Below are 71,435 nucleotides of genomic sequence, written 5' to 3' on the forward strand. Positions count from 1 at the left end.
CAGGGGGTTCTGCAATCTTGCCAGGAGCCCAGCTTTGTTCTTAGCCAGCAGTGCTGCAAACTGTGCCATGTTTGTCACACCAGTGGCTGCAGGGATTACAGAATGAAACCACCACAAACATTTGGGCAGCAAGAGAAGACTTGCCAGCATGTCCTGAGGGTCCCAAGACAAAGGGCTGCCATACTGCCAGGAGACAGCCCCCACAGTGCTCCATAGCAGAAATATTTACTGATCTGTGGCTTGTGATGGTGCCTCTAATCAGAGTGTGTCGTTCCCTTAGACTGGGTGCAAAGGCTGGCAGATGAGCTTCTTTGTTTTCCTCTTTTGAATAAGAGAAAACAAGAAGAACATGAAGAAGAAAAGAATGACCAGTGAAGGTGATAACCTACTTGAAATATTTTATATAGCATAGAAATTTTGCCTGGTGCCATACCATGGTCTATAAGCCAGCTACACCTGCTTGTGTCAGGGCTCCAGGCACAAGCAATGGTGGGATACCAGTGGCAAGGGCCATGGCAGTTACCAACTTGGATTAACTAAATAAATGAATAATCCTGCTCGCTCTCCCTGAAAGAAGACCATTTGCTATGAACTACACTACTGGCACTCAGTGGTTTCACTTGTGAGCAATCCCTTCTTGAGTAATAATAGATTCCCAAACAAAGCAATTGAAAAAGGCAAATCATGTCAGACGCCAATATTCTGCTTGTTCCACGCAGCTCTGGAGTGTATGCAGTGTCACAGGTGCTTCTGCATTCATCCTGTTCAAACTTCAGTTCTGCCCACTACCTTACTGGGGCAAACAGCTCAGGCCTGGGGCAGGACCATCAACTTGGGCTTGCAGCTCTTCCTCCAGCCCCATCTTGCAGTCCTTGACCCACAGCTTGTATGCTCTTTCCAGAGTCTCTTCACTGGTGTCATTGAATATGTCTGGAAGATAAGAGTTGTAGTTAGTGGGACGTGCAGAGGAGCTTTTCCTGCCTGTATACACTGACCGTGGCAGAGTCACTCCAGTTTGTGAGAGCCTTTTGTGTGTCGAGACTGAGCTTCATGGAAATGGTGTGAAAAGGAAAGAGATGCCAGAGATCACAACCCGGTTCCATGCATTGCTTCTGTGTTAGGGGTTGGTTGGCTTTTGTTTTTAAATTTTATGAGTATTTCACCCTGATACTGATCAGATACTTAGTTTGCAAGTAATTAGTTCAGGGCAAAGTAAAAAATTAAATTCTTTTTGCCAAGGATATTTAACAAATCTTTTCAAGTATAGCAGAGGAATTATTTTTCTCTTTTCCTCTTGCTGGTTTGTCTGCCAGAGGCACTGCATTTCCCTTTGCAAAATGAATTGGTTAATCGTAACGCAATTAATTAGAGCTCAGCCCTTAACGGAGTTCTGGGGCTTGTACACAGGAGGGATCCTCTCTCTCGATGGCTTCACCGAGACGTGACAAAAGAGCACAAGAAATGCACAACTGCAGACCGCGGGGCACATTTCCCAGGCTGTCCCCGTGGGGTCCCCCAGGCCGTACCTGCCACGCCGAGGCCGGTGGGCAGCGGCATCCTTGGCTGTCCCCCGCTGTGCTTGAGGCGCTCCCGCAGGGCTCTCTGGATCAGGGCCCAGCTGCAGCCGCTGTGCCAGACCGGCAGCTCCAGGCCCCGCATGCACTGCAGGATCTGCTCCTTCTCCTCGGCGCGCAGGAGCCCGCGCGCGTGGGCCACGTACGTCATGAATGCCATGTCGACGTTCACGGCTTCCCCGTGCATCAGCGACGGCAAAACCCTCTGCAGCACGGCAAAGGTGGGTGGCAGAGAAGGTTTGGGGTGGCAGATAGGAAACAAGTGGGGTTCATGTCTAAAAGCGTCCCTGTGAATCGACATTTGACTCACCGCGGTTGCTGGATGTTGGCATCTTGTGATTTATGGGTTGCTAGGATGATCTGTTTTGCACGTGATTAATCGCAGCTAAAATCTCCCGTAGGGATCTAGGATCTAATTTTCCTCCCATTTAAATCAGTGTTAGACAACCATGGGATGGAGGGATGGGCTCTGGATATTGGATAAGATGTAGGTGTCCCCCCTCATTCCTCAATGGCAATTTCTCCCCTGCAATACGGGCTATGGGCTCCATGCCTTTGTGCTCTTACAGGTCATGTTGGTGACTTCCAGTGGCTTCACTGGAATCTGGTTTATTTGAGCTTCAGTATGTGCCCAGTAAGAAGCAACAACTGGATCGAGGTCTGAATTGGAAATGGGTGGAGGTGTGGGGGAAATGGGGCAGGAGAAGGAGTCCCTTTGACACCAGGCTGGTGTGTTGGGTGACCTAGCATGTGCAAATCTGGAGTTTCAACTCCTTTTCACAAGGTTTTCGTGAAGCCTACTGAATAGCTTTATTTTATCTTTGAAGTGGATATTGCAATATAAAGTCTGTCACTCACCATTTCCAGCTCTGGGCTAATAAGGTGGCCAAAATCAACCAGTCTGTCCAGATCATCCTCCCAGAGGTTGGGAGCCAGCTCTTCCAGCATGGTTTCAATGGCAATCCTGGTAGTCTGCAGTGCAGCATCCCCGTGGTGAGCAAAGCTGTTGCAAGACTGGAACTTAGTGTCCAGTAGGTATTTTCCATGGCTCTTGAGCAGGTCAAACAGCCCTTTGTGTTTCATGAGGGCCATCTGGGACAAAGAAGGAGATTAATTAAGGGTAACTGTCTGATCCTTGTGTGTGCTGCTGGAAATGTGAGTGTTTCTGTAGATTGGACTGAAATAACATATTATATGTTATTTGGCTCCCCTGCTGCTGGGCAGCTCTGCCCATGCTGGGGGTTTGCTACGTGCTCCCATGTCCCTGCAGGTGGTTTGTAATGAGATTTGGTTGTTTTCGTGCCTGGAAGGAAACTTGGGACTGAATCATGGCCAATCCCTAGGACAGGGTCTGGGTGGTGGGGACCACCACCTTGGAGTTGCTCTTCGGGCAATAAAAGGAGGGAAAATACTGCAGTATAGAGAATAGGAGGGTTTAGAAGTGATGTCCTTGTTAGAAGTACATATTTTTTTCCTCCCTCTCTGACTCAGGCATTAGCCCCACCCCTGCAGTGGGGAATGGTGACCTGAGGGTTTCACAGGGCCTGCCAGAAACCTCCAGATATCCTGGGGATTTCTCACTGTGCAAGCACTGAAGAGTGATGTTGATGAACTCATCTCTAATACACTTTAATAGCTGAACTCCGCTTTATCAAAAGTTTCCAAAGCTCTCCAGACATAAAGCCATTTACTGTGCACTTTCCAGGTAATTTTAGAAGTAGAATTTGCCTCGCAGGAGATTGATTAACCACACTCGACATACCCACTGAGGTAGGTGCAAATGATCTTGCAGATTATTAATCCCCAGCAAAATGAGTCTCAGATTCTCTGCCAGGAGTTCATTACAGATTGCTATGGATCAGCCTCAATGGAAAGATAAGGCTTTTCTTCCCTGGTTTTGCTGTGTCTCCTGTGAGTTTCTGCTGTTTCTGGCTGTGAGTTTTGGAGTTTCCTCCACAGGGTTAGCACTGGACACTGAGTGTATGGGATCTTCTAACAAATTTAGCAGCTGTAAAAAATATGTATATAGACTCAATGAGAGTTAAATTTCCCATCCACCCTTCATGGCCCACCTTGATTCCTCTAAGTTGTTTATACAATGCCATGGCTGCTGGTGGACATTTTACTTTCCAATACTTAAAAGAAGCAAGAAAGATGAGGACAGACTTCTTAGGAGGGCCTGTTGTGCTGGAACAGGGATAGTGGTTTAAACTGAAAATAGACAGATTCAGGCTAGTTGTGAGGAAGAAATTTTTTACAATGGGGGGTAGTGAAACCCTGTAATGAATGTTCCAGGGACTGGTAGATGCCCCATTCAATACTCAGTAGGGGCTTTGAGCAACCTGACCTAGTGAAAGGTATCCCTGCTTATCACAGGGGGATTGGATTTGGTGACCTCCAAAGGTCCCTTCCAACCCAAACCATTGTATGACTTCAGTTTTGAAAACTGCATTTACAAAAGTTCATACCTTTAAAATTTCCCCGAGGCCATTGGAGATGTGCCGCCGAGGGATGCTCTGGATGAAGGATCTATCCAGGAAACTCGCCACGGGCGGGGTGTAGCCCCCGAGCTTGTTCTTACACTGCAGAAAGTTCACCCCGTTCTTGGCCCCCACGCTGGCATCCACATAGGAGAGGAGGGTGGTGGGGACCCGGATGTAGGGGGTGCGTCTCCTGTAGAGCGACGCGGCGAGGCCGACGATGTCCAGGCACACGCCCCCGCCAATGGCGATGATGGGCTCCGTCCGCCGGTCCAGGCTGAAGTTCTGGACCTCATGCAAGATGTTCAGCACCAAGTCCATGGATTTTGTTTCCTCAGTGGTTGGCAGGGCGAGGATTTTGTGCTGGACGTTGTTCTCTTCAAAGTACTCTCTGACTTTGGAGCCATAAAGTTTGTCGACGACTTCGTCTATGACGATAAAGCGCCGCAGTTTCCTCTTGCTGGCCGTGGAGAGCTCTATTTGCTGGGGGTCAGTGATGTGACCCCAGAGCAGAGTGGTGTTGGAGGGATCCAGAATGTTGTACGTTTCTACCACTTTGTAGCAAAAATAGATGGGAGCTTCAATTATCCAGGAAATCCCACCTTCAGAGATGCGCTCACCTCTGGCAAGGATCAGAAAACGTGGTTTGAAATCACTATTTCTAGTTTGACCTTTGCATGTCTGAACTAGTTTAAGGATATTGCTGGGGGATAAAGAATGTGGAGTCTCCTGCCCATGCACTGCAGAACATGGAGCTATGAGGGTGGGTTACCTCCCTGGGCATCAGGACTCAGCAATTTTATTCATGGAGAAGCTCTCTGAGGTCTTAGTGAAGAGTTAAATGCCTGAATTCCTACATAACATTAAAAAGATACAGTCCAGAAGGGCTGGGACATGCTTTTCATGCTAGAAGTGAAAAACCTAAAACGAATGAGCCAGCCCAATCATTTCAGCTTTCAGAAGGGGAAGAGCAGAGGTTGCCAAAATTTTCCACATTTATGGAACAAGCATCCTCTGGTGGTGTATCTGGATGGTAGGAGTTAATTTATTCCTGGCTGTCTATACACAGCCACACAACTCCATTCAGACCAATGCTTCTACAATGTTTTAGTTGAACTACCAGATCTCTACCTCAAAATAGGTGTGATAGAAATAGGAAGTGCTTGTGAAGAGGGAAAGAAAATTATTTGGAGGCTGGGAAATATTTCCACGCTGGAGTTTTCAAGGGTAAAAGCCAAAATTAGTTATCTATCTAAACAAATGAAAAACAGCCCTACAACCCCTTCCTTCTGTGGGATGGGCAAACCAGGGACAAAACAAATTGGGAATCAAGAAAGAAAAAAAAAATAAAACAGGCAGAACGAAATAGCAAAATGTCTTTTATGTAAGACTATTTCTTGAGCTGCATTTTGGTAAAAAATTAGTTTCTGTGATATTCATTAGATAATCAGATTTCCCTACATGCCCAATTTCTTTTCACATTCCTGAACATTAACTTAAAGGTCAAATAGATGCTTCTCTGCTTTCTTTACCAAGTTGTCTCTAAGTCTTAAATTCTTAAAGTCTCTAAGCCCTTAAACTCCATAGCTGTTAAAGAAAACCGGTGAGGATTTACACCTTCCAGAAAATTTATTCTGGGCTTTTCAAATACAGTATCAGAAAAAACATTGTTGTGTACATTTTAATGCACCATCTTATAGCTGTACTTAACTCCATGTGCGTTCATCGCTGGTGTGTGACCCTTCTAAGAGACAGGATGGTTTGGAATATTACTTGGTGGAATCAACTTCGGGTGCTGGATGCTACAACCAGCACTCATTGCAACCCCTCTGCTGTACAAAAAATCAGAGGGATTTTGGGGCTGAACATGCCCTTGTGGGAGCATATGTCAGCTGAGGATTTTCCTGCGTGCTCTTGGGCCCTAGGTTCATCCCTCCTATTGACTGAGGTCCAGCAGGCTGATTTTGGGTCTGCTACAGTCCTGCTCCACCAGCTGCAGCTCTGCAGCTCCTGTGCAGCCACTGCCAGCGCTGGTGAAGGTCCCTCTGACCTGGCTGAGAAACAGGATAGACTTGTGCCATTAAAATCTGAGTATGACAAAGGCTGGAAAACTTCTGACATGCAGAAGAGAGTGGTATTAAAAAAGGTTTGCATTATGAATGAAGCTCCATTTACTTGTGAAAAGGAGTATGCTGTAATTAAAAGATAATTAACTGGAGAGATGCACTATCACCAAAGAGCTGTGTGTATCCCTGGGGGAAGGTTTTGTCTTTGCTCTATCTGAAGCAGCATTAGGTGACTTCTGCAGTTTGAGGGATGTGTTAAGGGTTTTGCTTCTGTCAGTGGCAGTTTATTTTTCCCACCTACTCATTTCATTTGTCTACAACCACCTCTATAAACCCATCTGTCTCCCATGCCTCAGCGTGAGATTTTGAACACACAGATTGAAGTTTCACAGAACGGGAGAAAAAGAGCCCAAGTGCAGCATGCAGATGTCTCTGTGTAAATTTTTCAGGAGTTTAAAGAAAATTCCTGTCTACAAAAATGGAGGCTGCTGATAAAATTCCCTTTATAACTCTGAGCTGTGTCAAGGAGCACTGCACCTGCCTTTGCTGCCATACTGGCCATGTTCCCAAGACATGTTCACAAGTTTGTACACATAGGTCAGGTTGGATGGGGCTTGGAGAACCCTGCTCTAGTGGAAAGTGTCCCTGGCCATTGCAGGGTTTGGATTAGATGACCTTCAAAGATCCCTTCCTGAACTATTCTGTAATTCTGTAAATCTGTCATTGCAGGTTGAAGCCGCCATGGCACCCAAGATGGTTTTTCCATCCCACCAAGAAAAATGACCAGTTTGGCCGGCCAGAACAACACAGGCTCCTTCCTGTACTCACATTTTTGCCTCAGAGAGAGTGATCTCATCCTCGTCGCTGGAAAGGGCTTCTCCTTTCTTGATGCGGCACCACGTGCTCCTGACTCGCACCAGCTGGAAATCCGTCTGCCGGGGCTCCTGGGGCATGGTGGCTCCTGGGACTGCTGCAGCACACGCCTCTTCTGTCACCAGCATGCTTCCAGAAGGTGAAATCTCCCTAGCCAGAGATCTCCCATCACTGGGTGCCTTTGAGGTGCTTTTTAAAGGCTGCAGGGTGACCAGGCATCAGGAGGGGAGGTCTCCTCTCCATGTGAGAGACTAATTACAAAACTGAGATTACCTAATCTGGGATGCACGTTAGGGGTGGCAGGAATGTTTGAAGACACGTGCGACTACCAGGATGGGGTTGTGTAATCAGCTGGTTTTATAATGCTTAAGGTGTACAATAGGAGTGAATACATTAAAGTCCAACATGATGCCCTACAGCAAATTTAAAGTTATGAAAGGTAGTTTGTGTGATTCTTCACATCATTCAGGAACCTTCTTTGCTGAGCAGAGTCTCTGATCTGGCTGCAGCTCTGAGCTGCTCTTATGGGATGAGACAGGAGCAGAAGCATGGGGATCAATACCAGCTGGTTAAACCTCTTTTGAGTTCACATCCCTGGGATTCTCTTGGATTGAGGAACAAAACTATATTTATATAATATATATTTTAACTTTTATGGTGGGTTTAAAAAAATTATCAGAGAGCATTTATCTCCTGAAGGGCTCTTTGGGGCATGAGCTGGGTTTTGATCCCCACGTGACTGGGAGATGCACAATTCACTTTTGCATGTGATCTTCTAGCTGGGTCTTTTGGAGGGCCCCAGGCTCAGGTTGCCACACAAAATATTCCTTTGGCATACAGCTCTGTGTGCTGAGCACACTGGTGAAATCTTCCTTTGATTCCACCAGCAGTGCCTGAAGGCACAAACCTGTCTTTGCCACCTTCTCAGCCGTGTTTCTGAAAGCTGTCCTTGTTCAGAAACAAAGATCAAGAAAACCAAAATCAGATGTAAAAGCAGAGGCAGGAAAAAATTAATCTTAAAGAAGCCATTGGACAACATTGTGTCATTGCTTTGAAGGCTTAATTGCAGCCAAACTCACTTTGGAACCTTCACCTATCTCAAAATTAACGTTGAGAAAGAGCTGCAAGATAAATCTCCAAAGCCATGTAGCCCTACTCCAAGAAATGCCTAACTCCTGACTCCAGTCCTCACTGCTGGCTTCATCTCCAGATGGCAAAGTGCTTTTTAAAGAGGACAGGCTGTTAACCCCATTTTGGAGAAGAAGAAAATTAGAGTCTTAGAAGTGAAACAACTTTCCCAAAGTCACCTTAAATCTAGTGCATGTGGATTAGATGGCACACTAAATCTTGTAGTCTGTTTACCAAATGCTTATCTGAAATTTTAACTCCCAATCTAAGTGCAATTTTACTGCTTTCTGCAGGAACTGCAATTCTAATGCAGTTTGCTGTTTACTAAATCATAAAATAGAAATACCTTAGGCATGCCAGGATGTCTGTTTTTTCATCTTTTTTATTTGTTTTAATTAATAACAATACAATCAGCACTGAGATTTCTTTTATTTGCTTTTCTTTTACTCTTTCATCATGTGCATTTACTTATTTTCATTTATACTTCCCTATTCTATTCTGGGGACACTGAAATATCTTCTGTTACATTTGAGAAGTTGACAAATTAACTTTTCATAGTCCAGCTGCTTGCCAGCACCAAAGACTGCCACATGTCTGTACCTTCCATCTTGTAGAGGGGCTGCCAAGAGCCCTGTGTGAGCTCCCCCAGCCTGTTTGCCTCCTCTGCCCAGCCCGTGGCTCTCTCTGCACTCTTTGCAGGTACATTGAGTCAGTCCTGGAGTGAATGAAGCCAGGGTGATGCATCCCAGAGGTAACAGGTGGTTATGGGGGAGTCCATATTTCCTCATTACCTTCAGTTTGTGTTTCATCTGAACGCAAAGGAGATGGCCAGCCTGCTGGAACTCAAAATGTCCCTCAGACATTTTTGGAGGTTCCAGGCCCTGGTCAGAAGCATTTGAGACGCTGGCAGGCAGCTGGAAACAGCTGTGATTTTGGGTTTGAGCCATGGAATGATTTACCAACTTTGCAGGAAGAACAAGAAGTCACAACAGTTTAGATGTTATAGTAAAAGTAGTTACAAAGTAAGGGGAAGAATTTTTTAGTATTGTACAGGGGGCTTTTAACACCTGTACAGGGAGGTTTTTACTTTGTACATAGGGGTCAGAGGTTTTAAGATGGAGGGATTTGGCCCTGCCTTGTCCTCCCTCTTTCTCCTTCCTTACCTCCATGTTCTTGGTGATGTTGGCACTCACAGATTGGTTTAGAGTAGAAAGGCACCATTTAATATAGGTAATAGGCATTAGGGAAAACTGTAAACATTTAACACGTAATATACCATATAAAAAGACAGCAGCAGCCCTGGGTGGGGAGAGAAGAAGCAGTCGGGGTCAGAGAGGATGTCAAGGTGTGTGTGTGCCTCTGCCTGAGCTGTGAGCAAACCACAGCAGCCCCAGAAGAAAATCTTTTAGAAAACTTGCAATAAACTGCCTTGAGACGGAACAACAGAGACTGCTGAGCCCTTCTTTGGAAGTATGTGTTGGAGGAGAGACTTTTCCACCACATGGAAGCCCTTAACCAGGCCTGGGTTCCATCACCAGCCCATCTCAGCTCCATCACACGTTCATTAAGGACTTTGCTTTAATTCCTCACCAAGCCATTCTGCCCAGCCCTGCTGCAGGCCACCTCAGGCTTTTGGATGCCTCGGATGTTCCCACTGCTTGCTCCTGATGCCTCCCACAGCCAGTCTGTTCCTGGGACCCTTTCTTGGGGTGCAGATGAGCTGGTACCTGCCCCAGCCTGTGCAGAGACCTGGCCCCCAGAGCAGGGTTATTCCAGTGTGTGGCTGTGCAGGGCAGTGGTGACCTTGTGGCTAAGGACTACTTGTAGATAATCTGGGGTTCAGAGTCCTGGGACACTTTTGGCCCCATACCTGGTGGTTGAGCTGGGGCATGTCTGTGATATGTAACTCGAAGGTTATGAAACTGTCAATTATTTTCTTGAGAGCCAGCAGCTTCCCAAGGTCAGGATGGGAACTTACGCTTATGTAAGGCAAAGGCATTGAAAGTCGGCTCTTTTGTTGTGCCTTTTTCGTGTCAGATGCTGTTGGATCTCACCTGCTGCCTGTGCTCTGGGTGGGACAGGCAGGTGCAGCCCCAGCCTGGAGCCATCCTCCCCACACAGCCTCTCCCCAGGGCTGGGGCTCTGCCCTTGTGACTGAGGGAGGAGACTTTGTCCCCTCACCGGGCACCCGAGCACCGACCTCCTGCTCTGCAGAGGCAGCAAAGCCACCACAGCATCCTCCGAGGCCAGGGGACAAGAAGGAACATGCACAGCCCTCCAGGTAAACTCCCTGTGTGGGGTGGGGAGCTCCAGGAGAGTGGTGTGGCAGGAGGGGACACCGTGTGATGCCCTGGTCCTGGGTCCCCACCTTCCCCATGGAGAGGGCACCTGCAGGCTCTGTGGCTTGGCAGCAAGGAGCAGAGGGTGGGCTTGTCAGGGAGAGGAGAGAGGCTCAGCACAGGAGATGGGTTTGCAGGGACCAGGAGTGGAGGGAGTGGGACAATCCCAGGAGAAAGGAATGGTGGGGTGGTGGATGTTTGCAGTGTCAAGAGAGCTTTGACTGTGACTAATTTCTGATGGATTGTCATGCTTGTTTCATAAATAATTTCTCTCCCTAATAGAGCACTGGGGTGCTTTTCAACTTACTTTCTAGCAGTAGAACCTGTAGAAAATACATCAGCTAGTGTATATTCTCCTTGTTTTCCCCTGAAGTTCAGTGAGAGTTTAGATCCCTGGTTCCTGCTATGAGCAGCAGCATCCCCTCTCTGGCTGCTTCCTCCCACTCTTCCTCCTCACGCTCCCACTCCATCCCTAAGCTCCTGCCTGTCCCAGGCCATCACTGCTGGCTTTGCTGAGAGCTAGGGCACTGTGGAGGCTAAGGCTGAGTAGGCTGAGCTCTGCTGGGACATGCCCCCTGCAATGTCTGATGGCCACTCTGGGGGCTTGGCCACACTGCCCATGATGTGCCCTGTGCTGGGACTGTGTTTACACTCTAGGGCACAGAGGTGAGCGTTGGGATAAGCTGTTGTCAGCACCTGAGGTGCCTTGGTGAATGCGATGGCTGGAGCTATTTGGGATGGTTTTAGCAGACTGGATTTCCAAGTGCTTAGCACTGAGCAGCTCCTGCCAAAGCACTTGGCACAGGAGCACCAAACAGTCTGGCAGCAAAGTGTTCAGGTGGATCAGGCTCAGTGCTCTGCCCTGCCTGGGGAGGGGGGCTCTTCTGGAAGGTATTGCTGGGGCTGCAAAACAGATCTAGAGCCTGGAAGGTGAAATTAGGATAGCCCTAAAATGGGAACCAAAGATTTGGTCTTTTTGGTCTTGTGTCTTTGCTTTGTTTTCGCCAAATCCAGACTGTCTTCTTCGCTTTGTGCCTCCTTCGGGGTGGCCCCCTGCAAACAGTAAAGTGTTCTCCTCTTTTCCCCACCTAAAAAGTGCCATCTGAGCACAAACTGCAGAGTTTAATTGTGATTCTGGAGCAGCAGGTCCCTCCATGGCACTGCACTGCCTGTCTGCTCAGGGGACACTGATGTCCCACACATACTACCTTGCAATCCTAACTCCTGACTTTGATGTGAATCAAAAGTTCCTGATTTCAAACAGAGTAGAAGCTGCAATTTATTGTTCAGCTTAGTTGCAAAACAGGGTGGCTGTGCTCTCAGCACCTGCCCAGGAAGGTGCTGGGAACCATTCTGCTGTCAAGAATGGTGCATTTTAAGAATTGCCACTTTATCTTTCTTTATGAAGCTGCTGGAGACTTAAAGCAGCCCTTTCCTTCTCTTCCATGGTAGGGCTATTTTCAGCATTTTCTTCCTCTGAGCGAGCTGTTTATCTTTTCTCCCATTGATGATTATGCACAACTAGATGGGAAATGGAAATGTCTGTGCATACACAGAGCCATAGGGACACAATCAGGAAATCTGATTTAGTGCTTAATATACTCCAGCAGTTTTCTGGGATTATGTAAAACCACGCACTGAAATGAAGCACTTTTTCCTGGAATAACCTTAATAAAAAGTAGTTACATAAAATAAAGTTTAGCTCACCTTAGTGCTCAGAGCCTTGGGCCGGGCAGCCAGCTCTGAGCTCTGCTCTGACTTGTCTGGTGCTTGCATAAATGAGGACAATTCTGACCTCTGCTGTTGGTCCAAAGCATCACCAAGCTGCAAAAAATGCAGCACTTCCTGCAAAGGTTGTGTAATCTTGGATGGAGAGTTGCTCCTGGCATGCCCTGCCTGCAGCATCTCTTGGCTCTCACGTTTGGTGTTATAACACAGCTTACAAAACAGCTGGGGTTAAGTCTTGTTTCCTCCCCTTTGTGTGACAGGCAATCCCTGTCTGTTACTTATCCAGAAGCAGAACATGATTGTTACTAAAAGCCGACATGGATTATAAACATGTTTTTACCCCTAAATTAGCAAAAAGCCTGAGTGCTTGGCAGGGAGGATGAGTAGATCCCAACCTCCAGCACTCTCCAGCTGAGCAGTGGGAGCCCGGGGATGCTCCCTCATGTAGAAAGTGCTGCAAGAAGAACATGTGTCCTCTTCACTTGAAGTGTAGCTGGGCTGAGGTCAGCAAACCAGCATGGGTTGGGAAAGGGGTGGTTATTCCTGCAGTTGCAATTATTTATAAAACTGCTGGAAGAGATAAAAGCTTCCCTTGATGGCTAGAGATTGGGATGAGATGTAAATCCTGCCATCGTATCACAGAATCACTGAATTGAGTTTGACACTGAATGGGCCGGTTTGACAAGATCTTAATGCTCATCACATTCCATCCCCCTGCCATGGCAGGGACACTTTCACTATCCCAGGGTGCTCAAAGCCCTGTCCAGCCTGGCCTTGGACACTTTGAGGGATCCAGAGGCAGCCACGACTTCTCTGGGCACCCTGTGTCTCATCATCCTCTCAGAGTAGAATTTCTTCATAATAGTTATCTAAACCTACCCTCTTTCTGCCTGAAGCCATTCCCCCTTGTCCTGCTACTTCATGCCTTGTAAATGGTCTCTCTTCATCCTGCTTGTAGGCTCCCTTCAGGTACTGGAAAGCCACAGAAGTAAAAGAGATGGTTTTTTTTCACTCACTCCGTGTAGTTCTCTGCAGCTTTTCTATCACAGGCAATAAAACCCTGCCAGGGGCAATCTGCTCCACCCCAGCCTCTTGGCCTGTGTCTCCAGGTGCTTTCATAACCCAGCACGTGCTCTTACACTTGAGGAGTCGGGGAGTTCCTCAGAACCTTGCCTCACCCCCTGAGCCACGGCTTGCTGTGATCCATGGTGGATTGGTGCCTTAAGGGTTTTCTGGGATCTCAGGGCAGGTTCAGTGCCATGGGCAGCATTGCTTTGGCTCCCAGAGCAAGGTGATCTGGTTCTTGGAGGTGTTTCCACAGCCTGTGACACGCTGTCACGTTGTGTGATGCACAGCAGCCTGCCTGGCACAGACACAGCTTGGGGACTTGTACATCCCATGGACACACAGATCCTTCTTTTTACAAAGCTTCCCCCACTGCCTGCATCTCCTGCCTGGTTTGGCAAGAGCAGTGTTGGAAGCATTCTGTTTTCTCCAAGGAAAATCAGACCTGGAGGAGCAGGGTTTATATGGAGTTGTTTGGTGTTTGATGTTTTGTCTTGGAGCTTTAAAAGCAAAATTAATGTGTTTGAAACATTCTTATTCTTGATCAGCTCTGAGGGGAAAAAAGGGAGAATGCATGCAGCAAAAATCTATTAGAAGTATAAGATGTTTTCAGTTTGAAAAGGTTTTTGTGATTGTTCTCATAGCCCATCAAAACCCTGTAATTTGTATTGAAAATAAAAACACACCTGTGTTTATGTACTTTAAACTCCACTTCCACTGATTGAGTAGTTACAAAATCATTATTCTTCCTTTTAATTTCCATTTCAGAAACTGTGGCTGGGCACATTGCTGAGCACCTTCTCAAAGCCAAAGAAATAGCCCTCAGTGACTCTCGTGTACCTGAACAGCTCAGGAATTACTTACAAAAAGCTCTTGATGTTGCTCTTGGACTAGACCCTTACCTGGATGCAATGTCAACTTCCAAGAGGTACAGATTCTCCTTTGCAACCTGGTGCTTTTGTCTGTGATGGGATGAATGTGTTGTTGGATTTTCTGTCCAGAACATGCCAGAAACGTGGGGGACAGCAGCAGGAGGTGTGACACTTTTCTATTGGTTTAAGGTAGAGACACACTGTCTAACATAAATGATAGACTTTGGCAAGTTATTGTAAACATAGTGCACGTAGTTTTTAGTATAAAACGTAAACACCATCCTGGAGGGCAGACAGAATGCCATGGATGAGATGCTAGATGGAGCTTAGCAGGTCAGAGAAAGAATGTTATAGATAAGAAAAAATAAACAACCTTGAGAAGCCAACCCTGTGCATTCCGACTTCTTCTTTGGCTGCACAGGCTGGGAGAAAAAGACTTTTACATTCTCGGGGTCACCTCAACACCTGGACCCTGAGAGAGGTGGAATGAGACTGAAGTGCACCCAAACATTTATCAAAGTGTGCATGAACGTGTGTGTGAGCCCACAGCCTGCAGGAAAGGAGGTGACAGCAAAAAGCTTTAAGGGTAAATTTTTGGAGATATTCTCCCAACTGATTGCTGACTGCAGCAGTGTCTGAGCTGGAGCATATCCTGGGGAATGCCAGCCTCCACACAGTGCTTGCTGGAAGGCTCAGAGTGAGCCCCTGGATCCAGCTGGGATAAATTAGGAGTGAAGAAAACCTGCACCTCTGGATCCACCCTCTAATAACAGCCTTTATATATGGCTTTTATCTCCAAGCACTCAACAAACATTAATTAATCTGCTAACTAAATTACTCTGGTAACTAAACTAATTAATTAAACTAATTTAAGGTATCATTAATTCAGAAGTCCAACTGATACCCTCATTATTCTTTTTTGAGCTACAGTATATTACCCAGCCATGTGGGGTCTGCTAAACAATTCCCATTAATCAGTGTACATTTTGATATGTGGAAAAAGCCAGTTCTGTCTAAAATTGACAATGTGTAAACTGTTCCAGGCTGTGGATTATGGGAAGGCTGAACATTCTCTCTGTTGCTGAAATAATAGCTGATAGTTGTTTGACTTACACTTGCTGTAGGATAATAGCTATACATTATCTTATTAAAGTTGTTAAAGCATTTGTGAGGGGCAGAAAAGAGGTTATATGAAATGTTCTACTCTTTAAGTCTTGGATTATCTGACTGTGGCTGACACGGGTTATGAATTCTTTCTCATTTTACTGAGGAGTGGAGGGGGCCAGCTGAAGGAAAAAAAAACACTGAAATGGCTCTAAATTCTGGCCTGAAGAATGATCACCATCCATTTCTGGTGGTTACTTTCTTCAGAGAGGGTAATCTAACCTGTCTGGAGGCTATGGACTTCTTCCAGTCCTCTATTGCCTTCCCCATGTAATAGGTATCATCTCACTTCATCCAGAGACATTGTCACAGGCCTGGCTTCTGTGAAATAGCATCTGGAGGCACCCTGCTTTTCTGAGCACTTTGTGAGGAAAAACATTTTTTTCCCCTGCCTTGTAAGAAAAATTTAGATTTTATATCTTTCCCTCTATTCTGCAAAGAAACCTTATTTTTGGCTGGGACAAAACTAATAGTTGTAGAACTGAACAAAACCTGGCCAAGGTAACTGGAGTAATTCACTCCAAAGCAGCAGATAGAAAGAGACCTGTCTGGGACCAGCTGAAAATGGGAAAGGTTTGGGGTTGAACAGTGGGGAATTCTTTCCTTTAGCCCCATGGTCCCTCCTTCCCAAGCCCCTATGGGTGGGGTGGCTGCCAGCACTGAGCTGTGCTTGTTGCCAAACTAGGTTCTCTTAGGACTGGAATTTAGGATACTTGTGATGCTTCTGGGCTAATTTTTCATGGTCATGCACAGACAGAGGTTTCCAGGAGTTCCCTCTTGGTTGTTGCTTTTTATGCTGAACGCTCAGATTTTGGTTGTTATCATAATATTGAAATTTCTTTTTTTTCCAGAAAAACTTCACCTGAAGACATCCCAGGGGATGCTGAAGGAGCTGAAAGCAGAGTCAGGCTGCAGGAAACATGTGCCTCTGGCTCTTTGAATGGCAAGTTGTTCAACCAGGAGGGTAAAATTGCACCAGATTGGTGTAAAATCTGTCACTGAAGTTGAAGCTATCATCCTCTACTTTGTCTTGAGTAAGGGGAGGATGAATGCCGTGGAAATACTCAGAAAATGTGGGAAATTACTTTTTAAGAAGTATATGAGCTATCTGTGGGCTTTGATGTCCTTTGGCATGAGTTTTCCTGTACCCTGCCTTCCATGCCCTTGTATTCACTCACATGTGCCCACACAAGTGCTTTAATTCACAGTGAATAATTAAAGTGAATCCCTTGGTAAAGAGATCATCACCCTTCCTGGAAGGGGAAGGGATGGAAAAATGCTTCTGATTTGGGTTTGGGATGTCTGATGGGGGTTTATATGCTTTTTATGATGGAGGTGGCTGTGGCCAAGCCCTGCACCTTTACAAGTAGAAACACCCAGGCTTATATCCTCTTATAAAGCCTATTACACTAAATTTATTCCCAGATTCATTCTTCCCAGATGTTCTCATCTTTGGAGTAATAGATCATCCCAGTGAAATACTCTTATAATCTATTACACTAATACATTGTTCGAAGGACACCACTGATGATAAATTTCTTAAATGATGGTGCTGTCTAGGGATAATGACTCTAAGAGCAAATGCAAGGTAATGTAGTGATTTTTTTTTTTTTTTATGCTGGATTCCAGAAAGAATATGGAGCCATCTCAAAGCCATTTTCATATGGGGGGAATGTTAAAATATGCAATATTTCAAGCACTATTTAACAAGAACTTGAACAATAGCAGCATTGATGATAAAGGTTCTACATTTAAAATCAGTCCTTTTATTCTGTTGTCTTTTAGCTGCATTTTTAGATGAAATTTTGTCAGATTCTGTGGTTAAACCTTTATTTGAGTGTTTTAAGATTAGGGTTTTTTTTTAATGATCACTTAAAAGGCATGTCAAATTTTCATTGTGAACAAAGTATAGTCTTTCTCATGGTTTTATTTTCAAATTTTCCTTCTTGTCTTTCCACAGGCCAAATTTTTAGGATGTTTGTCCATATGATGAGAGCCAGGAAGATTTTATTAATTGGCAAGCTTAAAGGTTACAGTATCCTTGCTATTGCAGAGGAATTGCCAAACAATGGCAAAATCTTTGCCTGTGCAGAAACGCTGTATCTCGGAGTGAACAGCCAGGAAGCATTTGATTATTCCTCAGATGGCAAAAAGATAAGCATGCAAGTGGGACCAATTGCAGACACCTTGGAGGTAAAATCAGCTGGAAAGGGAGTTTGGGATTTCTTGTGAAGAGCACGTTAAAGAATTTCAGGCAGGTCTTATTCCCTGCCCACATGATGCTTTGGTTTGCTTGCAAATGTGTAAACACACTCTTGCACTGAGGGTATTTCTTATTTCCAGTGTACGATGGGGCAGCTCTGTCACACAAGAGTTTTTCTCCCTTTTAACTAAAATCCTGCAGCTTTTTGATCAGAGGAATCACAGGCTCTCAATGCAGGTCTGTAGGCTTCAATGACAGTTTAACTCAACAAGGGTTGCCTTTGTTTCGGGCCCCTAATTCCAAATATAACAAACAGGAAGAATGGATCTGTGCCCTGCTGAGCCAACTTTTGAGAAGGACAGCTTGCTCCCAACGTTCACAAGAGCTGGGAAACTCCTGGAGAAGTTTGTAATTCTGCCAAAACCTCTCACCCTTTTTCCCCACAGCAAACTCTTAGACGAGTCAGGCCCCAATTTCTCACTTCCAGAGCAATGTGATTAGCCTCAGACTTCTTTCATTCTGTACTTGTTTCATTCTGACTGCTAACTTTGTCCCAAGAAAGAGAAATCTTATGATTGCTGGCAGCTCACATTTAATTCCAGTTTATGGATCTCCAGGATGCTGCTGTGGGTCCAGCAGGAGACAGGTGGTGCCCATACCAGGTTTATTAAAAAGCCTTTCTATTATTAATACAAATCAATTTGATCAGATTTCATTTTCAATCAGAATGTGTCAGTGTGAGCTTGATTGTAACTTTATTTGCATTAGCAGGTACTATATTTATTTCTAAAATGAAATGGCCAGGAGCTTTCTGACCTCTGGTTTTCATGACCTCCGAGTTTGATAAGAAAGAAACAAAGAGCTTTGCAAGTATACAAAAAACCGAAATGTTACAGATCACCTGCAATGTGCAGCATTTAAAATCCCAGCTCCCTGCAGTGAGTGTGAAATTAATTGAATTGCTGTTGCTCTCTAGTGCCCATTCTGTGCAACTGACTTACTGTGACTGAATTAAAATATCTAGAGGCAGGCAGAGTACATGCTGTGTAGAGATTAAAGAAGGGAGCAGAGACATGAAAATTAAATCCTTAAAACAGAATGTTGCAATTGATTTTATATCCTCCAATTGCAACATGAAGGCACATCCTGACCCCAGTTCTGCAGGTGCTCAGAACTTCAAATACCTCTTGGAGCTGTTGGGAACAGAGATGCTCGTGTTTGGCAGGAGAGCTCCCAGCATGGGGACACCTTTCTGTGCAGGATTTCTGCACTGGGCTCTGAACTTTTGCTATTCAGTGTAGCAGACGTTTTGTCATCAGTATCAGGACAATCAGGGCTGTCCTACAGGTTTAATCCACAATGGCTGTAAATGCTGGAACAATGAATTCCGTGGCCTCTCTGGTGCATTTTGGGATTCTTGAGGTTTGCTCAGCTGGAGTGTGGCAGCTCCGTGGGATGCCTGGGGGTGTGGAAGAGACTCAGCTGTGGACAGCGTGCTGCCTTTTCCCTCCCAGATGACCAGTGTGGGTTGGAGACTGAGCAGCTTCCTTTGCTGCCTCGTGGGCAGCTGAGAGGCAGGAGGACAAGGCAGCCACAGGCAGGAGATGGGTGAGGGTGGCACAGCAGGGCTCTCACAGCTCAGCCTCACAGAGGGACAGAACATTTCAGTCCCTCGTGGTCTGTGGGGAGGCTGGTCTGGAGCAGAGCTGGCTAACATTGGTTCAGGAGCATATTGAGGTACAGAAGAGCTGGATTCTGGCAAGGATTGTCCCTGCTGCCTACAGTCTGCAGCCCTAGGTGTCATTCTTGTCCCTTTGTAGAAACTAGAAGGCAGAGCTGGTCACCCACCAGGGCTCTTTGAGGTGTCTGATAAAGCTTTCTTGCTTGGTCATGATGGCTGAATCCTCCTTCTAAGCTGAGTACAGCAAGGCAATATTTCTGCTTACCTGCTGCTCCTCAAATTTTCGCACTAATACAAAAATCCTGGAAGCAGGATTTGCCTCACTGCCCTGGCCCATTCAAAGCAAGAAAATGTCATATGGTCTATAGATTAACTAGCTGCCAGGGAATTCCTTCTCTGCTGCATGAAGCTGTGATTCAGCATGTCCAAACTGTCAGAAGGAGTATGATCTCTCCATTGGGTGTAAAACTGCTCTGCCCAGGAGCTGCATCCCAGCCTCAGGCTTCATCCAGGTGCTGCAGGATGTGTCCTGTGCTGCCCCCACAACTGCTTCTGCCCTTTGCAAGGAAGCTGCCAGATCCTGCAGCAGATAAGGATGCAACACATCTGTGCCAGGGCACCTCAGACTGTGGGGCCATGATGTCCCCCCAGTGGCTTTGGCTCTTTCTCCTAAATCCAAGGCTCAGCAGGGCTGGGAGCGGGCAGAGGGCAGAGCCAAGGCAGCACAGCAGTCCATGGCAGCACCTTGGCCAGGCTCTCTGAAGCCCCCTGATGCTCCCTTGTGTTATCACACAGCACTGCTGGGGTTGGCCTGTTTCCCTCCCTCTTGTTCCAGATCACAGCCAGCACAAATCTGGGATTTTGACCTGTCAAGGGATGCTGAGTATCAGACAGGAGCCAGAGAGCTCAAATACATGGTAGGATTCACTTGATAGCTGAGGGCACAATGATAAAATTCCATGAGGGACAGACACTGACAAGCTGGGTGAGGTCCCCAGCAGAGCACAGAGCTCACATCACAACACAATCCTCTGTGCTCAAGGGCCTCAGGAATTTTGCACAGTATTTTGAAATGTTGGCTGTCTCAGGTACAGGTGTCTTTGGTGGGAATTAGCTACCTATTCAACATATTCTGGGCCACATTTAAAAACATTTCCCCACAAATCTTCCCTTCAGTCTGAACTCTGTTGAGCCATGCCTGGATAATGTGCCTTGCCATGGATCTGCTGCCAGCAAGAGCCTGATCCTGCACAAAGAGCTTCCTTCAAATCCCAGTGGACTTTTGATGAACAATGGATGCAGGATTGGGTCTGGAGGGAATGCAAACTATCAGAAAATTATTCCCATCCATTATTTTGATCCTTCCATTTTAAAATTGAAAATGCAACACAAAAATAACGCTGTGTTTGCAGCCAGTTCTTCTGATTGCAGGGCATTGTGGAAGCATGTCGGGGTTTGCTTTCTTCTTTTTTCCCTCCTGTTAGCAGACAGAATAGGTGAAGAGGTTGAGCTGCAGATCTCATTTCTCCTGTTTTGCTGCTTGTGAAGTCTGCCAACAGAATCCACCTTGACAAAGTCAAGGACTCTGCGTTTAATGTTGAACTGAGTGAATAAATTATGCATGAAATTGTGTCGGAGTCTCTAGTGTGCTCTAGAATTGCTCCTTTTGATATGAAAGGTTAATTCAGAAAGGAGTCCAAAATAGCTGGAAATTGTGGGGATAAGTGGATAGTATTCACTGTTGTGAGCTGTTATTACTAGAAATTGCATTCCCTCTCTGGCTTCCCTAGAGATTTCACTTTGCTGGTGAATATAAACTGTACTCAATAGAATAGCATTTAGGAGTAACAAGAGTGTATGTCCACACACAGTAAAATATTCTAATGGTGTTTTTAAAAGGAAACTGTACTTTTTTCATGTATTCTGTGCACCCCAAGGATGGATTGCTATTACATTTAGGTCAAGAACAAGGCACAGGAAAGGTAATAAGTTTTGAGTACATCTTTATTACAAATATGCTGACTGTATGATCCATATCAAAGGAACTGGGCAGTCATTTTTTTTCTGATTGAGATTGTATGTGCCTTATGAGAGTGTTGTCTCTGATCAGGACTCCAATCAGGTTTGCTCTGAGTGTTGGTAAAAGATTCATTCATGTTTATATTTGGGATGTCCTCTCCCTGATTTTTTTGCTGTTTCCATCAGCTTCTGTGCCTTTTGTCATGGTCACTTTTGGTACATCTCCTCAATGGAAAGCAGTGCTACACTTTTTTTTTTTTTTTTTTTTTTTTAATCTGAAAGGAAGTTAATGACTCACTGTAAGCAAAAGCATTAATTTTAGCCAAGTTTGTTCTGAATTAAAACTCTTATTGCCATCTGTTACCATCTACGATGACTCTGTAGCAAGGAGCAGGGATTGCACTGTAAACACTCAGGAAATTAGTTTCAGCAGGATATTTTGCAGGCAGATTATTTCCTTCTGGATCTCAGCTTTCCTCACAGTTGGAGGCATTTGGGCTCTGCCTCCCCAAGCAAAGGACAATGACATCTCCAGAGTGCTGTGAGGTCCCAGGCAGGGCCCAGTCTGTGCTGGGAGGGCCAGGGTGGTCAACCCCTCATTTTAAACCCCCTCAACCATACTGGACAGCATGGAGGTGTCCCCTCCACCACTGTGCCCATCTTTCCAGTGCTTGGCTCTGCAGTTAGAGCAGATTTTTATTTTCTGGCTGTTTTTGTTCAGCAGTGGGTGCTGGCAGTGAGGAAACCCTCTCCAGTGTGTGCCCTGGCCATGGTGACCACCTGCCTGGGTGACCTGTGTTTTGCTAGCCAAGGAGCTCCAGGAAAAAGAGCACTTTCCTCTCCCTGTGGCTCTTATCCTGCTGTTTAGAGCCTGCTCTCGAGGTAAGGCTGGTTCAAGGAACTTTGTGGATTCCTCTTATAGCCCTGGAGCTGTTTCTAGGCAAATATGGAAAACCCAGCAGCAATTATGAAGCTGTGGAAACAAGAAGCTGAAATGATGGCAGGTCCCAGGACAAACTCAGGTTATCCCTTCAGTGTGTCAGGCACTGGGTATCTGGATGCCCAGGTGACATTTCTGGCTGGCCACTCAGGACTCAGTGAAGTGGCAGAAGAGAAATGCCTTAGGAGCCATGGCCTGGCACACCCAGGCAGTGCCAGGACCAGCCTGGTGTGCACTGGTTGCACATCCAACCCAGGCACCTCCTGGCATGGATGCTGTGATGCTAAAAGGTGGTTTCTCTGTATCAGAAGACAGATAAGAAAGAGATAAGCTGTCAGTGGGTAGGCATTACAGAAAGAGGGCTGAAATGAGAAGTCCAGCTAATACCCACAGAGCTGCACAATCCCATATGGACCTAATGAAGTCAGTGCATAAAAGTGAGATTCTTTTTCATTAGGGAGCCATCCCACAGAGCAGGAGTAACATATGTTCAGCCATGGCCACATCTGTTTCTGAATGTCTGTCCCCCACCTCCTCCACCCAGGAAGGTTACGAGTCAGAATGTAGTGATAAGTCATGATAATTACTTGAATTTGGCTTTGGCTCTTCTTCCTGAGGAATGAGACCTCTGATCTCTCTTCATGATGGGCTCCTGCACCCATCTTTCATCTTCTGACCCTTCCTGAAGTATCTACATTGGACAGACTGACTGAGGTGCAACCTGACATAAGATACTCTTCCACAGTAGCGAAAATGTCCCTGCTGCTTTCCACCCATGTGGCTCAAGGGGGAACCAGGGCAAGATTTTCCTGTTGGTCATGGGATGAAAAGATGAGTCCTAGAAATCCAGATGTCCCAGTTCCTGCTACATTTATAATAAACCAGCATATATTTGGCCTTAAGGTCTTCTTTCATTATAGTGTAATGTATCCTAAATGTGGGCTCGTGAATGCTTTCAGCAGAGTTTCTGTGCTGTCAAGCATCCACAGATAAATGTGACTATCCAGGCTTAATTCCCTCACCACTAACAAGCTCACAATGACACCAGTTTGCAACAGAGGAGTTCAGAGCACAACAGAGGAGTTCAGTATCTCTTTCCTTGATTTCCTTGTTTAATCCACACACTCCTGTCTCTGAAAGGCTCCTGAAATCCTCTTTGGGAGCCATTAACCTTACTTACTCCCAGACCAAACTAGTTTTTCACATTCTGTTGCCTTTGTGGATGCTTTTTGCTGGTACATCCCAAGGGATGGCTCATCACTCGTTGTGCACGATGTCTCTAAACACAAAAGGGAAATGAGGATGCAAGAAGCACCATTAGAAGTCGTGGTAGAGACAGTGAGTTCTGGAAAACAGAAATGTTTTTCTCTTTTCCCTTGAAATGCAAAGACTTGAAAGCATTTCTGCTCGCCGAGATAGGTGGATGAGCTGTTGTTTCATTGCAACACACACAGATGCAGTTAAATAGTCCCAGATGGAATCTGAAATATTCCATAGCAGCCTCTTGGGCAGCGAGTGCATTAACTGCCACAGGAGAAGGCTGTAAAGGCTCCCATCTGGTCATCCATCAACACTTTTATACATTATCATCAGCAGCCTGCTTGGAGGGAAGGTGTGCCACATTTCTGAAAATCCAATTAGATGATAGCAGCCAGTTCTCTTTTATCCTCTCTGTTGCTGAGCCATCCAAAGCATTTTTTTAGATTAAAGAAACATCATTTTCCTTCACAGGGGCTGTGCTGCTTTATCTCTATCATGACCTGTTCTTTCATGTGCTTTATAATTCCATATTAATTGGGATTTCAACCATTTTCCTGCTACTGAAGTGGGACACACTAGTTTGCAATTCCCAGGTCTGCCTTATGCCTCTTTTTTCCCCCAGACTGATATAATTGCCACTCTTCAATTTGTTGATAGTTGCTCTTTTGAGAAGAGAGAACTTCTTGCAGCACCTCAGTGTCAGGGTTTGATGTCAGTCTTACCCTGATGGATCAATTTACTTTGACTCAAGGTTTGCAGGTGTTTCTGCTGTGACTCTCAACACCATAAGCTGGGACGAGCCATCCTCTTTTATATCCTGATTTTCCTTGAGAAATCTGGAGATTCGTTGCTAAAGAATTGTTTGCAAAGCATGGAAAACTCACAAGATCTCCAGAAGCATTTCTAGCAATGTTACCTTAAAAGAACAAGTTTCTGTCTGGTTTGGTGTTTATATAAACAACAAATTAATGGCAACATGTTAAACTTTCAGGTAAATAATTAGTGTTTTCTCCAATATAATTTTTTCCCAGGCATTGCATGCTGAGGATGAGCACTTTGATATAGTCTTTATTGATGCTGATCAAAGGAATGCTGTTCAGTACTACAGCTTTGTCATGGATAACCACTTGCTGAGCATGGATGCAGTGATCTGTGTAGAGAATACACTCATGAAAGGACAAGCCTACCTGGAGAATGTATCAGATGAAAATGTACTAGCTGTCAGAAAATTAAATTCAGTGATTAATTCAGATCCTCGTGTTGAGCAGGTTAGTGCAATGCCATTGGTTAAGGTGCCTGCAGTGCTGTATCTATGGATTTTGCAAAGTACTCTTTAAAATGCTTCTTTTGTTGGTGCCATTATCCAAAGGACCTAAAATGAACTCAGATTTTATTATAATTCACCTCACTTGAGCTGTAGGTATGAGTTTCTATATTCAGGAGTGGTCCTGCTCTATCTACATCTTATAGTGTGTTAAAGGCAAGATAAAAGGAGAGCACTTAGGAGTAAATAATCAGCTCTACAGCACAACTAAAGAATCACCACTCTGCTTTAAAGGCTCTGGGGGCTGTAGGGCATCACCAACACAACAGGAGTCAGCAAAGAGAATAAAAAGAAGAAGTAATAGGATGCACAGAAAATATGTTGTTATTTTAGAAACTGGAGAGACAAGATTGCATTTTTATTCCCTGGCATTTGTGTAAGCAATGAGTTTGGAAGAGGGATGGGAGGAAATACAAATGCCTGAAATATTTGTGTTGGCCTCAGCTAAGGAACAGGAGTAGGGGAAAAACTACTGTGGCCTGAGGACAATCCTTCATATCAGTGGAATTTGGGTGACAGAAAGCCAGGTACCAAGCAGATGAGAATTGTTTTATATTTGCAGGTGATTTTGCCTGTGCAGAGTGGACTGAGCCTCATTCGGAGGAGCCCTGTGCCTCCAGATGCGGTGATTGAATCCAAGGTGGGTATTTTATCTCTGTGAGCATTTCTGGGAAAATTTTGACTCTGCCAAGGACAAAATAATTTTCAGGAGTTTGGTGGCAAGAACCCAAACATGTGGTCCCATGATCATGGGTTTAGCAGCTTAGAGCTTGGCACCTTTAAGCATCACCAGTCCAGGTTGCACTAAAGCTGATAAATGCTGATTCCTTGCAAAGTCTTTCAGATCAGCTGGTCCTGTGATGAATCTCTGGAGCCACTCGTGTGCTGCTCACCAGGTGTCAGTGCCTGGTGCTCTCCCATCCTTCCCATCCAGAGGAGTGTGGGAAGATGGAGCTGAGGACCAGCTGAAAAGAACCAGGACGATATTTCTGAAATAATTCATTTTTTTGCTCAAAGGCAGCACAGAATCCCTCCTGTGATCTCTGAGCTGGATATTTTCATGGCCCTACATTTTGCTTTTCCTAAGGAAAAAATGGTACTTTTATCTTTCTCTGTTTTATGTAGTGGGCATCATCCAGTTGTAATGAAATTCCCATCTGGACTCATAATGACCTACCTCAGTAAACCCAGACCCAAACATCCTGGTTGTTTTGCAGTTCCTGAGCACTCCCAAAGCTACACCCACTGGTAATTCCTGTAATTCCTGGCATTTCAAACTCAATATTTTAAACATCTTGTATTTTGCATTTTGATTCCAGTTGGGGGGAAATGATGTATGGCAGCTGATCAGATGACAGCTTGGTTTAAGTTATTGGCTGATATCTTTATTTGTGCACCAGCCTTGTGAAGATATTTTGATTGCACTCAACTTGACCCAAATCCTGCTTTTGGAACCTTGTTCTTCGCCTCTTAGCTGAGCCTGAGGGAAACATTGGGCCCTGGGGATGAAATAAGTGGAAGACTTAATCAGTCAACTTCTAAGACTTTGTACCCAAGCCAGGCTAGGAAATGCCATATCCTACTCTCCTGAAAGTGGAATGGTTGTAGCATCTCCCCAGTGCACAGCCCTTCTGCTCCATTGTCTGGCACCTTAGTGCTCTGTTTGATCGTCATATCTGTATGGATAAGGGGACTTTTTGGCTTGGATTAATGATACTTTTTGTATTAATTAATGGGCCAAGAAGACATGGATCCCTATTGTAATTGTAGAACCTAGTGGGAAGAAATTACGATTTGTGACTCCAGTTCAGAAGACTGAATGATTTATTTATCATAACTATACTATAATACATTAATATACTATTTAAAAGAGATACTAAAACCACATAATCACTTTTTCAAACTATCATATCTAACCCTAGCTCACAACTCATGATCCTCTCTGAGAGCCCAGCCCCAGGTGGGTTGGATTGGCCATCAGCTCAAACAATCCTCACCAGAATCCAATCAAGCACTCACCCCAGGTAAACAATTCTCCAAACACATTCCACATGGGAATAACAAGGAGCAGAAATAGAAATTGTCTATGAGCTTGTCTATGAAAAGGTCCTGAGAGAGAGAAGACTGCGCCTGCCGCAGATCCCTGCTCATGCTCCCACCTCATTCTCACCAGCAGAGTCCTTCAGAGCGTTCAGCGAGCTCTGCCCCTCACTGTGCAGGGTTTGTGCTCTGTTGCAGACAGAAGTGCTGAAGGATGATGTCTTCTGGGGCTGCAACCAGCGCCGCATCCTGGAGCGGCTGCGTTTGGACGGCAGCGTCGCCTACGTCACGGGAGCAGGGCAGGGAATTGGCAGAGCCTTTGCCCACGCCCTGGGAGAAGCTGGGGCTAAAGTGGCTGTGGTGGATCTGGTCCTTGCCAAGGCACAAGCGGTGGCGTGTGAGCTCAGCCTCAAAGGTAAGCACTGAGCGTGGTGGGCACTGCAATGGGTGGCTTTGCTTCACACCACTCTGTAGAGCAATCCCCTCCCATCTAGTCCTGCTGGGGAAGTGGTTAGAGTAGAGGATTTTCAAGCCATGGGCACAAAGCTTCTCCTGCCCTGTCAGTGCTGTGCCAGCACTCACTGATAGCACACCATGTGCGAGAGTTATTTATCAATATAAACTCTTCTAGAGAGGCAAAGTGATCCAAACAACATTCCTGGCTAAAAGTGTCCAAAGTGGTGAGCCCTGGCTGACAGGAACAGAGAGAAAGGTCACCTTGTACAATCTGTGTGGCCAGCACTGAGCAGAGATGGTGCTGCTCAAAGTAAATCATGCAGGCTTCACTATGAGTGAACGAAAGATACAGCCTGTGGGACTCAGATTCAGTCAAAGAAAGAAACTAAGAGTTCCTAGCCAGGCAGACACCTGGGAAAAAACTAGAAAGAATGTAAATAATTCTTTATCTCTCTTGTTTTTCACATTGTTTATAGTTAAGTTCTATCACTGTGCATCAAGCACTCTGCACCAATGCTTTGAGTTGTTTTCACTTCAGAACCAATAGATTTAGTCCTTGCAGAGCTCTGTATAAAAGAGCAATATATTTTAAATAAATCAAAATTTTGAATATTACAGCCTTCTAAGTCAGAATCTATTCATTCCCGTCCTGCTTCAACAGCAACAACAGCCCACAAACTACCCCATCTTCCAGACCTTATATCTGCACCATGAGCCAAAACACCAAAACAGGGTAGTTGTATTGTCAGTCTGAACCTCTCACTGTGCCTTTTAAATTGAGGATAAGTAATTTTTAAGCTCTCTTTCAAACATGTGTGCAAGGTCAGATATGGGAAGAAAATACTAATAGGCATAATAAGTAAAATCCCAAATAAGAGGTAAAATCCTCTACAAGCCACTCCTGTTTTAGCAGTAAAAACAGAAAAATGTAACATAAAATTGAATTTCCCCCTAGAGCTGTGCTAAACTTCAATTGTAAAGGGGAAAAAAGAAAACTGGAAATATAATTTTAATAAAAGAAAGGAAGTATTACTCATTTTATAAATTCTTCTGTGAGATTGCACCTGAGCCTTCTTCGAAGTTCAGTACTTTTTTGTCTCTAAAGATGGACAATTACACAGGAAATTTTCACATGCCCACCTGGATAAAGTCACCAAGTATTTGTTTCCCCTCTGATTTCTGCAAGGGATTTGGCCATTAGAAACCATATTCTCCAGCAAAACCAGCCCCTGCAGATGCATTTATATCACCCAGTCTCAGGAAGAGACAAGGATTGGTGTCATTCTGGTTTGGACATTGTTCTGAGGCTCCCCAGAGAACATTTAAAACAAAACATCCCTGTCTGCACAACTCCAGCTCTGCTAAGCAGGAGGCTCTTCACACGGAGTGTCAGTGCAATGGTTAAAGCTCTGATCCCTATAATGACCTAGAAGAAAGTGTCCAGTTCCAATTACAAATTCTAGAGTCATCCAGTCCCTCCTTCCCTGAAGCTTTTCACTCACTTATGCACTGGAGCCATATGGTTTTGGCACAAAGTAGCTGTGCCCTACACCTTAACTCTCCTTTTGGACATTTTTTTCCCTGTGAGATCCTGCATATCAAGCAGAGCTATTCGGATAGAAATGGGCTACTTGATAGAGCCATGAGACTTTGGATGGCAACAGCCTATTGGAAAAGGAACTTAACTCATCTCCAGGGCATTTTCAGTAGGAGTTTGATCATCTACCCTTCAATGGCTGCCCTATATCTCTGCTCCTTCAGCAGTGGGCTGCCAGCCTGGAGGAGGTGGGGGGGTTGTTCCAAAATGCAGTCGGAGAGGTCATGAGGCATAGCAAATATTATTGCAGTCTAAAGCAGAGAAAATCTCACTTCTCACTCTTTACACATCTTTATCCTTTGAGGTCAAATATTATCTATCAATTTGACCAGTGCAGCTGGTCAGGGCACATCTCTTCCATCTCATGATGGGTTTTGAGGTTTTGAATTTATTGTCGTTCCCTGTTGGAACAACCCCCAAACTTTGTAAAGCTTTTGTGAAAAGGAATTATATCCAAATGCCCGTTTTTGGGAAGGATCTGAAAAGGTCAGGTTTTCAATCTTTTTTTCTCTCCAGAGGTAACTAGAGATTCTAGCCTGGACCTCAGAAGCTTTCCCTTGAAAACTTTTTGTTGAAATCAATGTTTCCATGAAACATTTTGGCTTCAAAGAAGTATCATGCTCTGTTGGAAATAAATTTTGACAAAAAGGTTCAGCTAGCTTTACTCTCAAAATATTCACATGAGTAAATTGAAGCAATCATAACATTAATACGTATTTTTCCTGCTGTAATAAGGACAAAGGGGCTGTGATTTTTTTTCTCCTCTATGGCTGTAGATCTCTAACTCAAAGTTGGAAGCTCAGTGCCCCAAGTCATTCCCATACTGATACTTTTTCAAAACATTTTGCTTAGCTTGCTTAGAGCTGCTCTGCTTCTTATCAAGGAGCCCTTTCCTGCCTTTTGGGATGGTGCCATCATTTCATGATGAGTTTTAAACATCAGAATGCCTGTGATGTCAGTTTTAGCTTTGTTAGACAGCTCGGGTGTATGTCCCTTGGCTGCAGGGCTCTTTGTTTTTAGATCCTGTGTGAATACCTTTTTCAACAGTTACTAATGGATCCTGACTGAAGAACCAAAAATGATGAAACATTACCAAAAAGTCCTAAGGGTTACCTTCCACTACACACACCTCTGTCTTCAGGGGGAAACACTGCCTGTACCCTAAGGGAAGAATTAGTCTGATGGGATTTTTAAAATGTGCATTTTCACTGTAAACTATGCAAATGCCTTGTGCAATGTCACTCCTGATCTTCTTGTCTATATGCAACATGTTACTTCCATTTACACTGAGAGACCAGAGATGAAGCCCGTGGCAGGGGGACGTGTGTGTGTCCCTGCAGAAGGACACCTCAGCATATCCAGCACAGTGATTGTCTCCAGCACAGAGCCCCTGGGCTCCTCTCCTGCCCCTCTCATGACAAGCCTGCCTCCACAAGCCCCACAAAGCTGAGCTGAGTGCTGTGGAGATGCACTGGCCCCACTGCACCCAGCAGCATCATCCTGTGCTGAGTGTCTCGTCTCTGTCTGTGTCTGTAGATTTGAAGCTATTTCCCCATCGTTTGTTTTATTTATTATTTTTAACTGGTCGTTTGAGGGGACAGTGGAGAGACAGAAAGTGGTTTCCTCCCCCCTCTCAGAGTGCAGGAGTATCAGATGAATTGATTAAGGTGGAGTGTGGGGCTCTGGTTTGAAGTGAGCATGGTTTCACTGCTTCTTCACTAGACACTCACATGTGGCACCTTTTGTCTCATTTTTATAAACCGACCTATAAGATGAAGCTCTAAATGGGGTGAGAGTTGGAGGGCAGGTGAAGAGTCTTTCTGTTACCATTAGTAACACACTTGCACCCATTTTATCTGTAAATGGAAAAAGAAAGATTGCAGTAACTCCCTGTGCATTGCAAGTCTTGATAACAATTAGGGGCCGTCTGGCTATTCTTATTCTTTCAGCATATTTAGCATAAAACCTGCCATAAAATGAGAGGTCTTGTTTTGTGGCTGAGCATGCATCCATTTTGTAGTTGTCTGTATTTTTTCTCTGCATGGAAATCAAGAGAATGGTGTCATCACTGAAAGGGACAGGAGCTCCCATGTCCTAGCACCTCAGAGTGGCATCACCTTGGTTTGTGCACTCTGACAGGCTCCTGGAGGCACTGGAGATGAGTTTTTCCATGCAAAAACCTCTTTCCTGCCATTTTCTTCACACACACCACTGGGCAATTCCTGCTTTGCCTTGCTTTCCTGGAAGCCTCCATCTCTGCTTAATTTTGGGAGAGTCTCCTCCTGGAATAGGCTGATCCCTTCTTTTGAATGTTTTATCAGAATGATCTAAAAGAGGTACCAGTGTGAAACAAATTTGTCATTTATACAGAAGAAAAATATCTTGCTTTAATAGCTGCAACTTCTTACCCAGATTGCTGATCATGGTCCAACCCCACTCGCTGCCTCCCTCTTCCCTTAACTAAAACCCATTTCACCACAGCCTTTACTGGTGTAGCTTTTTTTGGCTTTGAGGCTGGGTATAATCCCAGTGGCTGGGTATAATCCCAGTGGCATCAGGTGCCTCAGCAGGCTTCTTATGCTGTCTAACTATAAGGTTATTTAAAGCTGATTTTTATAATAAATTAAATGAAGTTATTTACGGATCAGCCCCGGCACGAAAGTCAATGGCTGGATTATTTTAGGAAAAAAATGCAAAAATTCTTCATGTTTCAAATTTGGTAAATCACTGCCAGACATTTGCATTATTCTGGCAGTGTGATTTGCAATAAACAAGTCACTATGACTGCCATACCTGTGCACCTGCAGGTCTTCCCACTGCTTTGGTTCTGTCTGAGGCTCCCATCTCCCTGCACGCTGTAGTTCACCCAGAGATGAGGATGGGATGAATTAATTTGATTTCTGTAGCATCTTGTGGGGGGGAACCTGGCGGAAGAAAAGCATGTGCAGCTGGGGAAGCTGCAGTTGAGGCTTTGGACAGAAGATGGTGCCGCGTTCCAAGCTTCGCCCTGCTGCTGCTCCCACACCTGGGCTCCAGGCTGGTCCCCAGCCCGCAAACCTCGCAGCGCTCTGCGACTTCATCATGCTCCTGCAGAAACAAACACGCCTTCTGCTGCTATTTGTGGAGCAATGAATTAAGGGGGAATGCATATATACACACACATAGGTATAAAATATAGCTATATATAAAATATCTCTATATACGGATTAAAAAACAATCATAAAATAGAATTTTTTTTTCTCCCCCCCGCCCGTGAATTCCCTTGCTGATTCTATCACTCTTATTTCAATGCAGGCATTAAAAGCCTTGCCCTGGCAGCAGATGTAAGCAAGCCTGAGGATGTGCAAAGGATGGTGGATGCAATCGTGGCTCGCTGGGGCACAGTCCACATCGCATGCAACAATGCAGGAATCAATCTGAACTCTGCAAGTGAAGAGACTTCCCTGGAGGAATGGGACAAAACTTTTAATGTTAATTTACGAGGATTGTTTTTGTGCTGCCAAGTAAGTGTGAAATACTGCACTGGTTAGTTTTGCAAATATTAACATTCTAAGTGCTTATTTTATCTCAGGTATAATAGCACTTTATTAATAATTATCACAATAAAATTGTTCCTCGTTTTTGTGGAGTTTGGGGGAGTTTTGCTTTCTATTAATTACAGATTTTGGTTAATACATTCAAAAGCAGCTGGTACTTGCTGGCTACCCAATCCCAGGCATTAAAGAATGGCCAAAAGTTTTTTGAAGGGTGGTTATTTAAAGGGTCCAGAAAGCTTGGAGGGGGGAATTCCCAACATTCATGATTTTTTTAAAAAAATATTGCCAACAGTGGAGAGGTGTGAAACGGCAGTGGGATTTTTTGCCTGCATCAGCCATTTTTATACCAAGTTTTTATATCAGGTACTTAAAAAAAATGTGTTAGCACATCAACTCTTCTGAAAAGACTAATTTATTACCATGTCATTATTAGCACAATCACAGAAAGGGTCACTGGTCTTTCCTTTAATTTCTGTCACAGGCTGCAGGCCGCATTATGCTGAATCAAGGATATGGGAAGATAATTAACACAGCATCTATGGCAAGTTTAATAGGTGAGTGATGAGAGCTAACAGTTGTGCTTCAGAATCCATATTTTAATTACTACCGATGCTATTTGAATCAATTAAACCTGTATTGGGAAGGAGTAAATCACTGACATTTCGTATTAGAGGAAATGTACTACAAAATTTTTATTGATATCATTTTTCAACATTTATCTGTCCTCGATGTTTTAGAGCACTTATTACTTTTTATAGAAAAGGCGGAGTCACCTCCTCTGCCTCTGGTGCAGATTCCACAGGAGAGGTGCTGTTCCCTCCATGCTGTTCCAGGCAAACTCCTTGGCATGTGGGAAGCTGAGCCCACAAGAAGCTTACAAGCCACCCAAAGGATTTTTTGCCAATATTTGCCCTGGTACCCGTGGGTTTTATAACATTCTCATTGCCAACAGGTGCCTGCACCAACGCTGCTGAATCAGCAGTGTCATCAAAAGGACCAATAAACCATTGCAACATATGGAATGAAATCCCTACTGCTGAGCTAATCTGGAAGGCTGCTGAGCTGAAGCCCATGTAACAAAAATTGATCAATTACACAAATTAAGCATAGCCCTTTAGGAATTTATTTTATTGGTCTGGACATCTGTTGCAGTATTGTCCAAATCCAAAAATCAAATGGTGCCTTGGGTTGCCAAGTTAGGCAAGAAAATCTAGTAGCTATAAAAGTACAACTGAAAACCCCTGTATTAATATCATGTCCATCTGCTGAATGTTACATAAATATGCAGTCTTTTTTATTTTCCTTTGGAATAATGTTTATTTTTACTGTGCCCAGTTTGACATTCAATGTCATTCTACTCAGTTTATTGCACAGTAACTTTAAATGGTTTTTCAAAAATCCATTTATAATGTTGTTGTTAATATTTTTTCAAGTGCCTTTACCAGCTGTTTTACTTATGCTTAAACACAGGCACCATCCCTTCATACCAACTTTGTAAACTTACAAAAACTCCCCAAGAAAAGTAGTTCTGAAAAGATTGTGAGGTTTTAAATTTCAAGTACCTCAGGCTTTCCTGCTCTGCTCTGAGCAGTCGGGCTCTGGTCTGTGCTTGGGCTGTCACCATCCACATCATTGTCACAAAGCAAGATTTCCTGGGATGTAGTCCATCCTGGAGAAAGTTAGGAAGCTCTGGGAATTGGCACAAACTGGGGATCTGCTGGTTTGGCACACAGCTCCCAGCCTTGCTGCAGCCCAGCAGTGGTCTGCTCTGCTTAAGGAGAGGCTTTTTCCAACTCTTCCATCGGGGCTTGGCACAGCTCTGCTGAGCTGGGTGGTGATGCCATTCCAACAAAGCATCTCCATCCCAGCCCCAGCTTGGAGCTGCACCCCCAGACTTCACCTGGGGATCACATCTGAGGGCAGTACTGCTCCTGGAACAGCAACATTGGAAAGCAGCCCTGAGAGCAACCTGGAAGGGTCATCCCGAGATGCATTTAAATGTCAGTGAAAGTTAATGCATGTTAGGCCAGAAGTTAAGAGATGGAGAGATGTGTTTACCTTCTGAACCTGTTTGAATCTTGGCATTGAGAAAATCGAGTAGTTATGAAACTACGACTGAAAACCACGATGTTCATATCATGTCCATCTGCTGAATGTTAAATAAATATGTTGGTTGGTTGGTTATTTAAGTACGTTGGCCAACTGGCATAGTATGAAATGTTTCTAGAAATAGTTAGGGGATATTTTTTTTGTTGTTGTTGTAGGTTGAGTCCTTCCTCAGAGATACAGGAAAATGAGGAGACACTTAGCAGGATAGGGAGGTTTTTGTTTGTGATTTTTCCAGATACACTGCTCAGAATCAGCTTTAATTAATTGAAGATAAGCTGCATACATTTTGCATATGTGCATTTTGATTCTGGTGTTCCAATGGAATTATTCCAGGCATGTGCTCCAGCAGCGGCAGCTCGGCCCTTCATTCAGGTGTAACTCAGAGCTGTAATTTTTACAGTGAATATCTTCAGTGGGAAGTGCTCTGCTCTGCTCTGTGTGCACCTCTCATTAATATTGTGTGGCTGCTTCAGGGTCAGGCTGGAAGCCTGATACACCAAACAATGGGGTGACAGCAGTGTCAGGTTGTTGTGGTATAACCCCACAGTCCTTTCCTCTCTCCCTCCAAGGATGGGAGAGAGAATCTAGGAAAAAAAGGTGGAACTTGTGGGTTGAGATAAAGACAGTTTATTAGGACAGAAAAGGAGAGGAAAATAATAATAAGGAAAAAAGAACATAAAAACCAAGTGGTGCACAGTGCAGTTTTTCACTCCCACTGACCAATGCTTAATGTACCCAGCCAACTCACCCCAGTTTTGTTTTTCAGCACAATGTCATGTGGTTTGAAATACCCCTTTGGCCAGTTAAGAGTCAGATGTCCTGGTTGTGTCCCCTCCCAGGTTCTTTTTCCTCCAGCCTCCTCGCTAGCAGGGCAGCAGGAGGCCCTGGAAAGTTCTTGATTTAGAGTAAGACCCACTCAGCAACAGCAAAACCATCAGTGTGTTAACATTATTCCCGTCCTAAATCCAAAACACAGTGCTGTAACAGTTACTAGGAAAAAGAACCCCAGCCAAAGTCAGAACAAAGGTGTTTAAAACATAACACAGCTAATGTTTGCAGAATTTTTATCTGCTTTCTCCTATTGTCTGTCTTCTCACTTCCCAGAAGCCCTAGCAATGCAGATTTTTTGATTACACTGTTGGAGGCATAGCTTAATTCACAAACCCCATTTTGTATGAGTTTGAAGGGTTACAGATTTGCTCTTCTCTCTGTAAGAGAGAGAAGGTAAGGTAAGAGGAGGTGGCATGGGGTGCTCAGTGCAGAAATCCCATCCAACACCAGAGATTCACAGCATCTGTTGGCTTCTCCTTGAGTTCTTCCAATTGAGAGGGGCTGAGTGTCTCAGCAGGGGAAAATTTCATGCTCCTAGTTACCTTCTTCATATATTCTTATAAAGACAAAAGTCCATGGAAGGACTTTTGATAGCTGTGTCTCATCACCCAAGTCAGAAGCTGATTCTCATGGCTTGCAGCAACTTGCTCTCACCCACATGCACTGTTAGGTGCAGAGCCAGTGCCAGAACTCCTCTCCTCTTAGCAAATGATCACCAAAATGATTTATCACAGCCAGACATGTTTGGAAAGTTTAGCAAAGAACTGCTTTTGGGAGGTTACAAGGTTAACTACCGAAGTTGTATGTAACTTGGAGCTGATGCATGGCAATTAATCAAGAAATTACGTTCCCCATCTCTCTGAGAGCCCCCACAGCGAGCTGCGTCAGGGGGCAACAGGCACACACTGAGGGCAAAGAAGTTCTGCTGGTCAAAATGCAAATTATTTCTTATTGAACAAAAAAGGGTGCAGAATAAATGCTGGCAGAGGAGGGCCATGGCATGAAATGCTCTTTTTAGCAAGGAAAAAACCTCTGAATTCTGAGCAAACTTGCAGCATATGCAGAAAAACACCCCTCTAATTGTTGCTCCCATCATGTGTGTGATTTAAATGTAATAACAAACATCTCTGTTCAAGGCAAAGGTCCTTGTTCACATGCTCACTACTTTGCAGCAGGGCTTTTTTGGTTCTTTTAGAGTTTGGGTAACTCAGTTATCACCTTCTTTCCACCCTTTACATTGAGATATTCAAACCCAAGACTTTTAAGTCAATAAAATCAGTAGTGGGTGTGTTGGGATGCCATGGTTGGGAGTGATATAGAACTGATGCATCAGCTTAATTTATTGAGACCAGTTTAATGCCAGCTACCAGTGCTGCTTATGTGCCTTCATCAAAGTGCTGGGAGTTGGGGTTTGGCTGCTGAACCTTGTGCAAACCCAGTGATTCCCTTTCTTCCAGGGTTCAGCGTTATCCAGCCCAACAGGCTGGAATTGCCTGTCTTTGTGACTACTGATATTTGCCCTGATTTCTCCCCCTCTCCCTCCATCAGAGTCAGCAGCTCAGTGAAGCTCTGTGCTGATACTGAGCTAATTATGGATGGATGCTTTGCACTGGATTTGTTTAATGAAGTCCTAATGGCAGCCAGAAAAGTCCAAGGAGAGATACTGTGTGGGTGTGAATCCCAACACCTGGACTGACTTGGATTGACTCCCGTGGGCTTAAGGCACTTTACACCCACTGGGGATTTGTCCTTAAGTAGCTTTCACTGAGCTGGAGAGGGGCAGAGCCACCCGAGCACACGGCACTAACAAGCTTGAACGTTGTAATTAGCAAGCTGATCATTTTCTGTCTTTGACTGACATGTGACATCTCTGAAACATTTTCAAAAGCTTCAGATTTTGAAAGTGGTGGGTGTTCTGAATTTTTGGGATGCACCTGTGTTCACATCCACACAAACATTAGTTAGATGATAATATGTGTTTGCCTCAGACTATGGATAATTTAAAAATTAGGGAGAATAATTTGTTCCAAGAAGCTATATATAATATGTTATATAAAATCTTTTATGCACTTATATCATATTCTATCATATAATGTCATATCAAACAATTTGCTGTCATATTCAGCTATCACGTATTATCTACCACATATAATAAATAATATTAATATATTATATAACACAGAATGCATATATTAGACATTATATTATTAATTATATAATATTTTAGAATTATATGGTAATATATTTTATTAGTATTACAGTGTACAAGTATAGAAACATGCATATGTATATAATATATGAATGTGCATATGTGTACATGATTATTTATCTTTGTTCAGAGCAGCCAAGTATTGCATATATATGTTTAACACATTAGTTTTGTCTCATCACCCAAGGTTTTGTCTTTGCCCAAATAGGGGATCTTTTATATGTCTTTATTTTTATTTTCACCATTGTTTTCCAGTACCCCATCTGCTGAGACAAAATTGTTAGATGGCAAAATACATATTTAGGGGTTTCTGTTGTAGGTGGCTGAATTCTTGTTTCTCCCTGCCTGGTACCTGGCAAAAGGGCAAATAGCTCATCTCAATGCAGGGAGTCGTCTGTGTAGTGCCTGAGCTATTTTAATTTGGGAAGAATAAATAATTTTCTTCTTCTGAATCCCTTGTAGTCCCTCACCCACAGAAGCAGTTGGCGTACAACGCCTCCAAAGCCGGGGTCGTAAAATTAACGCAGACATTGGGAACCGAGTGGATTGACAGAGGAGTAAAAGTCAACTGCATTTCCCCGTAAGTAAAATGTAGTCCCATTTTGAAACTACAAAGGGAATGAAATGTTCTACAAAGCTCAAATGAACACTATCTCAGCAAATAAAGTTTCTAATTAGCAGGTGGATTGCATCCCTTTTTATGTTGTCTTTTCCTTAACAAAGGTTTAAATACTTAAAACCAAGCCTGCTCTGTTGCTGTGTATACTCAGGGATTTAAGGAGAGGTTTTAGCATTTGGTAATAGGTTTTCCAATAATGTGAAGGGTAGTTTTTAGCATTTCCCTTCCAGATGAAATATTTCCTTAGTCTGTCCAAGCCTTCTCTGGTTAAAGAAAGGGGTTTTGACACTTAACAGACAATTCTTCTTTTCCCTTTTTACTTGAGACAAATACATAGGCACTTTAAAAGCTACATTTTATTGCTGCTATTGAGCTATTGTTCAGCTCCAACAGGCCAGGTGTAGTTTTGTAAATATATATATATATAATTATTACAAATTACATTTTTCCTTATTCTTGGAGATTTCAAGCTCTGTGTTTTAGGGTATTTATTCACAAAGAAAAGTTTTCCTACCAGATCCACTTTGTGTCTCCCTGCTTCTCATGCCCAACCAGTCATTTTATTAAACAATTAGCAGTGCATGATAGTGCTGAGCAGAAACCCAAGTGGATAGCATTAATTGGAAGCGGTCAAATTCTGTAGACCATTGAAGTCAATCAGAGTAACTAAGAAGGGCAGGATTTTAACCCAGGAGTTAAATTGTAATAATGAAGATAATAATGTAGATCAAATTAGGGAAAACAAATTACATATTTTAATCCACAAAGTGGAGGGGGAAAAAAAAAATCACAGAGCTTAATGGCAAGTGCTTCTGTTTTTACCGCTGGTCTGCTCTCCCCTTGCTTGTGCTAGCTGTCTTCCTTATGATTATTTATTACTAATTATACCAGAGACTCCAGCCGTCACTCTACGTGATCCACAGAGTCTTTCAACAGCATCTTACTTCCTAATGGGATTTTCCCTATGCCCATGCTAGCAGACTGTAATGGTGCTCCTACAACTAGTGCTAGTGAATTCACACTGGCTTTCGGGAGCTGGGGAGATGAAGGGAATTAGGGAAGCTCAGCAGGACCTGGCAGGAGCTGTGTCTGAAAACATACGGGTAATCTGCACTAGCAGAGGTGGGATAGTTGTGCCACATTCACAGCAATTAAATGAGGAGGCTCTTGCAGGAGGAATTACCCGCTTCTTAGGGACTTACATAAATTTAAAATACAGGCACCAAATGATCAAAACTCATTGTTTTGTACAGCTTGGAAGCAAGCACTCACTTCTAAAGAAGTTATGTTTCTGGAGACAGCTGCCAGAGCATGGAGAAAAAATAGACAGCTTCTCTTTCTACTTTTCAAGGCAACACAGGATTGCATTTTGATCATCTCTACCTGTCTTAAACTCTAGCTCTGAGCTCAAAATCTTACAAAAAAAGAGCTGATGTGGTCTTTTTGCAGGAATAGCCAGGAAGGACACAGGGAGAACAAATATTTTGTTGCCTTTGAGGTCCCCTGTTGTGGACAGAGCAGTTTTCCCTAATGCAGGTGGGAACCTGGACTGAACTGCTTTGGAGAACAGCAGAACTTCCCTCACAGATCCTCCAAGCTCTGGCTGAGTCCCTCGTGATGGGATTGCCCAGGGACCTCTGGGCATGAGGAAGGAGCCTGCAGCAGTTCATGGTGCTCAGATCCCTCATCACATGAGCAAAAGCCACATCTGCTTCTGAGCAAATAACTATTCACATTTATAGTCCTGTCTGTGTGAGATGTGAACCTGCATTTCAGTGCACATTTGGACCCACCCCCAAAACTGTGGACCCCACTAGTGTCACTGTGTCTTGATGTGACTCACTGAGGACCAGGGACACCTTCAATCCACTTGATCTGAGTACCCACCACCAGCAGGAGCCTCAGTGTCATAACAGGGTGGGATTTTAAGGAGACTGAGGAGAGCAGATGTAGATATAAGGCACAATAGTACCCAAGATCAGCTCTGGATAAGTAAAATATCTGTGTCCTTAAGTACTTTACCCCTCCCAGTCATGGTTGCATTAAAACCTTATGGCACTCCCAGTGTGCCTCTGTCTGAAGCTCCAAATGCTCCAGTCTGGCCTTAAACATTATTTCACCATGCAAACCTTTTGGCCTTTTCCCCCTCTTCCTATCTGGTCACTTTTTATCAACTTAATTTCTTAATGAGTGCATAAAACTTATGCAGAGCAATGCATAAAAGTTAGCAATGCATAAAATGTTATGACAGCGTCCTTAGGATGATTTATTGCATTTATAAAATTGAACATGCAGGCTTCTCTTGCTGGCCAGGCAAACCTGACACCCAGGGAGAGAAGGTTGCTGAGATTCCCTGGATGTTTTGGCTGACTTATGCTGTTGCTATTGTGGAACCTGTGCTCAGTGCTTGCACCACCATCCAGTGCCATCACCTCATAGCCTGCTGTAGAGCTGATGCCAAAAAAAATGAAGAAGGTCCTGGAGTCTTCCTGAAATGGATGTGGGGGTTGAACTGCAGAGGGTACCTGGGTGTAGTCAGGGAACTTTACAGAGCACTGACTGGTGCCCAGCTGCCCACAGGGCTTAGTCTCTTTGTTGGTTCCAGGACATGCAAGTGTGTTGGGTGTGATGGAAGAAGAAATTCTGGAAGGTGTCTGGTTTTTGGCATGTGCAGCACTGAACACGTCATTTTTGCAGCCATTACACTGAATCAATGTATATTTTTTTGGCTAATTACTGCCTTCTTGATTAGCAAGACATGAAACGCCATTATGTGATTACCTTTGGGATGGGCAGGTGGAAGGTATTATTAATAATAAGTAATTAATAATTATTGATATTAAGGTCAACTTACAGCCAGGCCAGCAGCCCTGGGGGATGAACCATGTTCCCTCCTGATGGGCTGCAGGGATTTGGGTGTGGGCTGCTGGGCAAAGAGCCTTTGTGTGCCCTGCATTCTGCCCTGCTCCTCTGGAGGCAGCCACACCGTGCTGCACCAGGCTTGTAGCCCCAGAAAGCAGCAGGATCACTGCAGGTTTGGGGAGCACCCCATTAGGGGGAAGGAGAGGCAGAGCTGCCAGGTGAAGGAGCACCCCAGCATCACCTGAAGGCATCCCAATTAAGCAGCATTACTATCCCCATTAAGCAGCAGTCGTTGCTGGTAAGTATCTTTGGACTTAAATCTTAATTCCTTGGGAGATGTCCCAATTAAGTGGATCTTGTGATTAAACACTTCCTGATTAAGTGGAGTGTACTTAACTCATTCAAATTAATAACTCATCTGAAAGAAATCAAGTTACACACAGATGGAATCTTTTTTTACTCTCATTTGGGGATTGAGTGCACGTAACAATTCCAGTTAAGTATCTGGTAAGTGATATTTTTCCTAATGTGTCTCTCAAAGTGGAAATGTTTCAGGCAATTGTTTTTTTCTCTTCTTTTTTTTTTTTTGTGGTCTTTTTTTTCCCCCTCGTCATGTCCCAAATTGTCCTGTGTATCAATAATGAAATATTGATGCTCATATCTAACATTAAGGAACCAGCAGTTTGATATTACATTGACATGCAACAGAAAGTACTGATAGGCTCAGCACTGCATACGAGATGAGGTAGGGAATTAATGCATTGGCAGTTGTCTTTGCTGGAACTGGTTAGGAGCCAACTAAAATCTGCCTAAAAGGGTTCGACAACGTTAAATTGCCCAACTTGGCACCAAGCTTTCCCAGAAGATGTGTAGTATCAATGACATGCCTAATATTTATAGTGCCATCAGTATGTGTGTTTGCAACTTTTAAGTTTTGCGCTATATTTTTTTCCCATTTCTATAACAAAAATTTGTAGTGAAGTTTGGTTTCACATCTAAATTTTTGCTATGTGGAGTGAACCTAAAGAAAGGTCCAGCAAGAGGCACAGCACGGTGATTCGCAGACTGCAGTGATCAGACCAAAGATCATTTTTCTTAACAGATTGAAAAACGTCCTCTTTTTTAGCAAAATCTGTTGTGCTGGAGGACTGTGTGTTTTTTTCCCTAATCTGCATTCCCTTGGGGTTAAAATATATCTGTAAATGAAAAAAAGAAAAAAGAAAATCATATGGATCTTATTCTGGTCTCTGCTAGTGTAAAGCCAGAATGATGATGATGATGGTGATGGTTTTGTAAGCTCAGTGAGAGGCACGTAAGGGAAAGGAATTCAATACATTTCATGTCTGCTGCTCAAAGCACATTTCTCTCTGAAGAAAACCAGTTCTTGAGGAGTTTGGGAAAGCAAGAACGGAGACTAGGGGGCTCTGCTTAAAGGAAATAAGTAAACCATTCGCAGTCCTATCCTGGAATGTGCTTGATTTTGTTCCATTGCCAGAACTTAAGTGAGTTGCATTGCTCAGTGTTTCCGAACTGCTCTGCTCTTTATTGACAATTACAATAAAATATAAAGCCGATATTTAAATCCTGCCTGATTAGTGCAAACAGAAATGTTTGGGGGAAAATCTGAATTAGTTCCACTTCATAACAGAGTAAATAGTGGATTTCAGCCTTCATTTAAAACAAAAGGTAAATCGCATACCCAGAATCCAGTCTGTTTCAAAAAATTATTTCCTTGGAAGTCTAAATTGGGATGCCGATGAAGTTTCAGAACAAAACGGGTATTTTTATACTTTGTTCATTTCATATTTATCACTAGCTTGTTTGCTAATTTTCATTTGCAAGAGGCAATTCTTCCAGCTAACTGGCTGCCTCAATGGGCCACTGATTTCTTTGAAGTGACAGTCTGTAAATATGCATAAAAAAGAGATGCAATTAGCGTGTGTGTGGTTCAGTGCAGCCTGATTTCATTGGCAAGTTTACCCACAGTGTTGATAAGCTACATTATCTAGAAAATTGGCCGCTGAAAAACAGCACCTCTGATTGCCAGCAAAGGTTCCAGATAACAGGGTGCTGAAGAGAAATATAATTGAGGTTGAATATGTTAACCAAGGTGTCACATGCTCCTTAGAAGCGCTAATTTATCAGCATGTTGGAATTTTTATTAACATTTGGAATGCATTTCTACCACACTAATGAAGTGGAATTGGCAGTTCAGGTTTTAGTTATTGTCATTTCTGAGAAGTTAAATGTAATTTCTCGTTAGACACAGTTATGTAAATATATTTGTTCAGGGGCTGAAAAAATTATACATTTCGCAAAATACAAATATGTTGTTAAGGAGGAGTATGACAAATCAGTTGCAGTTAAAGTCATAAAAGCCAGCCAAATCTTTGCCCTGCATTGTGCTTCCTGCAGCATCATTTTTAGGTCACCTGAAAAAAACAAACTTAGCAGAGTTTTAGTAAATAGTGGAGTCATTAATGTAAAAGAGGCAAGACAAGGTAAATCAGTGTGATTTGTCAGGTGTTGATTTAAGGGGGATTACACTGGGTGTGTTGTGCTTATTTCTGCCCCTCCTTTTTTTTGTGTGGAAAGGCTCTGGTGCCCAGAAGGGTGCTGGCTTTTGTTCCCCTCGTTGTTTGACATATGGGGAGTTGGTCTGTTTTCAGTTTCTGGGCTGCACACAAGCACACTGTATGACATTAGTTGTAGAGTGATGAGAAATTGGTGGGAGGACAACAGTTCCCAAGAGCCGTGACAGACCCAATTCAAGGCACTTGCACTTCCAATGGTGTGCTTGTTTTTTGGAAAAGAAATTTAAACTGGTGATTATGGGTAACCTAAAGGCAAAGGGGTTGTGCTATTAGCTAAGATCGTGTGATTGTATGTGTACTTGAGAGGAAACCTCTGAGCTGCCCATCAGCAGCAAAAGGTGATGATAGGAAAGGAGCGCTATGGAAGTTCACACCATGACTTTCAGCAAGGGCAGAGCAGGCTGGATGTGCTCATCTCCTTTGTACCGTTACCCTGCTTTCCTTCTGAACGAACATCTCAAACACCCCTCGGTGCTGCCTTTCCTTCTGGGCAGGACTCTTTGTAAACCTTTGGTCGTTGCAGGGGCATCGTCGACACGCCGCTGATCCGCTCGCAGGAGCTGCGGCCGCTGGTGCGGCGCTGGCTGAGCGACATTCCGGCCGGGAGGCTGGCCCAGCCCACGGACCTGCAGGCTGCCGTGGTCTACCTGGCCTCCGAAGCCTCGGACTACATGACGGGCCACAACCTGGTCATCGAGGGTGGCCAGAGCCTGTGGTGAGAGACGTCTGTCACCCTGATTCTTCTTTCTAAAGCCTTCTGAGTTTACATTCTTTTGGAGAACTTTCCCACACAATTTCTGTAAACAACATTTTATTTACATTCTTTTATGGGGGTGGAGAAAATTTGATATACTAGTAATTTGTCCAATGTCTTTGGAGAGGTGGCCCATTCACCCTCCAATCCAATGTCACCTTTGAGAAAGTATAAAAGTCAAAGTCAGATATTAAACTTTTTCCTTTACCTTGCAAATAGCAGATAGATTGATTCGTGCTTTCACGTGTCCTACAGCAACAGGCATCCTGCAGTTCCCTTCTCACGGGCCTTGGAAAGTGCGTTTTAGAGCTAAGCTTAGTCCCAGCTTTGGGTTGTGTGACTACGTGGCCAGCTAATATGAAATTATTGTTTTCTTCTTTCAGGTGTTAATTTGGAGACTTGTATAATGCACAGGAAAAATAAGGCAAAAAAAAAGGGCAATCTTTCAGTTTTCCAGCATTTTAGTGCTTTTCACCGCACAGTCACATTTCTGTTAAATTAGTATTTAATGATATAAAAGTACATTTACTGCAGTGAGATTTGGCTATTATTTAAGTTTAACAGGGGGCATTTTTAAAGCAATCAATATTAGCTGGTCTGTGTAGTTTATTGTTCTTAAGCAATTTTTTTGTATTCAAGTTGTTCTAGTGACATCTGTGAGTGGTGAAAAACAGTTGGATGTAGTGTTAAAAAAAATAAATTAGTTCATTACATTTGAACCTGAATGTTGCCATTTTATATTTACTGGTGTTTAGTTTTTGACAGTGTTTTTATACAAACACCCACATAAATGCCCCTGAAAGAACAGTGCTGCACTTAATAGAGATTCATGGTTGGTAATTATAATGGCTCTAATCCAAACCTATTGAGGTAAGTAGGGACTGCTCATACACTTTAAGTTAAATGTGTGTTTAAGTGTTGATACAACTGGGTCTTTGTTTTCCATGATAGACAGAAGTAAGCAAAGGTCATCTTCCAAATAATTTCTTTTTCCTCTTGTAAAATTCTGAAGACAGCTCTTGGGTGTAAACCAAGGCCAGTTCAAGTGATATTGATACAGTTCTGTTGGCTGAAGAGCTCGTTTTGGTGATAGCATTGGGTTCATTGTTTATGGGCAGTAAAACATGGCACAATAACCCCATGGTTCTGATATTGCTCTGGATAAAGACAGACTTCCATCCTGAGTGCCCTAAAGCATAACCTAAGGAGAATTTACGGGAAGAAATTCACTTGCAAATCCTCGTGTCATTTGTTTTGCATTTGGCAGCTCTTTGTTACCATAACATAAATAATTGTGGATGGATGTCATTACTTTGATTAAGTGCTACAAGCCCATGCATTGGCTGCCCATTATTGTGGGGAATTGCTGTAATGGCTTCAGACTTGACATTCACTGCTACGTTGTAAGGTATGCGCCTCGCTGACGTACTATCATCGTTATTGTGGATAAAGTGCAAGAAGATACTTGTCTTCATTAAATTTTCTATTAGACCATTGATAATTAATACATATCTCATGTTTCATCTTGAGTAGTTTTTCTGGGGCGTACTGCTGTTAAGCGACTCAGGGCTAGAGCTTTTTGGCTTGAAATCCTTGCCTTGTGTGCATGATCTAATTTATTGACAATGCTCTGCAAACTCACAGGCTTAAGTAGAGCTTGATTTTGGATAAATCTTCAAGAAAAACAATTAAGGATTTAAACGTTTTATTATTTTTCTGGGCTCACAAAACCTTTTCTCTCCTAGCTCCCACACTTGCATCATTTTGTGTCATGCTCTGGAGGGCTCGGCGGAGTTCTCACATCCCTCTGGCTGGCTTTTCACCCAGAGGTTAATGTGCAAACATTGGTGAACTCATCAGGAGCTCTTCCAAGGGATCCTAGAGGGGCTTGTATACTATTGCTTGGACTGCTGGTGAACAGTTTGTTGCAGCTTCTACCTAAAGTGTAAAATAATGAACTTTGGTTAATTTGAAACACAAACTGCAGTTGGCACTGGAACTATGAACAGTGTTTTCACTTTCTCAGCAGAAAGACAAAAGACTGAATAGACTGCTAAGGTTGAACTTCCATTCCTTGCCGGGAGATGGTTGAAGTTCAGCACCAAAAGGCACTGGCAGGACACTGCAGGAAGCTGAACTTCACTACCCTGGTGTTGGGAAGACTTTCAGCCAGCAAAGATCATGCTGTGATTTTCACAAGTTTCAAGTTAAAAACAAAAATCAGACATTAAAAAAAAAAATCACCTAGACTTAAAAAAAAAATCAAAATTATCTCTTAACTAAGCAGCCTCCAGTGTTTGGACTAGAGCTTGTCTCGTCTGCTCTGTTTGCCCCCAGGCTCTGCCTTTGAAGGGCTGAATGGGCAGAGCAGAGGAATGAGGCTACCTGCACAGACTGGTATGGGGCTTGGCTCCTGTTTGGGGACATTGCTGTGTGCCCATGTGGGCCCTGGCCCTGCCCCATGTTGGCCAGAAAGGCTGGTGGAAGGGGCTGTCTGTCCCTCCACGACACGGGAAGGGCTCAGGACTAAGCAGCCCAAGGGGATGCAGCATTTGGTGCCAAGTCCCAAGCTAATTGGCAAATACCCTCACAGTACTTATGTTTTTCATGGCATGGAAACACCCTGGAGGAGACCATGTGTCAGAAGGGAAGTGTCTTTCTCCCTGTGTGTATGAGCTGGCCTGTCTCTTCCTAAGAGAACACTTTCATCTCTTTTTTCACAGGCCTGTGGAGTCATCAAATGGTTTGGGTTGGAAGGGATCTTAAAGGGATCTTCTAATTCCAATCCCCCTGCCATGGACAGGGACACCTTGCCCTAGACCAGGCTGCCCAAAACCCCATCCAACCTGGCCTTGAACCCAGAGCTCCATCCATTTAGGAGATCTGGCAGTGTCACTGTGGCTCCTCACCCTTTCCCACAGAACTTCCTGAGGAAAATGGCTGATTTCCACTTGAAGGCAGGGCTGTGACCATGCCGTTCTGCTTCTGCCTGGTAGCACCAAACCTGGCATTTGGGTTGGGAGCTGTGGGGTTGCTGCTCCTTGGGCATGGGGCTCCCCACACTCTGCCTTGTGCTGTGGGGGAGGCTCATTGCTACAGCCATGGGGTCTCTTCTGGAGACACAGCCCTAAAGTCAAGTGGAAGCACCACTTTCCACTTGAAAGGGAAAAAACAAAGTTCAAGAGGTTTATGTCAATGTCTAGAAGTATCCAAAAGGAAGGTATTGAGGGGATGGTGGTGATGCCAAGTGAAAGGACAAGAGGCAATGGGCACAAAATGACTCCCAGGAAGTTCCACCTGAACACAAGGAAGAACTTTGCTGTGCAGTGATGGACCACAGGAACAGAGAGGGTGTGGAGTCTCCCTCACTGGGGATACTCCAGAACCATCTGGCTTCAACACCGTGGTATGTTTTCTAGAATAACCCTGCTTGAGCATGGAGGTGGGACCAGGAGGTGCACTGTGGTCCCTTCCAGGCAGGACCATTCTGTGATTCTGTGAAGAATGTGAGAAAAGCCTTCCCCCCTCCTAGCAGGGGAACACCTGCGGTGTGGGGGCATGTAGAGCAGGGGGATGCGGTGCGGGAGATGCGGGGGATGCGGGGGATGCGGTGAGGGGGATGCGGTGAGGGGGATGCGGGGGATGCGGGGGATGCGGTGCGGGGGATGCGGTGCCGTGCAGGCGGAGGCGCCGTTCCCGGCGGTACCTCTAGGAGGAAACCTCAACCTGTGTTGTGTCTGCGGGAGCCGGGCTTCCCGGCTCTGCTATTCAACTTTCATACTGCAGCTAAGTTAGTACTTTTGATATTTCTAAGTTTTTTTTTTTTTTTAAACATTTATGTAGAACACCACATAATTGCAGAAAAGATAATAGTCACATACCCTAGGGCTTGGTGTACACTTATGTTAAAAGTACAGCTTTTATTGGCAACTAAAGTAATAACCTTTCCATGTCAAATTGCTTTAAATTAAACTTAAAAAAAAAATGCTGGCTGATACCCACACTTAGTAATTGTCAAACATTAGCATAATGTGGAATACTAAAGCTGCTTAAATCTTGGGTTTAAAAATAATTATTTACTTAGGTAAATTCTCTATTCAAAAGCATAATATTAGAAATTTTTTTTATACAGTCTCCTCAATGTATATGTTAAAATGCAGACCTGAGCTTGATGTGGAAGTGGGGCTGAATGTTACTGTGGTCTCTGAGAGAAAAAGGGGGATTTTATACCTTTAGCTTGTCTGTCCATCATTGCTCACACAGAAATAAATGTTTTAAGGTTGTACCTCTGAAGGCAGAGGTGCTGTGGGTGACATCTTGTGACCCAAGGACAGTGACCTGCAGTACCTGCTGATCGTACCCCCAACTGCAGCCCTGGGTCCAACATAATGTTTCTGGTGCTGGACAACATCTGGGAGAAGGATGTCTCAAGGATGTGGCTGTGGAAGGCCAAGGCCAGCAGGTCAGTAAAGTGTTTCATCCAGGTGCATTTTAAATTTCTGCTCCAGCACAGAACTGGAGCACATGTGGTGGGAACCATTCAAATTTCCAGTGTGAAGCAGGAGAGGGGACATTTCACTATGAGATGTGGCTCTCAGAGCTTGCTGCTGTGTGTGAAGGAAATGGGATCTTCCAGGTGCCATGAGGACACAAGTCCTCATGGTTTTCTGCTTTTGGGAGGCCCAGCATCTGACATACCTACCTTGAGGAGCCCATCCCCTTGCCAGCACTTCCCTGTGAAGTCCACCACAGCACTGTGAGTCTACTGATTCTTCCTCAGAAACACACCAGTGTTTTACTGGAAGTTCAGCAAAACCTATTTTGGAACATTTTCTTAAAGAAATCAGCAGTGCCCTTATTAGGGCAAAAGGTTTTTTTGGCAAATTCCCACAACTTTGACTAGCAAATTAGAAAGGGATTGCCCTTCCCACTGCTTATGGAGCAGGAAGCTCAAGAGCAGGGATGCTCTTGCTGCCCTTCCAGTAACTTTTCAGAGGAACAAAATGGAGCATTAGCACCCAGTTAGAAGTTATGAACTTCAAGAGAGTTAAACAGTTGATGGGAGGGGAAACACAAGGAGATGAGGACTGAAAATTAGATAACTTTCCTAGCCTTGCCTAATATCGTAAGTGTTTTACACTGTAATTATAAATCTGATTATATACTAATTTCCACACTGTTTCAATTCTTTAAAGCAGGGAAGGAAATACACGCTCTTCTTGGAGGACCCTAATGCAGTCCTACAGCACATGCCTTCTCACCACAATAGATTGGAATTCTTTGAAATTCTGAATGACAGTGAGTGTTTGCTGCTTGATTCTCATCTACCTGGTGTCTTCTGTGCATTCTCACCTCTTTCCTTGTTCTCTAGAGCTCTCCTTTCCCCACCTGTCCTACCTGACCTCTTTCCCCTGCTCTGCTGTCAGTGCTGCTGCTGCTGCCCCATCGTGCCAGGGAAACGAACACTGCAGAGGGACCAAGCAGAGTGCAGGTTGCCCAGAAATGCCTCCCAAAGCCAAGGCCTGGATTTAACCTTCATTTACTTGCCCCCTAAACCACTCCATCACAATCCATGTTGAATCTGGTACTGGGACTCCTGTGGTAGCAAAAGCATGAAGGCTTTTGTCAAAGGGTGAGTGCAAGTAACTCCCACCTCAGTTCCTTCCTATTTGAAAACATGAAGGTGTTCTCGAATATATGCTGGGTGTGGGGATGATATTCCCTCCCCTGGGAGATGTCTTTTGGGACACAGCCCCACACTGCAGCTGCAAGTGCTCTCTGCCATGCTCTATTTGCTCCCCTCTCTCTGGCGTAGCAGGCTGTGTACAGACACACTTTGTGTCTTTAGGAAGCCTCATTAATTCACAAGATACCTATTTTTTTCCTCAACAGTTTGTAACAGCTTCTTAGATGTGTAAACTGGCATTTTCAGGTTTGTATTAAAATACTGAGAAATAGATTTATGTTTCCATAGGCTACTTCCTATGTCCAGACAGACTTCTGATACTACCTTACATGTACAGTTGTTGCATAAATGATATGTTAACGCATGAGAGAAGCCATTCACTTGAAACTGTTCAGAATGATTAAGGGCTTTAATTACAGCCCTGATTGAAACAAGGCTTTTGGTAAATAGCAAAATGGCAAAACTACACTGTTTCATTACAAGCCTTCCTTTGATGACAATGTGGTTTGTCTCTGTTTCTCCTCTTATTGTCATTTCACTCATCCAGCTCTGATGTTCAAATCCCACCTAAGAAATGGTAAGAGGCTCTACTTTAATGCTTACCTGTGAATAAGATGTTGGAAGTGCTGGTTTACTTTTGACACGCTGCCAAGTGCCTGTGCTGTAACAGAGGAATTAGATGTGGGGCTTGGTTCATCTCTATGTATTACTTTTCCCAGATCTCAGGTAGATGTACTCATCATCTTGCATGAAACCACGTCAATGCCTTTCAGCAGGAATTCTCAGGGCAGTGTGATGATCATCTGGGAAACCACTTTTCTCCTCCTTTGCAGGGGACTGTTGCCTCTGGTGGCAGAAACTTTGGTTATATTTAGATCCTCCAAGCAGCACCACGCAGAACACAAGCTTCCATGAACTTCAGCATCTTTCTGTCCAAGCATTTCACATGCTCCTGAATCGTCTACATAGATTTTTTTTTTTTTTTAAATTTCTAATTTTAAACAGATCTTTCACTGTAGAAATGTTGGAAAGTCTCTTCTCAGTGCTAGAAATGGCTTGAGTGGGTCGCAGATGCTCAGGAGTCATCCTCCCTCCTTCTCTCCTCCGGTACTTTCTGGAGTTAGTCTAAGTAGTCCTGAATGAAGAAGCAAATCTTCTCTCTTCCGAAGCTCCTCATAAATGTGCTTGCAGTTAATATGAGTCCTTTTATATTCTCTCCCTTCAAATTCTTTGGATTAAAACAAATACCGTCTGGTTCTTTTAGCTCTTTTGATTATATATTCAGAACTATTGTGTATCCTGGAAAAGGAATTCTTTTCAGTTTTCACTTTTCTTGACAACAAGCTGAAAAATTTCCCCAAATGAAAATTTCCTGCAAAAGTCTTGGTTGGTTCCAAGACCCATTTTTCAAATAAGTAACGTTTTGATGAAAAAATGCCAACCTGTTCTACTTAACAACTGTTCGTAGAACTGACGAGAGAAAAACAAGGAATTGGAGAAAAAAATTACCGAATCTTTTATGTAGAGTTAATCTTTGAATATTCCTGTTGTTTCAGTAACAGACAAGATGTTGGTACAAGTAGATGAATATTTAAACATTAGAGTTGACACTGACTTATCTTCTCGATAACATATTGATCGTGTTCTTTCTATAGAGATTATTCCGGACTTCCCATGGAGTCAGGGAGCAGCTTAATGAAGTCACAGGCTGGATGTTTATGTTGGTATTTCCTTAGAGGTTGGTTACACAATCTGTGCACAGAATAAACCCCCACAGATACACCTCAGATGTAAAATCAGTGCATGTTTCTGCCTTTTCATCACTGGTAGCATGTGTGATAAGGTGGAGATGTTGGTGTTGTGATGCAGTCTTGACTTAATATCTGTTATTCATTGCATTTAAAATGACCAATAGCTTTTGTTTTTACCGAGGCATCTGGAAACTGATTCAGGATCCCCTTCCTATGGAAATTCATGTTTGTCAGGCATCAAAATGATGTCTGGAAAGAAAAAAACAACACAGCCCTCCCCAGCAGCACCTGTAAATCTGTGCCCATGATTTTGGAAAGCCTCTGAAGGGTGCTGTGCCCAGAAGGGTGTCCCAGTGCAGGAGCTGTCACCAGGTGAGAGGATGACTGCCAGGCAGCCATCGCTGCTACAAAAGCTAATGGTGATAGAAGTATCCTGCTTGGATTAATACAGGATCTGTGTTGTATTAGCAGCACCAAATGAATTTTGCAGTGGATGGAGATGTATGGAAAGAGAGGTTCTAAAATGAAAAACATATTTATTGCAGTAGGATATATGCTAGTGTCTTTCAAGAGAACTTTTTTTAAAAAAATGAACAGTGCTAGGAAGGAAAAACATAAGTACACAATAAATCATGACTCAGAGCAAAACTCTCATTGACTTTCAGAGGAAGGCAGGATTTAATTTTCACTGTAGTTATTAAGAAATGCCTCTTACTTATGTGAAGATGAGAGGCAGAGAACACTGATCTGTGGGACAGTGAAGAGTTGTTAAAGCCATTAATATTTAAAGTGGGCAGTACGTTTGGGGTTCTTATAAATAGCTGCTTTTTGCAAGCTTTGCAAAGTCATGCCCGTGCTCCAAGAGCCTAAAAATCTTCAAAGAATTATTAGTCAGCCTTGCTGCTCTCAGCCTCTTTCTTGCAGATATGTTGGGCTTCATCCAAAGGGTGCTCAGGGCAGCTGCAGTTTTGGGCTGTTGAAATTGTTTTCACTTGGGAGGTGCTCCCAGTGAGGTTGGAGATGCCAGTTCTTGGTGGGGAAGGTGTTTCCCCTCCCCACTGTGCTCTGGGGAACAAGCAGGCAAGTTTCTGAAGCTGGGGAGTGCGGCCTTCCTCTGCATGTGGAAATGCTGAATGCCATCTGAACGTGGTAATGAAAACCACCCATTCCCCAGGACATTTTTGTGCTTCTCTGAACGTCAGCATCGGGCAATAGGGGAGACTTTATGTCACGGGATTGCTCTAAATATAGGTCGCCAAATTGTCTTCCTTGTCCAGGTTCCATACAGACATTTTTAGGTTTCAGTCCAATTAGGTTTAACCCTAATTTGAGATCCATCCTTGAATGAACCCTATATTTGGAGCCAAACTTGAGATGTATGATACAATTTTTGATAATACAAGGATCTGGAATTTGGACAGTGCCAGAAAAAATGCATATATTGATCCAGGGTTGTTTTAAATTAAACTGGGTTCCCTTAAAATATTCATGAACTGGAAAGGGTCAGTTAAAACCTTCAAGCTAAGAGATTTATAACAGACTTATCAAAGCAGATGCGTTTTGCATCATTTCTAACTTTTGACTGGTGAGAAGTTTAGATTTTTTATAAATACATATACATTTTCTCTAGCAAATGTGTGTGTATATTTATATAGATATAATTTTTTTTCAAATACATCCCCATATGCACCCTCACTCTCAGAACATTTTGCTTTTACTCTCCCGGCGTTTCAGTTACTTTGCCTCAGCTGTGCACCGTGTTGCCTTCCAAATGCAATGCATCATAAATTCATGATGGTTTGCCAAGTAAAAGAGGGCATTGAGCTTCTTTATGAAGAGGATATTTTTGCAAACTGGACCTCATCTCTATCCCAGTGGAATTTTCTGATGCTTCCCTATTACTCCCGTACAAACTTTTAGGGAGTTATAGATCAGACATCAAAACCAGTAATTAAAGTCCAACTTACTCCTCTTCAATATCTGTCTATCCTTTTCATTAGGGAGCAGAGACATTCCCTTCCTCTCCTATAGCAGTCAGTTTAATGACCAGCCATCAGCTCTTCTGCTTCTCAGATTTCTGAGCCTTCCAGGTTGAAGGATATTGCTTGTGCTGTTGTGTGTCCTGTAAGATGTGTGTTGTGTCAGTCCCATACACAGAGCTGGGTGTTCCAAAATATTGGCACACATAAAATTAGGTGCAAAACAACAGTTACCAGGTGGCCAGTTTGGTTTTGTGCTTGGAGTCTGGATGGATGTGGGCATTGAAACAGAGCTGGTTCCTCTTTGCTGGGAGGAGTCACAAGGGACTGGGAAATTCTGAAATGTCTGAAGTAAGCCTGGTGTCTTTTAGGGATATAATTTTTTTTAATTCAAGCATATTTTGAAACCTTCCAGAGTGCAATAAGCCTAAAGAGGCCTGTGTGTAGCACTGACCATCAAGCCAAGTTTGATGTTGGAGGTCATGGCATTACTGCAGTTTGTACTAGTTTACCCTACTCTCCACACACATGTCCTGCTCCCATGCAGTTTGCTCTCCTCTGCTCATACCACCCCAGATCACCACCTAAAAACCTCCTGTAAACAATAAGCATAAGAACACAGCACAATTTCCCTGGAAAACACACGTCCTTGGGTTTTTGGTTGGTGTTGTTTTGTTAGTTTGATTTTGAGCATTGGCAGAACCTCACTGCAATGTTTCCAGATGCTCCAGCTAATTTTGAGTTAAGAGTAAGTTTCCAAAAAGCCTGGAGAGAGGAGAAACCTGCCCATAGCAAGGGGTGGAGCTTGTTCCTAGAACAGCTTCAGTGCCTTATGGAAGAAAAACAACCCTGGGGAAGCAATGCAGGTTTGGTAGATCTGACCTCACATGCAGGCAGGGTTTAGCTGTGTAAAGACCTAATGGACCTCTATAAACTCCTTTCAGCTTTGGGAATGGGGCTGAGAAAACCCTGTGCAAAGCAACACTATCATGGTATCAGCAATGGTCTCAGAAGGAGGCACAGGACGCTTTATGGAGATCCTGGGTCTCCCTGCTTCAGGACACAAGGGAGCTTTTAGCACTGGCAGATGAGAGCTCACACAGAGTACAGCTGAGGAGCTTTCATTAGTCTGTGACCTCTGCTTTAATGACCTCTGATTTAATGGCCTCAGGAGCAAAGAAACTCCTGAAGCTCTTGCTGGGATGATGGGCCTTTGCAGAGATCTGGCTCTTCACTGCTATTCAAGCCTTGGAGGGGTAATTATGCTACAAGTGATTCATTCACAAGCAAGAGAAAGCTTGTAGGCTTTCAGCTGTCTTTAATTTTACATTAGACAAAAAGTGATAAAGAACTTGTTTTCTGTAATCTATGGATTTAACTTTGAATAGCAGGTGGTAAATGTTCCAACAAATATGTATATATATCAAATCAGTGAGTGCCCAAATATTTACATCTTCAGCCAAACAAAGGCTGGAGACTCACGTTGCCTGAGGGGAAGATTGTTTTAGAGAAACAGGTTGAGAGGAAATCAAGAATGGGAATTACAAATCCTCTTTCAGAGATGAGGGGTTATGGTAGAGAGGAATCATGTTCCTGATAGATCACTGGCTTAGGGAGATAAGCCGGCTTGCAGAAAGGGGTGTCCCGTTGTCTTTTGGGCTGTGGCCTTGTTTCTTTGAGTACTGTGCACATTTGAATCAAAGTCTGCACAAGGAGCACGCCAACAGTAGTCAAAGTTTGTACCAGGTTTCCCAGCATGGGCTGTCAATCTGGTTGTATGGCAAGGGGATGTGATCTGAGGCTGATGGATGGATCTGTGCTGGATGGCAAGACTAGCAAATCTATCGGTTCTCCAATGCTAGGGTGGCAATCCGTAGGGGCATCAGTGGTTTTGTGGTGGTCCATGAGCCCCAGAAGTCTGGGAACTCTCACATTAGTATTGTAAAGCCTAGCAATTATGTAACTGGTCTGCCATTTACAATTTTCACACTGATCTGACATTTAAAATCTAAGAATGGCTAAAACGATGATGTTTTGTGTTTACCAGAGGGCTGCTAAGCAGAGCCAAAACTTCTCTGGATAGTGATCTCACATGTTTCTAGCCTTCAAGGGCTTTCTGTTGCACTTGAAGAAATTGGGAAAATACAAGTAACCATCATTTTTTAATTTCCCATTTTTATGTTCCTTTTATGTTTTGACTCAGAGAGACCAAAAGTCCTAGCTGATCTCTATATACCTGCTTCTCTTGTATATCCTTTCCTTTAAGGTAAATAATTTCCAGCTCTTCCCATAAAGATTTTTGCATAGGTTTGATTATTTTGTCACTCACCTATAAATTACTTCTGAGTAATACCAGTGTGTTAGCCCATAAAGCAGGTTCTGATTCATACACTGGAACAATTAATCAAATTTTGTGGTTTCTTATGGAAAAGTTGTGCATCATTTGCATATGCAAAACTTCAGTAGGACTTACGGAAGTTAATGGCATATTTTCCTACTGAAAAACTCCCTGATTTTTTTTCAAAAGGTGTTGCATGTCTCTGTTGCCAGACTATCACTGTAGAGGATAAAATTTTGTATGTATCTGTGCACTAGTGCGAATTCTTAATCTTCAGGAAGCTTTTCTAGAGCATCAAGAAAAACACCATTAGCATAAGGCACAAGATAAAAGTCTGCTTTTGACCTTTGCTTGTGGGCTATTTACAAGAAGCTGGAATCAGGCTCACACTGCACTGCCTGAGCAGTGCAAAAATAAGGCAAGTACAGGCTAAATGCCAGGATGAACAGGTACACTTTGCTAAGCTTTGGATGTGTTCAGTGACAGATGCTGCAGCCTGGAGGTTTTCATGGGTATGTGTCACCTGTCATGAGCTCCAGATAGATCCAGGCCCTTTTTAGTCAGGGAAATGCAGGCAGGCACAGTGCTCAAGGCAGAAGGAGGAAAACAGTGAAGAAAGTAATCTCTCCTCCCTCATGGCTGGTGCAGCCTTTCCTGTACATCAACACAAGCTAAATCTCTCTTGTCCAGACTTCCACCTCCTTTCATCTCTGCTGTTGTCCCTTTTAGTGTCGGACACAAGCTGCTTCTCTTCCTATGCAAAGCTCTTCTTAGTCTCTCTTGACCTTGTGTTCATCATTGGAATTCCACCATTCCATCAGTAAATAGAGATGGGGCTTTTTTTTCTGACTTACTACAATGGAACAGAGGCTTCCTTGTCCGTTGGTTAAACACTGTAATAATGCACAAGCCTTCTTTTCTTCCTCCAGCTCTTTCCCTTGCTTCCATACTTGAAAAAATAGTTATGGCTGGAATTAAGGGTTACCCATTTCCAACCAGGAATAATTGACAGAACCCTTACAGGACTGGTACTTGGTGTTTCTTGACCAGGATAACTGAGGTAATAAGGAATGTATTAGTCATCCTGACATAAAAGTAGGAATTTGCATCATATAAAAAGTTTACTCTGACATCCTTTACTGGCCATGTCACATAGGCAGGATTCTGCACAGTTTGGTAGAAGATCAGATTGAAAAATGAAATGATTGAAACATGAAATTATTAATTGTTGTACATCTCTGAAGCACAGCAAGTAGGAAAAATCCTGTGAAGTTGAAGGGACATTGAATTTTTTTGGAATTAGATTTCAGTGTATCTGTAACTTCATGAAAGGAAAGATAAAAACATTCTGGAATTCAGCTATTCAGTTTGCTATATTTTACCATATGATTGAGTTTAAATGTATTGGTGTATTGGATATGTTTTTTCCATTTAAAAAGCTCTTGTAAATGAACTATTTATTTACATGAAAGAAAAGGATTTCCAGTGCAGCCTACAATACTTCTCCCTCCAAGCCTGCCTTGAAAGAAGCTTGCCTTTTCATATTTGGCTCCAGCTTTCAAAGTTCTCAAAATGAAAAAAATAGTATTCTTAAAACTAAATAAAACATATATATTAGTATTTCTGGCAGAATGAAAGAGCACTTCTTCTGAATAGACCTATTTGAATGGCTACTCAATGTTTTGTAAGAAAAATATATTAAAAAGTTGAAAAAGCCTGCTGAATGAAGGTAAGGGAGAGAAACAAAATATAAAATGTGTCATGTGAAAAAAAAAAAAAAAAAAGGGACCCTTTATCCAAGAAGATCTTGGTAAAACTTTAAATGGAAAAGTGACACTCATCAAACGATTTCTATATCATCTGCACTGAATAATTTACTTTTGGGTGAGATTCACTAACATCATTGCAGAGGAAGTGTAATTGAAAATTATGAAAGCTATATCTTTATTGTGTATTACAGCACATGCCTTTGATATGGCGTTATGTCTGCCACAGCGGGAAGTGTTTTTCAGAAAAAGTCAAATCTCTGGGACAGATTCTCAGTGGTGTAAATCAGTGTTACTGCACTGACAGCATCATATGTGAGAAAGCCTCTGCCTGCTTCTTACATGGGTAGAGCTAGGGAAGAGCTCTGCTATTTTGTTTATTATGGACAGCTCCAATGTGACCTTAAAATTCTGGGGTCTTCTGCTCTAAGTTTATATAAATATCTATTTTCTCCCAGTGCAGTTTAAGCCAGCCTCGTTAATGATCACTATTCAGTGTCACAGGTCGCCGTGGTACATCCTGGATCTAAGCAGCCTCTTGTTCGAGGCCTTGACCGTGCACTGGCTTTGACAGCACAGACACTTCAGCTTCAAAAGGTGCTTCAGAAGTGGAGTCTGGGCAGGAGCCGGTCTGAATACAGAACTGGTATCTAAATCGATGAAGATATGCTGGCTAAGGACTTGTAAATGTGTTTTACAACGTACATGGCAAGTCCAATGTATTTTTTAATTCCTCCGAGAGTATCTGAATGGTTTAGGCTGCATTCCCTGGTGATTTAGAGAAATTACCCCCCCTTGCCAAGGGCTGGCAAAAAGGGGCAATGCTGGCTTAAGGCACTTAAGCAATGTTTGAGCAAAATGTTTTAGTCTGGCCACGAGTGTTGGGCTGAGCTCTGGCTGGGCAGAGCCCCAGTGCCTCAGGAGAATGGCCACCAGCTCCTCCAAGCTCAGCTGCTTCCCAAATGACTTGTGCTGGTGGAGAAAGCCTGCCCAAAGTAGAACACCATGAGTGACATTAGCATTCGGAGAGCATCTGTTCACCCATCCCCAGTTAGCGTATGACTGTCAAACTGAGACACACGTCTCTTCCCAATCCAACTCCTTAACCCCTGCTTTGCCTAACCCACTGCCACGGCTCCCAGGGCCGTTTCTCAAGGGAGAGGCAGGCCTGAGCTGTGCTCATCCCATGGCACATGAATTAATGATGAAGGCCTGACTACCTTATTAGCAAACATCCCTCTTGGCAGTGCAAGGAGAGTGCCTGACCCCACTCTGGGCAGCTCTCAGATGTACCTTATATCTGACTCTCTTGGCCGTACGCCCTACCCTTCTTGGGGACGTGGGTTTACTGTTCTGGAGGAGAGGTGGGAATTTTGGCAGCCTTGGCAGCTAGGAGGTGTTAACCATCATGAGTGAAAATCTGTGAGGGTGGTGTGGGGACCTGGACTCAATGAGGTGCAGGTTTCTTCTGACTTCTTCAGGTGAGCCTTAGCTAAAAAAAGGCCAGCAACCCCTCTTGTAGTCAGTAAGAAACAGTGCCAGAAAAAGCCCAGGAAGCAGAATTCCACACCAGAATTGCCAGGAGTACTTATTCACAAAGGGCAATGGCACAAAGCACTTTTTCCTTCAATGCAGGTTTGCATGTCTCCTTAGTGCAATTTCTGCCCATGGCTAACAGAAACCCTAATCTGTCCCACTCTGCTGAAGTGTGTGTGTATGTGTAGATGAGTAGAATCTGAGTATTAATTAATATTTGAATAATAATTCAGAGCACCTTGCATAGCAACTGCTGTTTTTTGAAGAAAATGAGGTAATTTTGTTATTTTAAGTAGTGGTCTTACTGTCTTTGCGTTGGAGATAACTCCAGAGCTGACACCATTAAACTGTCAGCATTTGCCAAGAGACACCACGCAGTAACCACAGGTTTTGTTGTGCTACCCACCATGGAATGCTGGCTTCTCCAGGAGCTCAGGATCAGGACTTGTGGTATTGATCCAGAGAGGGTTTTGGCTTTCAATATCCTTTCAATGCCATTCATTGACAGTCCTGTGAGAAATGCATCACTTGCTTCATCCCTAAGTCAGCAAGGGTGTTCAATTAGCAGCTGGCCTTGTGTTGGAATATTGGATTGAAACCCTCAGGGGTGCAGGTTTGACTGTCCAAAGGGCTCCTCGTGTGACCTTGGGCAAACACCTTAATCCCTCTGCTCATGTGGCCATCTGCCCCCTGCCCAGATGTTTGGGGAGGTTCTGGCACTCTTGTGCCTTGATCTTGTTTTCAGCTCTCACAGTGCAACTGTGATGTGAATATCAGTACTTAGAAGAGTGCATTGCTTGCTCGGCTTCTCTCTTCAAGAGATTTTGAACTTTCTCTGAGTTAATTTATTTCCTAGCACAGAATGATTTTTAATCAAGCTTGCTGCTTAAAACTTTGCAAGCAGTCAAGGGGGTTTGCTCAACAATGGCAAATTTATTGTTTTCCAAGACTAGTGAAAAATGCCAGTGTGCTTGTATTCCAGTCCCTGAACTGTTAAAAAACCCATTCTCATAGGTGTTTTAAATGTAATGCATTTTCAGATACCATTTTTAAATGTCCAGTGGATAGAATTTTATTATTTTTTTTTAATTTCCTTCATCTGATCTAGGTCTTTGATAAATACTACAGACAAACTGAGTGCTGTAGGATCAATCTTGACAGTTCTTCAATAAAAGGCTGTGTGGTTCTTCGTCAGTGTCTTCCTTTCAGTGACAGCTGCTTTGTTCTTTTTCAGTCAGATTTTCTAGTTAACACATCAAAAGTGTATCTGTGTACATGAAGTACTGAGAAAACAGTTCAAAGAGGCAGGAGATTCACTTTTAACTCTTCACTGCATCTCCCTGCACTTGTCACAGAAGATAGCTTATACTGAAAGCTTCAGAACAAGGTGAGTAGTTCACCAAGGAGCACTGTGAAGTACAGCACATGTGGATTAGTCTTAAAACACAACCTGGTCAGTCAATCCACTTACCATCCCAAATCAGCTTTCTTTTGAGCCAAGCCATTAAGTGATAAGAAGTTTTCAGGTTTAGGCAGCAAAAGCCTCACATTGGACACAGATAAAGCCATATGTTTGATCCCGCACTGAAGTTTTGTCTGATGGTTCTTGCTGTGGTGTCAATACCTTAAAACTAATTAAATTGAGTTCAGTGTTCAGTTTAAACTTATTTCTTTGGAGGGTTGCCATTAGCTTCTAAACCAAGGTAAATAGTAAGGACAAGCAGGTGCTTTGCATATCATTTATCTTATCTATTGCGACCGAAAACTTATTTCTGACTGCATTTTTAATTGCTCACGCTTCAGCCACCAGTTCAGCAGTGTGGCACAAAACTTGGGATGCTCTCTGCTACTTCACGGCTATTAAGCAGTGCTCAGGTAAGGAGCCAGATCAGCAGAGAATGTGCTAACTCAGGAGAGCATATTTCAGGCATCCTGTCCTAATCTGAGCAAGGTTTCAAACCTGTGCTAAAAATCTGGTAATGTTAAATCTTACAGGAAGTTCTGGGTTTGAGTGCCTGTTCTCATGAGCTGTCTCCTGAGTAAGACCAGAGAAAGCAGTGAGATTAGCAGGGATGTGAGCCTCCTCCAGGATTTCTATCAGCCCTGTGGCACTACAGTAGTCACAGTGGCAAACTCTTAATTGCTCCTATTTCTCTCGTTCATCCTTGTTTTTATTGTACAGCAGCTCAGAGCATCCTTGTGCCTTTGCACTTAAAGCTACTCATTGTATCCTAAGCTAGAGGATGTGCCACACGTCGGTGGGAAGGAAGAGGAGATGTCACTGTCCCAGCAGTGCCAGGAGGCAGGAGGGGAGCAGTGACCCCTTCCCTGCCTCCCTCTGTCCTTCACCCGGTGCTGCTCGCTCCCCTGTGTGGTCTGTGGTGCAGGTAGGGGCTACAGCCTCTGGTGGGGAAATTTCCTGTCTTAGCCAGACCTTGCCTGTGAAGTGTGAGCTGTTAAAGGCACACAGGAGCTGTGTTTGTTCAGAGGCAGCTGTGTTCTCCCTAGCTCAGCACTCCCCAGCAGCTTGCTCTGACATGTCCTCTGTTTGACTCCTGCAGATAATGGAGACCAGAAACACGAATCTTCCTGGAATGAGCCCCACCAGACAAGCTCTCCTCAGGCTGCCCTTGCTGCACCCTCCTGTGGGACAAACAGCCTCAGCCACCAGGCGACAGAGTGTGTGGGAAGGCAACATCAAAGCCAGTGCTTGTTACAGACCCTTCCTTGAGTCCTGTCATCTCAGGAGTGGGCTGGACACCCCGGTGGCAAAACCGCCACATTTCCACAGGATGGGATTTATATGGTCAGGGGATTTGTGTAGCAGCTCTGGAAGAAACCATCAAAGGAAGGACAGCTGGTTACAGGAACAGATAAGGAGGTATGTACCACAGAATAAGGATTCTTGCAGGAAAACAAGGGGGAGCTGGTGATTTATGTGCAATAGAAATCAGTCATCATTAAACCAGATGGGTTGGAGGAATGAGAGGGTGGGGCCCTGGGAGGAGGGGAGTCAGTCCAGACACATCCTCCAGGAGACACAAAAAACTGCACTGGGCTCCTCTTGGGTGTCAAGGAAGCAGGAATATGTGCAGGAGGGGTCCTCTGGACCTTAGATCCTGGGTACATCCAGCTGCTCTGCAAACATGAGTGAAGCACCTCTGCCTAGCAAGAGTCTTTATTCCAAATTCTGATGGGACACAAAGCTGTAAGGAGACAGTGCTTAAATGACTGAAAGAGAAAGATGGCCACATCTGAAATTTTATGTGGACATATTTTGGTTACAAATGAAGAGTCAACAAAGTGAAACTATGTATAATTAAAAGCAAGAGGTGGAGAGAACACTAATGAATGCTATAGGGCTTCTGGTACAGAGGATATGTTTTATATCAAATGTATAGTTTCAGTGTTTCTGGAATATATTCTACTATGTGACTAGTAATCATTATTTCTGGAAACTAGGCTTCTCCCTCTCATCTATACTGTATTGTCAAATACTACACGAAATTTACCTAAACCAAACAAAATAAATACTACTGCAGATATGATTTAGGATATAAAATTAGGCACTGAATGGATAATATAATTGATTTTGATATTTAAAAATTCCCAACAGAAGACTCCCTTGGGGTAGCTGGATGAGTGCTTAAATATATTTGTTTTGTACAAAGATGACGTTGCAGGTAGCTGAAGGAGATATCCAAGGAGTAGCTGAAGCAGACAGAGTACAGGGCAGCTGCCTTCCAGAGAAGACAAGTAGGTACAAGAAAGAGGTGCTGGAGCAACCAGGTCTGTCACTTTGTCCTCCCTTCATTGTTTCTCTGTGCTTACATTTCCCAAAAACATTGTCCACCAAGTTTGCAACTCCTTTGTTGGTTCCTTAAACCTCCACACCCATTTTGCTTCCACAAACAGGATTTTTCTTCTTACTACATTGGCTTGGATATAAAATCTGCAATGCTGGCCCCATTTTAACCAAACTCCTGAATCTTTTACCCACCCTGAAAAACATCAGTGGGAATAGCCTCATTAATTTCAGTGGTCCTCTGCCATCAGCTGGTGTTATTAACAGTAGTGAGTGAAGGATCTGGAAAAATGTTTTTTATACACTGTCAGCCAGGTAGAAAGGTGGCAAAAGGAGTGCATTTAAAATCAGCATTTATTTGTCAATATCAGAGTATGCACTGTCAGTAACCTCTGGCTACACTGTTTTATCATGTCAATATTTCATAGCATCATAATGCTATTATACGGCTGACTAATGGGAATGGCTATTAGCAGTGTTGATGTAGTTTGAAAATAGCAATCCATATTTTATGGACCAGAAAGAGACCGAGCCTTTACCTTAGACCTTAGCAAGCATAAAAAGGGAGATAATGTAAATGAAATTTACCTTCTCATTTCCATCTTCCCCCAATTAGTTCATAATTCACATATTGTCCGTCTGCTTTCATGCTTTGAATGCACTTACACAAATTAAAATATCCTGAGGAGGTCTGTTGAAAACTCATCCTTTTCTAGGTTGAGGTAGCACAGACAGCCTTACTAAATCACAGCTGTCCTTTATGTTGTGGGCTAGGCAGTATTTGGAATGATTCACTGAAGTTACTGACTGAGGATATGGACCATCACTGCAGGGTGTCTTGGCAGGCAAGAACCTGGGACTGTGTCTCCCCAAGGTCTCAACTGCTGACCACAATACCTGTGACCACAGCCAGGCTTGGGACAGATGGAACAGCTTAACTGGGAATGTGCAGATCTTACACATGGATATAGTCTTCTTTCAGGCACTGGTCATGTTTACCTGTGGGAGTATGCAAAAATATTAAATGCTTTGGTGCCCAGCAGAGAAACACACAGCTCTGTCCAAAATCCCAGTTCCTCTTACCTAAAAATGCAGCTTCCCTTCAGTTTGGAGGTCCAGAAGGAGACAGACACGTCTGCTCTGAATCTGTGCAAGTTTCTAATACATCCTCTGGAAGGGCCAAGGAAAAAACCTATTAGGCTGTAATCATCCATCTTCTGCACTAACCTGCACTAGACCTTCATGAAGTTAAATCTATGACATTAAAGAGAAGAGAAATGAACATTGCAAATGGCCTGTGAATAGCCTGACTCTGAGAAGCTGCCATAATGTGGTTTTACACAGGCCGACTAAATATACTTTAATAGTAACCTAATGGTGGAGCTAGAAATTAAATAGATTGTGTGTTAATTAGGTATTGGTTAATGCTATTATTTCACTTCATTATTCCATATTCCACTGTTGAAAACTGGAATCCACCCCGGTGCTGAGAGGCTGAAGTTGTCCCAGACAATGCAGAGCTGCAGAGGATCCCAGGCATGTAATTCTTACACCCACCTGAACCTTTTGGGGTGTGACACAAGCACATTTACTCAGTGAGAAAAACTGGAATAACACATCTGAACTTTGTTGCTTCAACAATTAGCAGCATATTATTAGTACATTATGAAATTATTCCTAATGAAAAAAAAAAATCTCCCCAGGCTGCAAGATCATTAGTAAAGTATTCAGAGAAGGTGATGGGAAGATTTTGTCAATACATCCCATTAAAATGTTTTAGATTTTTTACCTTGGCCTTTATTGTCCCCATTACACAGTATGCATTATTTATTAAAAATGCTGGCTACACAGTAGTGGGCAGCAAATTGCCCTTTAAGCCAAGTATTAATGAACAAGTGTTAAAACTTCCCAAGAAAGGGAGGATTTGGAAACACAACCTTTCCCAGATAGAAAGATGAATTGTCAAAATTCATTTTACACGATGGCCACCCTCCCTGTGGATGCAGTGGGTGATAGTGCTGAGATAAACTTGGTGGAAAGAGTGGTAATGTAGCTTAGTGAAACTGAATTTATCCCAAGGCTTCTTTAAACTCCTTTGTCATGAATGTTTCCCTTTGGATCAAGGCACTAACTGTACACAGTATTTTCTTTGGTACAGTCATTGGTCCAGTAATGTCCAGGAGTTACACTGCATTGTCACAACAGTCAGTTCTAGAAAGAAAAGGAGGGGAATGTAAAAGATAATGATGTTTTCCTGGAGGGAAAAAAATTCTTACCTATTTGAGTCAGCATTGTGGATGCTCAAATACTTGATGGTTTTCTATTCAGATTTTGCAGAAAAAAACCCCTTATTTTCTTTTTTCCTCTTGAAATCAGATGCTTTAATGTTCTAGTTATGACAAAAACTAGTTTATTTTTCTCTTTTTTCTTGGGTTGGTTTTTCTGGGTTTTTTTTGGTAGTCATGTCATGTTTAAAAGTCTACACTTTCAAAAACAATTGGCATGCCTTCACCTGTCCCTTGGGACATTTTATTAGCTCCTGATTCACAGTCAGCCCAAGCCTTTGCTCTCTGGCAATCAATTCTCTTGGGCAGCCACCCAAAAAGAGCAGCTAAACCCAGCAATCTCGTCCTGAAATCCAGAGTGATGTGCTGTTTTTTTGTGCTGGGGAGGATTTCAGCATTCCTGGGATGCCTGCCTGGAGGTGCTGTCCTCCCTCCTGAGCTGAAATGGGGTCCAGCACCAGGGACAGGAGTCTAAGCTCAATGACATGGTGTTTCAGCCCCTGGGATCTCAACCAACATGAACAATTACAGCTGTTGATTTGCAGGATGGGACAATCAGATAATTTTCTTCTTTCACTGTTTTACTGTTAGCCTCACACCAGGATTTCATTCCATGAAATCCATATGACTTCAGTCTATATTCTCCCTAAACTTTATAAAAACATCCTTTGAGTACTTTAAACTTCTAGTGCTTTTAGAAAAGTTAATTTTCAGTCTTTTCTTTCTCCTGGTTTATCATTTCCCAGCTCCTGCCATGACACAGCTACAAATCCTCTGATGCAAAGCCTGCACCATCAGAGACCAACAGCTGCTTATCCAAGCGAGTAGGGAAGAATCTGCACTTCAGTAATTAATGCAGGAACCATCAGATCATATGAGACCCCAGGCTATGGAGACATAATTTTGCAGGTAAAAATGACCCATAAGAGCTGCCCTGGAGCTAAATGTAGTAATCTTTACAGTAGGTCAGAATGAAAGAGCAGGCCAAAGGAAATGCCTCCTCCTTGCTCATGTTCCTTACAGGCTGGCACATGTCTTATATTTTAAGACATCTCAAGCCCTTTCTGCTCTAATTATGTGCAATGGTCTCTTCCTCCCACCTCTTTATTTTTAAAAATTTGCAGAGATCCTCCTTTCAAGAGGATCTTTCTGTTGGCAATGGGCTTTGTAAGCTGCTGACTGTGAAACCTTCCTGTTTTAATCTATTCCAAACTAGCACTGCACTGTTAAAACAACTCTACTGCTTTTCATGCTGCTCAACTAGCTGGGTTGGAGTGCTGCAGGAACAGTCCTGATCACAGAGTGAGCTTTAAAAGCATATGATTTAATCTAGGAAATTTGAATGGAAATATTTTAGGGCAATATTTTCATTTTTTCTGGTAGTTAAAAGGCATTAGGAAATGTTAGCTTGGAGAACAGAGTGCAAATAAAGCATTTGTACAGCACAGATAAATTATTTTCACCCCATTTTACTGAAACAGAAATCATAAGGTTTTTTTTTAAAGAAAATTGTGGATATGAATTTGTAATCCAATATTTATTGGCCCAGGTTTCTTCAAAATATATGGTTTCCAAATCTGAATTTAAATATTTATACTCTAGCACATATTCCTGATATAGCTAATATAAGTAATATATTTATCTTTCAAGGCAGCAATATTTTTTCACTCAACCTTGACTTTCAAGTTAAATATGCGGGTGGGAAGTGGTGCTATCTGGAGGTTGTTGTCACTTATTTCTATGTAAAAATCAAGATAATTCCAGCTACTCTTTTAAGAAGCAGCATTTTTTATTTCTGTGTTCCAGCTGATCAAGCAGGTTATAATGGTTCATTGTTACGTTTCATTTTTCCACCTTGAGTGAGGCAGATTTTTGTATGTGCCTTCCAAAATGAGGAGGTGAATTTCCACAGCCACTGTGACTGTTAGGAAAAAGTTTAATGATAAATTATGCTTTTCCCCGTAAAAATCCAGGATAAAATTTTTGTACACATGAAGTCGGTCTTGCATCATTCTCACACTTTAAGGGGCATGTGATGGGTGTATATTTAGAAGAGCATGAGAGGGATTTAGGGTAACTGAGACTCTTGTCCGTATCTCTGAGTAGGTGGAAACATCTGCTTCTGTAGGACATTTTTGATAGATCCCAGAAATATTTTTGTTTGGGATCAAATCCAGTGCATTTATAGCCATTTACTACTGCTGAGGAAGTGATCCCAAGACCCAGCACTTCTTGAGTTTCCAATCCTCAGTTTCCCTCTGCAATGAGTTTTCTTTTTATCAGACAGAATCCATAGATAAAATAAATTTTACTTTATTATCTTTGTGCTGAAGAAATAACTTTTCTCTTGGAGAGGCCTTTCCTCCATCATTTTTTCATCTTTTTTTTTTTTTACATTCCACTCATTTGTACAGCACAAGCAGATGGCAATGGGATTTTTTTTTCCCCCTCTGGGGAGGTTGCTTTTGCCTGCACTGGTATCTTCATCAATGACTGAGGGACCCTGTGCTCACTGCCTGGGGAAAGGACAGGACCCTCTCAGCAGATGTCTGGCTGGGTACATGGGGAAGGGACATGCCAAACGGCATTCTTGTCCTGGGAAGCAGTTTTGTCCTCTTTTGGAAAGTGACAGTGCTGGTTTTCTTCTCTCCTGCTGAGGAGGTTTGAGCCAGCTCTGGCAAAAAGCCCAGAGGTGTAGCTCCAAAACTGATCCTTGTCCTTTTTGTCCAGAGCATACATACAAACTCCCACATTCAATAGTGCTGGTTTGTAGAGGGAGCTGACACTGGGTTTCACTGAATTTTTGCATGTGTAACCCACCAATTAGTCCAAAAGTAATTGCATGGGCAGAAGATTCTGCAGCTGCACCTCATTCACTGTATCTTGAGCTCTTCATACAGGAGGACAGCAGTGAAAAGTCTTCCCTCCCCCCTTCCCAAAATGGAAAGTGTCTCATACAGCAGCTTTGCAAAAGAAGTATTATTCTGTCAATACAATGGCCCTTGGGATGTCAGTGGTAAAAGTTAAAAAATCCAAAGTCAAGAGAAAAGCCTAATACAGTTGCACTGACTTTGCATACACTTTGAATGAGCCATCACTATGTCAATCAAGTGTCTAACACAGAGCAATCTCACAGTGTCAGTGCAAGCTCTGTGCTAAAATCAATGGCAGAGTTCCTATTAATATTTGGAATTTCTATTTTCTTAGACTCTTAAAGCTATTTTCATATCTCTTGAATATTCAGTAATGCATGTGAGAAATATTGCTGCTCTTCAGCAGTCTTGTTTTCTGCATTAGAAGTTGTGTGACAGTAAAGGGTTTTTTATAAGCCCACTTGCTGTCTCCTTTTTTCACAAGGATGCCTTGAAAAGATCTCTGCTCAGCTCTGTGCACATATGCTAAAAGAAAAAAAATGTTCCCTATGTGGTGAAACACCCTGAGGTCTCTAAACCTGCCATCACTGCCCCTTGACTAGAGTCCAAGCAACCTTAGAGAAGAATTTTTTGGTGAAGGCTTGAGTGTTGGTACAGAAAGACTTCTTTCTGCCCCTCTACAGACAGCCCTGACCCAAATGCCTGCCAGAGCTCACTGCACAAACCCAGCCACCTGGAATTATCTGATTCCTCCCATAATTCTGTAAACTATAGAAGGACTTATCAGTGCCTTTAAAATCATTACCCAATGCCCCATTAAATTTCCCTTCAGCTGAGTTATAAGATGGGAAATAAGAGACAGCAAGCAGAGAATATCATTCCTCAGCAGGGCATAGCCACCTACCCCACCAAGGGAGCAGAAGGAGAAGCAGCACTGAGTTTCTGGAGATAATGCTGGCACATCAGCATTAGGCAATAATGGGGAATGTATTCCTCATCCTTCTTCTCCCCCAGACAGCTAGAGGTGATATATCTTTTGGCACTGTCAGCCTAATCTAGGTCAGTCCTATTGTCAGGCTCCTCAAATAGTACCTGTCCACAGTTAAAATTTATGTTGGAAAAGCATTAATGCAAGCTTTTAATAAGATGAAGAATTTAACAGTATGCTGTTATCTGGAGATGATATATTTTATATACAGGAGACATGTTTAATTAGCTCTCGAATAGGCAAAGGGGCTCGTGCAGAGCCATGGATCTACCTTCTCTGCTTCCCTTCTGTAATTAGAGACAGCAAATGCAAAGCACACATTAACTTTTCTGGTGGCTGAGCTGCCTTGTGTGGACCTTCATACACACTGCTGCTCAAATATAAATTAGCCCTTGTGAAGTATGCTCAGTGGATAAATAAAAAGGAGAAAAAGGACTCCTTGAAGCTTCTCTGCTAGGTGCCCACAGCAGGGGAGGAGCCAGGAGCTGCATGACCTGCGAGCAGATCAGGTCCTGCAGGGAGGAGGACAACCCAAAGAGGTGGGTGAGATGCTCCTGATCCAAGGCCCTGCCTGCACTCTACAGAGCCACCTCTGCAGCCAAATCTTTCTCACAATCATCTGGTGGGAATGCAGGGAGCTGGGCTGCTCCCATCCTTGTGAAACCCTTCATTTCCTCCTGTTCAGCCTGTTCCAGAGGAATAATGTTCAGACACTCATCAGAAGGGAGGGATTCACCTCCCTCCTGCCTGGGGGATGCTCTGCAGCCAACAATGTGGGTGAAGGCAGCAACACTGTGAGCTGGAGCCCCCACCGATGGTCCTGTGCAGGTCATTACAAACACCACTTCAGCTGACACCACTTTTCCCCCAGCCCTCCTCTCTTCCTCTCCATGTGCTGCAGAACCAGGACATTTCACTCCTGCTGAGCAGTAGCCAAGGGCATCTTTGAAACCCTGTGAGCTTTTCTGCTCATCATGTCCAGCCCCTGCCAAGGCTTTGCTCCAGACCATGGCCCACCTGTGCACCAAAATGAAGCCCACACGAGTCAGAAGGTTGCAGGGGTGAGTGTGGTGCTAAATGACCCCACACTGCTTCTCCTGCCTTACCTTTTCCTGCCCAGGAGATGGTAGATACCCTTCCCAGATGCTTCTTTGAGCCACATCCAGCCTGCTCAGCCCTGTGCACAGCCCAGACCTCAGAGTGCTCTGCTCCACCATGGATGGGGTCATCTGGCAGCTGATGGCTCAGGGACAGGTTCACTTGGACCCATAATGGGACAGCCAAGGTAAGCACTGCTTTGTAGTGATTTTTGTCTCTGGCTCTGACCTTTGTCCCTGAGGACAGCTTAAATACTCTGCGAGGGACTTTTTAAATGCCAAAATGCTTTGTATGGATTGGTGATAGCCAGCAAGTCTGCTTCAGAGGAGACACATTTATTAATGCACCACCATGTTATATCTATATAGAGAAAAGTCAGGAAAAATACTTTAGTCTTCTCATAATGATGATATATACGAGGCTAAATAGACAAATATGTTTTATAAATATCGTCTTATAGGCTATTAAGGCTTTTCTCCTGGCTGAAAAGATACAAGAAATCACCATAAACTAACTAAATTTAAATGGCTTCTGTTAAAAAAAAAAATCTTCCTGCTATTAATAAGTTGTTGAATAACAGGCATTTAAAGAAAGGCATAACTCTGATATTAAATAGATAAATGTAAAATAATCTGTGTGCATTTAAATGTGAAGATCACATTAGGAGTAGAAAATTACAAAAATTTAAATACTGTAGGAGGTTGTTATGTAGGTAGTCTATAAAAAACAGGCAATTTGGAATTCCTCTAAAGAACATAAACCCTAGATAGAGCTGCTAGTTCCTTTGATAAAGACAGGTCTCAAGCTGAAGGTTTGATGTATAAAACCCCCAAAAGGTGTCTGAGCTATCTTTTTCTAAGGGATTATATAAGATAAAAGCTTGCACTGTAAGTCCCTATTTTAAGAAACAGAGTTGCTAGGAAGTTGCTAATACGAAAAGGCTAATTGTGCATGCAATGAAAGTACTGCTCCATTCACAAAATAAAGTGCTAACGTTTTAATAAGGG

General features: G+C 43.4%; 2 protein-coding genes and 2 long non-coding RNA genes across 4 annotated transcripts in view; 3 read left to right on the top strand and 1 right to left on the bottom strand.

Moving 5' to 3' along the window:
- Positions 1–233: 233 nt before the first annotated feature.
- LOC110482179 (2-epi-5-epi-valiolone synthase) lies at positions 234–7,212 on the bottom strand. The gene is given in 6 exon segments (XM_021551243.3): positions 234–930; positions 1,527–1,779; positions 2,433–2,666; positions 4,043–4,676; positions 6,949–7,199; positions 7,201–7,212. Coding segments are annotated over 6 exon segments (1,524 nt in total). The 3' UTR covers positions 234–790.
- Positions 7,213–14,104: 6,892 nt separating this feature from the next.
- LOC144246999 (uncharacterized) lies at positions 14,105–17,490 on the top strand. Its single transcript, XR_013340717.1, has 3 exons — positions 14,105–14,181; positions 16,141–16,232; positions 17,250–17,490. It is a non-coding gene; the product is annotated as an uncharacterized LOC144246999 (long non-coding RNA).
- An 8,394-nt stretch (positions 17,491–25,884) lies between these two features.
- On the top strand, positions 25,885–45,036 carry LOC110482174 (D-threitol dehydrogenase). The gene is made up of 6 exons (XM_031505985.2): positions 25,885–25,897; positions 26,890–27,171; positions 32,104–32,312; positions 32,827–32,899; positions 37,957–38,074; positions 44,093–45,036. The coding sequence occupies exons 1-6, from the start codon at positions 25,885–25,887 to the stop codon at positions 44,286–44,288; spliced, it is 891 nt and encodes a 296-aa protein (XP_031361845.2). The 3' UTR covers positions 44,289–45,036.
- A 25,480-nt stretch (positions 45,037–70,516) lies between these two features.
- Positions 70,517–71,435, top strand: part of LOC110482200 (uncharacterized) — an 8,249-nt gene continuing 7,330 nt past the window's right edge. The window contains exon 1 of the long non-coding RNA XR_002467375.3: positions 70,517–70,615. This is a non-coding gene — a long non-coding RNA (uncharacterized LOC110482200). The remainder of the gene's footprint in view (positions 70,616–71,435) is intronic.

Source organism: Lonchura striata, chromosome 12 (assembly GCF_046129695.1).
Source record: "Lonchura striata isolate bLonStr1 chromosome 12, bLonStr1.mat, whole genome shotgun sequence".
NCBI classification, from domain to species: domain Eukaryota; kingdom Metazoa; phylum Chordata; class Aves; order Passeriformes; family Estrildidae; genus Lonchura; species Lonchura striata.

Excerpts from the sequence above, each read along its gene's own strand:
- LOC110482174 (XM_031505985.2), top strand. Across the intron at positions 32,313-32,826 it reads GATTGTTTTTGTGCTGCCAA|GCTGCAGGCCGCATTATGCT; the intron begins GTAAGTGTGAAA and ends TTTCTGTCACAG. Across the intron at positions 32,900-37,956 it reads ATCTATGGCAAGTTTAATAG|TCCCTCACCCACAGAAGCAG; the intron begins GTGAGTGATGAG and ends AATCCCTTGTAG.